This window comes from Macrosteles quadrilineatus, unplaced genomic scaffold (genome assembly GCF_028750875.1).
Source record: "Macrosteles quadrilineatus isolate MER2022 unplaced genomic scaffold, UCM_ALF_1.0 Scaffold_1__1_contigs__length_201487025, whole genome shotgun sequence".
NCBI classification, from domain to species: Eukaryota; Metazoa; Arthropoda; class Insecta; order Hemiptera; family Cicadellidae; genus Macrosteles; species Macrosteles quadrilineatus.
This window is the reverse complement of record NW_026542594.1, coordinates 97,929,905-97,990,996: the sequence shown is the minus strand read 5'-3', so window position 1 is coordinate 97,990,996 and position 61,092 is coordinate 97,929,905. Positions and strand designations below refer to the sequence as shown.

Sequence of the window (61,092 nt, the reverse complement as noted above, 5' to 3'; positions counted from 1 at the left end):
AATATGGGAAACTCCAGAGCCACTTGGGCGGAGCCCGAAAAGATTTTTGAGATAAGAATGTGTCTATATGTGAATCGGGGATGTGAACTATCATTACACCAAATTTCAGCCCAATCCTACCAGTATTTTTCGTGTTTACTTGTCACAAACATCCATCCATCCATCCAAACCTTCTCACTTATAATATTAGTAGGATAGTTTATTTGTCGACTTACACTGTTAAATTATGAAATAGAAATTCCCAACTAGCGCATATTCATGCTTCTAAAAACTTTATGTCTGGGTTTTCAGATGACGATTTAAGTATTTTTTACACAAATGCAACACTTGCTGAATCATCTCTATAGCACCTCTTTTGCAAGATTTCAAAGTTATATTCTTATTTATTAAGGAAATAATGTTAATTATGTTTTTCAGGAGAGAATGATGTAGATTTGAGTATGGCTCAGCAGTTGTATAGAGATACTAGAGCTAGTATTGAGTAAGTATTGTGCTTTGTATCTGTATTTAAACCTTCAAAACCTCACTGGATCTCTTAATTAGCCTTGAGTTGACTATTTTATTAATGCTACAATGTGTTAAAATTTATATTTGACAGGTCAGATGATGTGTATACCAACTATGAGATTCAGTTGCTCCCTTATTTCCATTATTAGCTCATTAAATTGTCTTGAATTTTTGCCATGTGTTCCTTCACAGGTCCAAAGGCCTAAAACTAATAAGCAGTTACAGATTTATCAATAATTTTTGATTCTTGGGTTTTTTATGCCTCCCTCTTGTGACATTAAAAGTATTCCAAAAACAATAGCCTACATAATCCCTGTTTATAAAAATGTACCTCCAAAAAGTAGTTTTACAGTATTTCTAATTTGGTTTCAGAATGATCCCGATTGATTGTCTTGAAGATGATTTGATGCTAGATCTCTTTGGACTCCACATATTTCAAGGTAGCTATGCATGGCTAATGTTTTTCATATTTGGTAAGGTATTGTGTTGACCGATAAGATATTGCTATGTGATTAAATAAGTCAGAGGATTGATTGGGAAACTTTACTGTGGGTAGATAATTTGATCAAGAGCCATGTACAATTTCATAGGATTATTCAAACATGATTGCAACCACTCAAATCTTTGACCAAATTGTTTATTCTTTTCTACAGTAGTTTTGAACCTGCTAAATACTTCAAAAACCTAGTACATAGCTAGTAAAGCTTAGTTTAAGCTTAGTATTGCTAAGGACAACACTAGTATTTCTTTCTGGACAGCCCTCGTTAGATTAACAAAATAAAAAAAAACTCTTAAACATCACGATAAATTGAAGGATTTAAACTGAAAGTATAAACCGAAGAACTTAGCCTGTATTTTTTGCTAAATACACTCTTTTAAAAATGTGAGATTTGGGTAGGTTTTTTTTATTTATTGTGGAAACAAAATGGAGATAAGTAATCAGTTCTTTCTTGTTAGGAGAACTCCAGTCTACCCCAAGGGCCAGCATGGACAGTTTATTGGATAGTTGCTTCGTCGATTCTTCATCCAGGCCAAGGTAACTGATCTGCATTTTTTGCTTTGTTAAGTAAAGTATGGTAGAATCTTGATTATTATACAGTAGTATAACTAGGAGTACTCTCCGATGTTGCGTATGAGAATGAACAAAGACAATTCCATGCATGCAAATCATCCTTCTTTATGGTATTTCTATTCTTTCTACAGAATCAGTTGCCCAAGCAGTTTTTATTTTGCTTAAGCCCTTTGTTAAATATGTAAGAAATTAGAAAATTCAGAATAAAGCACAATCATAAAAGTCTATTTTAATACAAAATCTAAACAAAACAATCAATTGTAAATAAAGTGTTTTTAACATGCGATTTCATACATTAAGCAATATTAATTATAAACATACGATGTTAGACAGTAATATCCATCAATCCTCCCCCTTTAATCGGCAAGGTAGCATCTGGTTGACATGTCTTCTCCAGTTGCAGCCATCATCCATTCGCAAAACATACATCACTTTTCCTTCTTTAGCTGTTACTCTTCCAAAACTCCACTTTTTCCCTTTTTGGTTGTAGCATAAAGCTTGAACCCTTTCTCCAATGTTAAAATTGCGATATCTTTTATTTGAAGTTTCATTCTCATTTGCTGTTTCTAGTTTGTTTGTTTCCAGCGAAGTCAAGACGAGTTCTTATATTTCGACCGAACATAAGGGAGTACGCATCTTTACCCGTTGAGTTTACAGACTTTCTTAGTTGCGTTAGAAACATTGGTAGTTTTGTACTTATGTCTCCTCCCTCACTTTTCATTGCACTTAAGCCCTTCTTTATCGTCTGAACAAATCTTTCTGCTTGCCCATTTGACGAAGGGTTAAATAGAGCACATGTCTTGTGGATGACCCTGTTTATCTTTAAGAAACTTTTGAATGTAAATGATGTGAATTGTGGTCCATTGTCAGATACTAGTACGGGAGGAATACCAAAAGTGTCTTTATGCACCATTCCGAGGTTGTTATCTTTGTTGGAATAACTTCAACCCATTTAGAAAATGAATCAACAATAATGAAAAAGTATTGATTTCCAGCGTATGGTCCAGCAAAATCGATGTGAATTCTCTGCCATGGCTGTTCAGCACTTTCCCAAGGGTGTAGAGTCACTAAGCTTGGTCGATTCTGTTTTTGGCATCACTCTTTGCATGTTTTTGCCAAATTCTCTATGATGCCCTTCCAGTAACAATAACGCTAACCCCTTCATCTTTACAATGCCTAAATGTCCAGTGTGAAGTTCCTGTAGGACTTTACTCTGCAAACTAGTTGGAATAACTATTTTGTTTCCTTTAAACAAGCAATCATTCTGTACAGTAAATTCATGATCATGTAAACCAATTCTTTTGATACTCTTTCCTTCTTTAAGTAATTTAATAATTTCTTTTGTAGTGCTGTCATTGTAAGATTCTCTTGCAATCTCTTCTTTAGTGACTGGCATTGTTTCCAACTGACTTAATTGAAACACAGCATTATCATCCAAGAAATCATCAGGTGTGCTCTCAACTGGAAATCGGGAAAGAAAATCAGCATTCAAATGGTCTTGTGTTCTGCGAAATTCAACAGTGTAGTTAAACCCTGAAAGGAAGTGTGCATAGTTAAAGATCCTTGTAGCTGTCATTGTCGGTAAAGTTCTATGTGGATCGAAAATAGATACTAAAGGCTTGTGATCTGTAATCAGTACAAACTTACGACCATAACAGTAAGAGAAGAATCTTTTCAATCCCCAGTATATTGCTTCCTTATCTATTTGGCTGTATTTTTGTTCACTCCTTGTCAATGTTTGGGAGGCAAAAGCTATTGGTCTTTCACTGCCATCTTTCATTCAATGTGATAGGACAGCCCCAAGTCCTACTGGAGAAGCATCTGTAGCAAGAACCAAGGGTAGCGAAGGATCAAAATGAGCTAATGTCAGTAATATCCGTTCATTTGCAATTTTTTCTTTCACTTTCTTGAAGCTTTGTTCACAAGCTGATGTCCACTTAAATGGTTTGCTCTTCTTTAGCAAATTGTTCAAAGGATAAACTATATCAGAGAAGCATGAAATAAACTTACTGTAGTAAGTCACCAAACCCAGGAATGATCGTAGTTCATTGATGTTCGAAGGTCGTTTTGCATTAGTTATTGCTTCAACTTTTTCAGTACTCTTGTGTAAACCATTGTTATCAATCACGTGTCCCAAATATTTTATGCTCTTCTGAAAGAATTTGCATTTCTCTCTGTTCAATCGTAGACTCTTGCTACGTAACACATTCACTACTTGTTTTAATCTTTGTAAAGTTTCATCAAACGTAGATCCTTGTACAAGTATGTCTTTAAAGAAACACTGTACTCCATCCAGACCTTGTAATGTTGAGTCCATGAATCTTTGCCAGAGAGTTGGAGCGACCTTCACTCCAAACATAAGGCGATTGACCTTAAAAAGCCCTTTGTGTGTGCTTAAGGTTTGCATTTTAGCACTTTCATCGTCCATTACCATATGTAAGTACGCATTACTTATGTCAAGTGTACAAAAGTATTTCCCTCCACTCATGTTTGAGAAAATGTCTTCTATTCTTGGTATGGGATAGTTTACCTCTTCAATTACTTTATTGAGTGTAACCTTGTAGTCGGCACATAATCTCACATTGCCATTTGGTTTTATTACTGAAACCACAGGGGTTCCCCAAGCAGAGTTTTCGACCTTAGTAATGATGTGTTCACGTTCCAATCGTTCAATCTCCCTCTCGACCTTACATTTTATTGCGTATGGTACTTGTCTAGGCTTTATGTAAATAGGTGTAGTGTTTTCCATCACCTGAAATTTAGCTTTGAAGTCAGGAATCTCTCAAATCTCTGTCTTGAAAATATCTTCATAATCTTCAAGTAAGGATGTCAGCTGAGATCCATTTCTTTCTTCAACTGCCCTCATGTCTGCCCAATCAAGTTTCACCTCTCTCATCCACTCATGTCCAAATATAGCATCAACTTGGTGATCTATTACGTATAGCTTCCCAATGAATCTTTGTCCCTTGTAGTTGCATTTCACAAAAGCTACGCCACACGGTTTTATTATTTCTCCTGTGTATGTGCGTAGTTCAACTGCAGTTGATAGAAGCTTTTTGTTCGGAAAATTGTGTTGAAAGTCTTTTAGGGAAATGGAGCTCAATGATGCGCCTGTGTCTAATTCGAATAACATCTCCTTGCCATCCACTGATAATTTTGCATTGAATTTACCTCTGTCTTTGGAATTTGAAAGTAAATGTATGTTATGTAAGTCGTTTCCATCCTCTTCTTCAAAAGCTTCTTCTTCAGCATAGTGAACTGATTTTTGTAACTTACCTTTACTCATGCATACACGAGCAATATGACCAATTTTATTGCAAGAATGACATGTTTCTTCTTTGAATTTACATTTATTAGCCATATGTGATTCATTACCACAACGATAACACTTTCCTCTTAAAGAATCAAAACTCAAGGAAGTTTTATCAAGTTTCGCAGTAGATTTAATGAAATACCTTGTATTTCCTACATCTTTATTTGTTGGTACAGGTACTTGCTGACTTTTGTATCTGACTTGATTCACATGTCTAGCAAAATGTTGCTCAGTAATCATTGCACTTTTTGTTTTTGATAGCTCTATTCCGGTTGCTGTCCTAACTAACTCAGGAAATGTTCTCAATTCACGTTCTTGTAAGAGTCTTGTTCTTATTTCTGGGTCATTTAGTCCTCTGACAAACTGTAATCGCAAAAATATATCACAAACAGACTTTCCACATGCACAGTTGAACTCACAGTTTGTAGATAACCTTTTAAGGTCCGTTGAAAATCTGTTACTGATTCTCCATTCGGTTGTTCTCTAAGTACAAATTTGTATTGTAACGTAACGCTAGTGTACTTGCTTGAGGATCTAAGTACTGTTGTAATAAATGTACTAGTTCTTTGTATGTTTTGTTATTTGGATCATCTGGTGAGCAAATGTCGTATAGCTTTTGATGAATTAATGGTGTGAGAGCATGTAAGAATGTCAATGTTTTCTGATTTTGGTCCTGTATGCATTTTAGTTCCATAAAAGTATCCAAACGTTTTGTAAAATTTCGGAAACTTTCCCTTTCATTGTAGGGCACAAAGTTTAGATTTGAGGTTGTCACATTTGTTGTAGTAGCATGCTGAATCTGATCATTTGAACAATCGACACCTGATGTATCAATTAGGTTTTGTAACATTACCTTGGTAGCAATTGTGGTATTTTCAAATTCTTGTCTGTAAGCGAGTTCATCTTCAATATCATCTTCATTAATCATTAATTCAATGTGGTCCTGTATTATACCAAATTTCGTGTGCAATTCATTTAAATGATGTAGTCTAACTGAAGCATCTGTAGACACTTTGTGCTCTTTCAATAGTTTTGTGATATTTGTAAGCTGAGCTTTCAATGATCTTCTGAGGTTTTTGTACTGGATTATCCTCTCATTCTCATCCTTTATTTGTTCAATTGTTTCTATTATCCTCGTCGCCATTGTTAAATATTTAAGACATTAGAAAATTCAGAATAAAGCACAATCATAAAAGTCTATTTTAATACAACACCTAAACAAAACGATCAATTGTAAATTAAGCGTTTTTAACATGTGATTTCATACATTAAGCAATATTAATTACAAACATATGATGTTAGACAGTAATATCCATCACCCTTAGATAAAATTAATAATTTCCACTAAAAGGGGTTTCGATTGTACTTTGGGACATAGGGGCAGGACCATAAATGAGGGAATTCGCTTTATCATGGAGAAGCATCGATAAAACCGGTAAACCAGGGCTTGAGGTTAGAACAAGTTTAGACAACAGTTATAAGGTACTAGGTGAACCCGTGCGAATTCGCACGAATAAATTAGGATATATTGTAGCAACGTAGAAGTTGCGTCGTTGTATTGACGTTGGTCTTGAGCTCGATCGTTGGCTATATACATTCTAAGTTATTTTTGCTGTTCAGTAGGAGTATTTTGCAGGACGGAGCTTATCATGCTGAAAACTTGCGCAAATGGATTAATATCAACCAAATGTTTAGTCAAAATGTGCATGAGTTCAGTGCTGCAAGAGCCATTAGCTTTGTTTAGCATTCTTTCTTGAACAGCGGATTTGTCGTCGTAGATATAAATTTGGGCATATGTGGGATGCTCCCCTTCTGACAGTTGAAAGGTGCCAATAGAGTGATGAACTGTGTCGTGCACCTTATACATGAAAGGTCCTCCACCGTTATGTTCTTCAATTTTAGCTCGAGTGCTGACCATTGCGAGCGCAGAGTTGTACGATCTAATGTTCTCTTTGTAGTTTCTGCTCAAATGATTTGCTCCATTTAGTAGGCTCTGGATATAATAGCTTTCTCGGTTTCGTGTAAGATTCAATTTTCCTTTATATGGCAGCAGGATGAAAATCCTTCACCTCGTCCTCTTTGTTCTTCTTTAAAATGTAGTGCACCACATTTCTGACATTTTAATGCCATCTCGCCAAGTGAATACTGCTGAGTTCTTGTATTTGTCAGTGTAATTTTGTAAGTACACGTTGCCACTAACTGTTCCAGCTCCTCGTCTGGGCTCCTTACGTTTTGCATTGCTTGCCGTATGTTGACTCGCCGGGTCCGACCTGCAATATTTCTTTGTCGTCGGGTCCTTTGCATGTTTAAACTAAAATAAAATGTAAAACTTTTCTCCCGTCGTGTCCCATAAGTAACATTTCTTTGCCGGGTTTCTAATTATTTTTGAAAAACATGCAAAAACCAAACATAACAGCTGGGATTTCTTTTACTAAATGTATTGCCATCTGTTTCAGAATATAACATTCAAATCAATCACAATGTTATCCTTATGGAAGGAACTTTGAGGGCAGCCCACGCCCTTCAAAAGATATATTTCGAAAATCTAAAGCCAGTTTGCACATCTACACACCTAGACGAACATTTTGGTATATAATATGTGGGGTTGAATCTTAAAACAAAAAAGCCTTATTGTTCACAAAGTTTCATGCCGCGTATTAAATATATAGATAGGGAAACTTTTTAAGTTAAGTTCACGATGCAGGTGAGTCGGTGGCTCAGTTGGTAGCGTCACGGACTTCGGGCCCAAGGCAGTGATGTCGTGGGTTCGGATCCTGGTCACTGCCACTAAAATTTATCAGTACAGTTCACCTTCGTACTGTACCCCTTGCTTTGCTGGATATGTTCCACGCACAGATCTTTAGTCTATGTGGACAGGCAAATCCAAGGTTAAAAGAGGTCGCCAACCTCTTTTTTTTTTAAAAAAGGAAAAGGATTATGAACATAATTTTTAAGCCTAACTAATTCCATGATAAACAATCAAAATGATCCATGAAAAAATAACGTATTTCAATGTTTTACTGTGCTTAGTACTATAGAGTTGTCAAGCTAAATCCTACAATTCTTTGAGGTTTTGCATTACAATAAAACTTTCAGACAATAACAGGAAGATTATATCCCCTACATAAACAATAAAAATTACAAACCACCCAATTCAAAACAATTTTAACTTTGTGTAGTGTCCCCTAGAATTAGAATTAATAATGTTTCCAACTAAAACTTAATAGATCCAGTTATGCAAAAGTACCCTAGGTCTAGTGCAAATGTTAATTTCAGTAGGTAATTCAGAATTATCATCAATAATGTATATAACACGTTAACTGCCACCTTGATATTCAGCCTCTTCACTTTATTGCCAAACTTGATTTTATGTAGAATTTCACTAATATTGTTTCTATTTACTTTTATAGGTTAATATTGATGTTTTGAATCATAATTATTATATTTAGGGGTGGGGGTAGTTTTTGACCGATCGGGTCGGCACTAACATTTTTCAGCAAAAAATCAATAAAATAAATAGCTGCCGACCCGTTCGGGAAACACGTGGAATGGGCCTGCTGAAGGCAATTTTACTTTGCAAAGTTGGCAATACCACACTTTCCCACGTAAACTTGCCACAGCCCTATTGTTCGCGCACTTTTGTTGCCACCTGCGTATGTTGGTGTAGTCTACAACCATTCTATTGCTTTGCGCAGATTACTCATTTACTCATTTATTTAAGATGGGGACGCCACTATGTACGTATTTTAACCCAAATATGAGTGAAGGATGAGTGGCGCAATCTTGTAGTCTTGTTAGTGACTAAGGCCGACATGTTCCTTAGACACAGCTGTTAATTAATAGCCCATACAGCTAATGGCAACTAAGGGACCTACAGTTTATAGTGGAATCCGAACCACATTTTTCCTTGTAATTTACGAATTGGTCTAATTATCAAGATAGTACTGCGGATAGTCGTAGTACTCACTAGTGCGGACGTTAATCCACACCAGGGAGCATCGCATCCACAGTGCATCCCTATAAATATCCACAATTCGTGACCTCCTAGTAGCTGGATTACAGGACGACGCCACCCGTCCCAGTCTACAGATGGCAATACCACACATTCCCGCGTAAACTCACCTGCAATATGTGCCCCGATAAGCCTTACTTATGCAAGAACTGTTTTATGAACATTCACAAATAGACTAAAGACACAGGAAAACAAGAAGGTAACTGTAACGACATTGTTTTAGATATTTTGAATCTAAGTAATACATTTTTATTCTTTTACAAATTTATTTTTTCAGCAGTATACTTTCAGAAACGAAAAAATTTATAATAAACAATGTTTAGTTTTTGTTTATCAACTAATGTACTGAGACAATAAATAAGATTTTTCTGTAAATACTTTTTTTATTTCAAACCCAGCAACAACTTTAGAATAAAAATTTTTTACAATTGTATTCACATAAAAAATAATACAAGCTATCTATTAGTATTCTTAGTAATGATTACAATGATACATAAAGTAAAACAAATTGTAAAACATTTCTTATTTTATTATTTTACACGAAATTGCCATTTTTTAATCGTAAGTAATGCTGAAACCCTCTAAAACAACCACGCCGACCCGGGATTTGTTTGGAATATGTTTGGAAACCTGGGTCACTGACTAAAACCAGGATCACAGACAGTACTACAGGTATTTAACCTTTTATTAACAGAGGGATATGACCGGCAATCGATTATTTGAAGCCTTTGGAACATACTAATGAATTAACCAGCCAATAAGTTCACAGCATTGATGCATACTATACGAAATACGAATAGTCACTCTCAGGGACGCTCGCACTTTAAGGTAAAAATAGTTCGTCGCTGTCACCGACTCTGTAGCACTAAAAGGGTTCAGACAATACCGTTTTTCTACTGGTAGTCATATCAGGCCTTAAAACCCTAAACAGTTTTGTAAAATGCAGGGATAGTCAGTTTAAATTCCTATTTGTGGTTAGCCAGCGTTTTTTTATGTTCCAAAATTAAATTGCACCAGGTATGTAATTTTTTAGATAAAATCCTTTCCCTTTCCATACCTATGTACCATACTTTTTATCCATTTTTTATAAATAAGTGCCATAAATACTGCAAATTGGTTTTGTTTGACTTTATTGCCATCTGCAAAATGTTTAAAAATCTTAGGTTAATATTCTTGCAGATGGCAATAATGGCAAACAAAATCAATATGTTACTAAATCTTGTTGCTAATTTAACTTAGTTACTATCTTCTTTGTTAATAACTAAACCCTTATTCTAGGGAGGAAAATATTTTTTGGGAAAGAAAATTCTGTACCATCACTGACAGTGATTCACTTTACATCCTGTCCTGATATAAAAATACAATCCAATTCTGTGCATCCTAATTTCTTTACTTAATTTTGGACTTTTCCCCCATCTACTTATGTGCAAGGGGTAAGACTTATTTCAGATTTTAATGTAAAATAGTTTCATCTCTAATATCCAGTGTTTTTTCTCTTTAGGGAGGCATTGCTGAGTGATCCCAGCAGTAACCATGACAGGAGCACTTCCAGTGGAGATCCTCTTACACCTCCAAAAGGTATATACCATTTTCCACACACTTAATTATCTCTGCCTTGAATAAATGCATCAACACCAATGTTACCGGTACTGCAAATATTACATAGGCCTATTACTGCTAACATTTAGTCTTAGTAACTAAAAATAAAAGTAGTTCATATTTATCAGTTTTAGCTAGAGAATAGTTCCAATACAATAACTTATTTATTGGTTTAATCATGCCTACAATCAAGCTGTCCAGGCATACCTTTTGCTGTAGTCGGGCATCTCGCACTAAAATAAAGGTGAAATCTTAATGAATTACACACCATATTGGACCAAGCCAGTTATACAAACTCTCAATCTGCAATGCTGTCCCTCAGGCCTAAATAAATATTCAAATTTATAATCAAACGTTTTGTTAAGTTACTTTTGAAACATGTCAAATCATTCTTAGGGCTTAAAGTTTGAATTTTGTTATGGCTGTCAACATCTGAATCACTATAATCATCCCCCTTGGTCGCAGAAACCTCTTTGCTGTCATGTGTGGTCACAGCAAAAGCGGTAATTTTTAGATTGTGCGATCTTCTCAGACATGTTGGTCATTGGTATGGGTATAGACTTTTGACAATCAATTCTCGGTACCATTACCAATGTCCACGCACCAATGTCGATGCACCAATGTCCAATGTATCTGTGGTATCGAGAACCGCACATCTCTTATAAAAACTTATTGCAAGTGATTAAACTTGATTCTTCTACTCATTCTGATAAAGGTGCATTGTTGTGTGTGCAGTAAGCTTGGAGTGGGCTTTGCGTAACATGTGCAGAACTCCGTCATCTCCTGGACTGCCTACCAACTCCTTCACTGCACCTCCCCAGAGACAGGTTAGTCACATCTCTTGTTCACTATTATATTAGTTTTGTAATACTTACGCTTATGTATTTTACTAATTATTGTAATTAGTTTTATAAGATCAATAACAGTTGTAATATATTTAAAGCCTTAGTTGGCATTTTTAAAACACTCGATTACTCAATAAGTACCAAAAAAAAGATACAATGTGCTCCATAAACTTGTCAAGTACAAAATCATCACGTAAAAATTCTGATACATTTTAGTGACTCATTTAATATTCATACTTGCTTTAGTGCAGTTAAAAGTTGGATGCAAATGGTATATTGGTTGGGGGAGACGGGAGGGTTCTACTATAAATAACTGTAACTGTTGTAACTGTATTTTTCAATGAAAACACAAATAACTGTTTTTTTCATTTGATTACTTTAAGACAGCAACACACATTGGTAGGAGGGTTGGTATTGGTATCGATAAATACCAATGATCTTGAACTGGGCCCAGTTTTAACTAGTACAGAAAAGCTAATGACTTTTCTCAACATCAAACCGGCAATGTGATAATCCTCTTGTAAATACAGTAGAACTCTAATTATCCAATCTCCTATTAACCGAATCGCCGATTATCCGAATCGCTTATTTCAACAATTCAAAAAACGTAAAGCTATAGTAAATAAGATTCGCAAAATATCAAATATTTGTTATTGAAGACGGCAGACGTCCTTGAGCGCTACTGTTCGTCCCTCCGCGAAGCTACTATATGGCCTACAATGGTTCTTCCTCCCGTGAAACTACTAGTACATATAAGCGAAGGGCGGGGAATTAGTCACTATCTCTACGCACGGTTTTTATTGGCTACAGCTACTGTCTTCTTTCTCCCTTCCTACTCATATCCTTTGATCTGATTGAGACTGTCGTTGTCAGTGTGTTGTTAACCTGTTACAGACCAAGACACTTTTTTTTACCATGGTGTCTAAAAGAAAACACGTTGTGTTATCGTTAGCGGATAAATTAATGATTTTAGAGCAATCCGACAAAGGTGTAACTGGAAAGCAGTTAGCTGAAATGTATGGTGTTGGAAAGGCTACAATTTCGGACATAAAAAAGAACAAGGCTACATTATTAAACTTTGTATCAGTTCTTGAAAACGAAGATGGAAGCTCTTCAAGAAAATCAATGAAGACTGCAACAAACGTATAGATTTAGAAAATGCTGTTTTCAAGAGGTTTTTACAGCAACGATCTTTGGGAAACCCGATTTCCGGCCCTATTCTCTGCGTGAAAGCAAAATTATTTGCTGAAAAACTTGGTAATGCGACTTTTAAAACAAGCAACGGGTGGCTAAGGAATTTCAAGTCCACGCATGGTGTCCGTGAACCTAAGTTGACCTAAGTGGTGAGAAGTTATCGGCGGATCCTACCGCTGCAGAACAGTTCATTGAAACCTTTAAAGTTGTGACTGAATCCTACGATCCAGAGTTCATTTACAACGCCGATGAAACCGGCCTTGTTTGGAAAGCCTTACCTAAGACTACTTAAGCATCCAAAAGGGGGAGTAGTGCACCTGGACATAAAATAAGTAAGGACCGTGTTACAGTCCTTAACTGTGCTAACTCTACGGGAAACCACAGAATTCCCCTTCTTCTAATTGGCAAATCTCAAAGGCCTAGAGCTTTTAAAAATGTAAAAAAACTTCCCGTTCACCCACAAAAACCAACTTAGGGCTTGGATGACTGGATCATTGTTCACCGAATGGTATGACGAAATTTTCATTCCCGAGGTAAAAAAACATCAAAAATCTCTGGGAAAAGAGCACAGTGAGGTGCTTTTGACTGTAGACAATGCTCCAACACATCCTACTGAGGACTTGATGGAACGAGATAATGGCCAGTTCAAAAAAATCTTTTTACTGCCAAATGTTACAAGCCAGCACAATCAGCTTGGATGACTGGATCATAGTTCACCGAATGGTATGACGAAATTTTCATTCCCGAGGTAAAAAAACATCAAAAATCTCTGGGAAAAGAGCACAGTGAGGTGCTTTTGACTGTAGACAATGCTCCAACACATCCTACTGAGGACTTGATGGAACGAGATAATGGCCAGTTCAAAAAAATCTTTTTACTGCCAAATGTTACAAGTAAGCACAATCTTTCAAATTTATCTTCTTGTGATTACTCAGAACACATTCTTCATCCTCTCCCTCGGCTAGAAGTTTCCTTAAAAACTGCCTTCTGTAGTGGCGTTTCATTGTCTCTATAACGGACTGGTCCATTGGTTGCGACACATTGGATCGCAACCAATGGACCAGTCCGTTATAGAGACAATGAAACGCCACTACAGAAGGCAGTTTTTAAGGAAACTTCTAGCCGAGGGAGAGGATGAAGAATGTGTTCTGAGTAATCACAAGAAGATAAATTTGAAAGATTGTGCTTACATGGTAGCGGAAGCATGGAGCCTGGTTAAAACAGAGACTTTAAGACGTGCATGGAATAAATTGAAAGGCTTATCAACCGAACAAGAGAAGGAAAAGGAGAGAGCAGAACAAGATGCCCAACAATAAGAACATGAGATAGATGAAGATGATATGTCACTCGAAGAACTAAGAAACATTCTTATACGAATTCCGGGATGTTCAGAAGTGAGTACTGAAGTGGTTGGAGAGTGGGTCATGAGTGATTCGTCAGATCCTGGGTATCAAATCCTAAGTGATGAAGAGATCATTGAAAGTGTTTCCGAAGACATTGTTGAGGAGGAAGAAGAAGTCAACATGGAAGTTGAAAGTGATATTGGACCATCAGCTTCAGAAGCATTTAATTGTCTTGAAACTGCATTAAGATGGATGGAGCGGCAACCTGAGTGCGATCACCTACAACTACTAACGGTTAAACGGATGCGCGATCTGGCTGCAAAAAAAGTCTGAAAACAGCCAAGCAGCTCACGTTGGTGGAAATGTTCAACAAGTAAGATAGTACTGTACTTTAAATTTAGCAAGTGTGTATTTTTGGACTTTGATGGACCACTGTTATCTTAATAACATGTATAGAACACTCGTACATGCATTGTAAACTGTAAAAATGTTGTGATTTCATTTATTATTAATTAAAAGTTCATTTAGTTCAGAAAATGGGGATTTTTCTTTAAATTCCCAGAATTTCGGTAAAACTCCGATTATCCGAATGGGGTCTGGTCCGGATAATCGGAGTTGTACTGTACTATGACTTGTCTGTGTAGTCCTCAAATCAGAAAGTTACTGGCTCGATACCAAGATGCCATTTGTCATTGGGCTATGAATGAATGATGCTATCTAAAAATAATTTATGAATAAAACACTTTTTTAAAACTCTCCACATAGGCCTATTTATAATTATTTTCTACTTTTTAGTTTTTAATTTGTGTGGATGTTAAATCTATTTTAATCATCTGTATCAGATTAAAACAGAGGCATGTGGGAAATCTAAGGTTTTTTTTAGTTTCTTTTCATACAGGGTGACCATTAAGTCTTAGGACTACTTTATAACTTTTAAACGACAAACGATATCACAACCACATTTGGTATACCGTTACTGGAAATTGTAAGCTACTTTTCTGTGTACATGGTGGTCGGATATCACCTTTGGGGGACGGCCCGTCGGGGGTCAGAAGAAAATCTTTAATGACAGGCTATGTTGAGTTGTACATCATTTTAAAGGTCTACTGTAACTGAAAACAATGCCGCAAACCGCACTTCAAAAGGTTGATCCTGCGCAAAATGGCAGGTGTTCAAAGATTTTCAAAATTAGCCAATTTCTTTAAATTAAAACACTTTTTTAAATCTTTAAACAACTGTAATTTTTTAACGGATGGTCCTTTTGAAGTACGGTTTGCGGCATTCTTCTTTGCTTAAAATTCCCTTTAAAATTATCCCCATAACTTCACATTCAGTGATCCAAATAACTCTTCAGGGCGACGGCCCACAAGGAGTCGGAAGTAAATCTTGAATGGAAGCATAGGTTGATATGCACATCAAATTAAAGGTATTTATTAGTAGAATACAATGCCGCAAACCGTACTTCAAAAGGACCATCCGTTAAAAAATGACAGTCGTTTAAAGATTTAAAAAAGTGTTTTAATTTAAAGAAATTAGCTAATTTTGAACATCTTTGAACATGTGCCATTTTGCGCAGGATCAACCTTTTGAAGTGCGGTTTGCGGCATTGTTTTCAGTTGAAGTAGACCTTTAAAATTATGTACAACTCAACATAGGCTGTCATTAAAGATTTTCTTCTGACCCCCGACGGGCCGTCCCCCAAAGGTGATATCCGACCACCATGTACACAGAAAAGTAGCTTACAATTTCCAGTAACGGTATACCAAATGTGGGTTGTGATATCGATTGTCGTTTAAAAGTTATAAAGTCGTCCTAAGACTTAACGGTCACCCTGTATAATTATGTATTAGATTGAATGTATGTCCTACCTACTGACTATAAATATATCAATCTATTAAATTTATTGTTTACTTTATAGAATCTTACTAATCTTACTAATATTATAAATGTGAAAGTTTTTGTGTTTGTTTGTGTGTTTGAAGTTCAATCACGCATAAACCACTGGACGGATTGGGCTGAAATTTGGCATGATGATAGCTTACATTCCCGATTAACATATAGGCATATTCTTATCTCAAAAATCCTTTCGGGCTCCGCCCTAGTGGCTCTGTAATTCCCCATGTTAACCTTATGAGTATTCATATTTAAAGGGAATTAAAGAATTTAGTCAGCTGTTTCAACTAAAAAAGTTGGTTCTATGATATGGAAAAGCATGAAAAAGTTATAAGATTTACCAACAGGGTGCAGCACTATATTTTTTGCATTTATGAAAACAGCTAATTTGAACTAAGCAGCAACAAAAAACTGTGATTCGCAATGAGAACTGACAAAGTAGGATTGTTTACAGTTATGTTTATGTTTTTCATTTCATGAATAATTTGTGATATTTTGCGAATTGTTGATAATTTATTTTTCTCTATTGTTTTGGTGAAGTGGTAGAACATTATGGCTATGGTAGATGTGTAATACTATAGAATACTGTAAATTTAAAAAAGCAAATTTTATCAAACTGTGTCCTCCCTTATTGCAAATGCAAAGCTTTTATACTTATACTAGGGGGCGTTTTATGAGTTTTAATGTTTCAATAATTTGCAAATGGGTTCTTTCAATGATTTATTTTTTAAAGATTTAGATTTTGTTGGACGCTTTTCTTTGAATTGCAGCTTAAATATTGACAGAAATTAAATGATACAGCTGATCAAAATTTAAACAATTATGATCTTCATAAGGATAACATGGGAACCTTCAAAGCCACTGGGGTAGAGCCTAAGGGACTTTTTCAAATCCAGTTCAAGGCCAGTTTGCAAATCTACGCGACACGCTCTTTCCAATGATACGTCAATGGATAAAATCGGTTAAGAAATGACGGAGGAGTTCAACCGACAAACTTCGTGTTCGCGTATTAATTATATAGATTCCAACCCCGTACGAAGGACGGGTACTCTGCTAGTACTAAATAAATAACAATTGACATTATTAACAAACACCTTTATATCTGCAATCAGATTGTTTATCTTTATTTTGAAATATTTGTTTATATAAAGAATCTCTTGGGAGCATAACCTGTACCTCTTAATCTCTGATCTTTGAACTGTCAAATTTAAGTATTTTACAGCTGACTTAAATTAATTGATATATTTACATTCTTTCAAAATGTAAACATGGAAAATTTGGAAGCCCATGGGGCGTAGCCCAAGGGAAATGTGAAAATTAAATGATATAATATTGCATTGTCATTGTCTGTGAGTTATGTTTCAAATTCCAAGTCTAGCTCATCGGGAACTTCATTTAAAATTAATATCAAAATTTGTAGGAAAGGGAGCTAATAAAAACCAGCCCATGGGGCGTAGCCCAAGGGAAATATGAAAATTAAATGATAATATTGCATTGTCATCCATTTGTGAGCTATGTTTCAAGTTCCAAGTCTCTAGCTCATCGGGAAGTATCAAAATTTGCAAGAAAGCGAGTTAATAAAAATAAGCCCATGGGGCCTAGCCCAAGGGAAATATGAAAATTAATTATTAAATGATATAATATTGCATTGTCTTTCATTTGTGAGCTACGTTTCAAGTTTCAAGTCTCTAGCTCATCGGAAGCTAGTATAAAATTGATTGCAAAATTTGTACCGGACAAGAAAGTGAGCTAATAAAAAAGTTTTAAAAAGGTTGATGTTGGATAGTAACAAAACCAGGGTTTGGACCATCCCCTTTCAAAACTTAAAAAAATGCCATAGGCGTAGAAAACACATAAGAACATGGGGTCTCCAGAGAAAAAACATGCCTCTCCAGCACATGGGCCCAGACCTCAGCACCGTACAAGAGCACTGATTGGACAGCAGACATCAGTAGGTGGCGCTTGCAGTAGCGGGGACCGCCGACGTTTGGCATAAGCCTTTTAAAGGAGAGCAACTCTCTTAGCGGCTTTGTCAATGGTTTGCTTAATCTGCTCCCCGAAAGACATCTTGCTGTCAATCATAACACCGATGTATTTGGCATACGGCTTGGTCTCCAGTTGGGCACACCAAGTTTTAGCTCTGCTTCTTCAACGTTTCTGCCTGCAACCAGAGCAGCGACGTCAACAAGGAAAGTCTCGTCTGGCATTTTGAGTCTTAGAAGACTGCCGTAAGACACATTCCAGAAATCATATCCAAGGATCGATCCCTGTGCAGCCCCAGAAGTGACAGAGACCTGACGCTGACCTTCGGTGGTGTCAAAAAGCAAGACATGGTCCGAAAGGTAGGACTCAATCATTTGCAGGATGTAAGGAGAAATGTGGAAATACATTCTATACTAATAGAGATGCTTGTTAGGTCATTGATAATTTATTTCCTTTTTACTATTTAGGATTAAATATTTGAATATGTTTCAGCGACTTTGGAATCTGTTGGAGCAGTATTCTTCTCCAGACCTTCCTCGCCTTCCAAGGCCCAGGTAAATTCATTATGTACTAGGCAAGTTCCCTGCCGTCAAACCACTATGGTCAAACTACTAAATTTTGACACAGGAATATGAAAAATTCAATTAATTACTGGTAACTTACAATTTTAGACACTTAAAAATATTTTGATTAAACATATTATTAAGTCCTTAAATTATAGTAAATAAAACATAAGAGGATGTATAACTGATTTAATTCAACGATTATCATCACTGAATAAAAAATATAAACTTAAACAAACATAAACATTCTCTTTTGATTTTAGTATATACATATGTTGGGCATTTGTGTGTGATCTTGGTGTTTCTTCATAAGATCCATCCTGGTCCTTATTCTTCTCCCAAACATAAGTTCATATGCCGAGGACTCTGTAGCGTTTGTGGCATTTCTTAGTGACATTAAAAGGTGATTTATTTTGTATGGCAAATCTCCTCCATCATTTTCCATTGCTTTTTACTGTTTCTTTACAGTCTGAACAAATCTCTCTACTTGTCCGTTGGTTGCAGAATTAATGGGGCAGAGAATTTATGTGTGACACAACATGCTTGTAGAAATTGGTTGAAAATGGATGATGTGTAGTTAGGGCCGTTGTCAGAGACTGACGTAAACAGGTAACCAAAGGTATAGAAGAGTTTCCTAAGCTGTCAAATACACCAATTAGATGATGTTGTTTTGGTTGGTATTACCTCAACCCACTTTGAATAGACGTCAACAATAACAAAAAAATTGTACTGACCATAAATTGGACCCGCAAAGTCGATGTGCATTCGTTGCCAAGGTCCTGGTGGAACTAGGGATGGACATCTACTTTTTCAGGATGATTCTGCTTAAAACAGCATGGACGACAAGATTTTGCTAGATCTTCTATGTTACAGTCAATGTGTTTCCAGTAAAAAAAACTTCTTGCAAGATTTTTCATTTTTACAACTCCTAAGTGTCCTAAATGAAGTTCATTGAGTACTTTTTTTTGCAGTGTTTCAGGAATCACTACTCTGGAAGCACGTAAAATGCATCCATCATGAAGTGAATAGGAATACTCATTATTCTTTAAACCAATGAGTTTCAAATCAGTGCCATTTTAAAGTGCTTTTAAAATAGGTTGTAAGTCGTCCTTATCTTTTGCTGTTTCTTGTGCAATGTTCTCATTTGTTACAGGCATTGTTTCAATTTGGTTTATGAAAAAGGCTTCATGTTGATTGGTTTGATTTGTCGGTGGATGTTCATTTGGAAAGCAAGACATGTAGTCGGCATTACTATGTAATTTTGTATTCCTATATTCAATAGTATAATCAAAGCCAGAGAGGAAGTGTGCATGATTAAAAAGCCGTGTGGGAGTCATAGTGGGCAAGGTTCTGTGTGGCTCGAAAATTGAAACAAGTGGCTTATGATCTGTTGTGAGGATAAACTTTCTGCCATTAGAATACTGATAGAACTTCTTCAATCTCCAGTAAATTGCCAGTGCCTCTTGATCTATCTGACTGTACTTTTTCTCACTTGCGGTGAGAAATCGAGAAGCAAATGAAATGGGCTGTTCAGCTCCATCTTTGTATCGGTGAGAAAGAACTACTCCTAATCCGACTGGGGAAGCGTCCGTGGATAGCACTAAAGTTTGATCTGGATCAAAATGAGCAAGGACCCGGTCACTAGCTATCTCATCTCAGCCTTAACCTTTTCAACACATTCATCACATTCTTTGGTCCAAACGAACTTTGTGTGTGCCCTTAATAGATTGTGTAGTGGATTCAAGATTGTGTTCAAGTTGGGGATCGATTTCTGGTAGTAATTAGCCAAACCCAGGATTATTCGTAGCTCTGACACATTTGACGGTTTTTGTGATTTTAAGATTGCTTCCACCTTGTCCTTGTTCTTGTGTAGACCATTTTGTTCTATAGTATGTCCAAGGTAGTTGATTTGAGTTTGAAAAAAACTTGCATTTGTCTTTATTTAGTTTGAGGTTGTGACTCCTGTTGACTATCAAAACACTCTACCCTTGTTAAGGCTTCAAATTCAGTTGAACCTTGGATAATAATGTCGTCAAAAAACTCTGAACGCCATCAATACCGGAAGTATTCTGTCCATAAACCTTTGCCATAGCGGAGCAGTTTTAATTCCGAACATGAGTTTATTTACCTTATACTGTCCTTTATGTGTACTGATTGTTTGAAGTAGCGCACTTTCTTGGTCCATTGTCATGTGTAAATAAGCATTATTGATGTCTAGACTACAAAAGTACTTACCCCTACTCATTTTTACAAAAATGTCTTCAATACGTGGAATTGGGTATTTTATGGGTATCTTATCTTAATTTGCTGTGTGTCTACAGACCAACTGTTTATACCAAAACTGCTTTTGGTGTGTTTTAGCGAATTTCCCTATAGGGAATAAGCTATTACTGCAGGTCTCATGGTAAGACTTAGTCCCGGGACCGATTTACTTTTTCATTTTGATGTCCCTAGAAGCCATAAACACCATCAGTTCAAATTCATATATATATATATATATATATATATATACTTTTGTGCCCACCCGGTTTGGCAGTCAGTGCGCTGGTAATTTACTCGGTGTGGCAGTCACCCGCCCGAAAGCCAGTCAGCTCTCCCATAAGCCAGTCAGGTATGGCTTCCCGTGCACTTTATACGTATGAAAACAGCAAACCGGTGCTGCTGCCTGTGTCGATAAGCGTAACTGCAATACCAATGCGGAGACTGTCTCATCGTGTGTTCTATCGTGGAGTAGTGTAGCCAGTACGGCACCCTACCCTACTTTGTAGCGGTAAAACCCAGCGGTCTGTAACCTTCGTTTACTCCTTGTTACTATTTGTGTTGGGATAGTGATTAACTACGTGTTAATGTTTAAACATGTTCATACTCCAAATAAATATGATGCACCTCTAATAAGGATCGTCGAATATTAATTAATTATAATTGGTTGAATCTTGATCCTACCCGTTCATCATCTCATATTTTAAGTTATTTTGATTTTTTTTACCTTCAGTTGAAATTTTAGTCAACTTCTCCTTTATACAATATTTTTTATCCTAGTATTTACAGTGTTTCCACGGACCGGGAACTATACGGATTTTCTTTATCTCGAGAAATATACGTGAATCTTGTCCGAGATACTGGAACTGTTTTTTACGCAATTGCGTAACGCGAAGGAGGAACTATTACATATGACAACGATATTATTCTATCTGATAAGAATAACCATGAAACTACACTCGAAAGATAAAATATTTTTAAAATAATTTCAATTTTACAAACAAACTATTACAGGAATTATATTTTGGGACGGATGAATGATAAGGAAGCAACAAAAAGTGGTCACGAGTGCAAATACGGGGGGGGAGGGGGGTACAATATAACAAACGCCAGAAACGATTATTTGTTTACTTTTCAGATTCCTTATCAAATCTCTCTCTCTCTCTCTCTCTCTCTCCCTCCCTCTCTCTCTCTCTCTCTCTCGCTCTCTAACAATGTACAGATTGTGGACTTTACGATTTAAGTTTTCCTGCAATTATTTCAGTTCAATCCCATACCTATCCTTATGGTTTCCTATCTATTATTTTTCAAAATCTATATATATAATACGTGAAGCCGTTTTTTGTTAACGCAACTCCTCCCTTATTTGCGGACCAATTTCAACGTTTAAGGTGTCAAAAGATTCGTCTCAATATGTAGTTTTGCAATAAGGTTTTAGAATTTTAAAATGCCAACTCTCAAGGGCGTGAGACCCTCTCAAAGGTCGGGTTTTCCCCATAAGAAATACATAGAACAAATAAAAAAAAAAAACAGCTGTTTATAAAAAGAAACTCATTAGCTTTTTGGGAGTAAATATTAATGTTTTCAATTCAGTAGGTTAAGACCAAGTTAAACAGTTAATCAGTTTTGTTGGAAGAACGGAAAATGCCTCAAGTTCAAATAAGAAATATTGAAAACGGGAGGATGAGACAATTAATAATAAGATATCTTATGCGTATAAGGAGAGTAGAAAAAGAGAGGTAGTAAATTCACCAACCCAATCCAGACATTTCAAGTCAAAAATAAGAAGTTGCTATTGAAAGCTTTAGTGGCAATATTAGACCAAACATAAGTGAAGGAATTAGTGTTTATGTATTCAACGATCGAGTAGGGACAATCAAGTTTATTTTTACGATTCTAAGGCAAATAATATACGTTGTTCAAAAAGAGAAAGCTGCAATTGCTATCCAAATCTTATAGCTACAAGAGTTAACTAATTAACCTATTTCGACAAACGAATCCATACTTTCAAAACTTTGGGACAGGTATTAAGAGAACCCCAGAAACTCCACTGAACAACGTAAGAACGTTCTGATGCGAGGCATTTATACTGAGACTGAGAGACACGTTAAGTTAACCAACTTTCAATGGTGTTGCTGCTTTCAAAGCAGATTATGGCTGTCCAGTTGGTAATCCGGAGACTTTTCGGGATTCTATACGAAAAAAAATCGTTGGTTTAGGAGGATGTCTCAAATAAAAGAAATGAAATTACCAAACTAAAAAAAAACCCAACTAAATTACTTAACACGGGTTATCAGTAAGGCAACAGTTTCCTTCAATTTTTAATGCTGGAAAACTTTGTTGTAACATGTTAACTCGAATTGAAGCAGAACGTTTAGCTTCCATTAAAAGTTATCAGTTAAAACTGAGAGCAGAAATAATGTAGGTGAACCTTGACGACGCAAATAGAGTTATTCAAAATAATTTTCTAACAAGTTTTCAAACAATAACTCTAAGATGTAACTAAAAATACTCGAATTTAAGCATAACGCTCTCCTCGGCGTTATGTTTCATACTATGCGGCTCATTGAGCCGCACGGGTTCTCTAGTAGATATTAAAGCAGGTTAAACTATTTTTTATTTTATTTTCTTGAAACCAAACACTCTTTACCATCCCGTATTCTGCAGAGTCAAATGTTTAACACTGTGTTTATAAAAATTGAATGGCCACACAATTTTGTGTTTTATTTTTTTTTACTAATAGTAACTGGGATATTTATATATGCCAATAAGTGCTGCAAGCTGTAATAAATGCTGCTGATTAATATCAAAATAAGTTATAATTTATTTTGTATAATACATCGGTCATTGAATACAAACCATAATGGGTTTTCTATTTGTAACTTTAACTTGCAAATACAGTAGAACCTCGCTTAACTGGAGTCGCATCATCATGATGCCTATATATTATATAACCTCACAAATCCCAAGAAAATGTTTTATTAACTGTGTTTTTCAGTCTAATATTTCGATATGAACGATATATTTAACTATTTACGGTAATTGTTATGTGCAGTAGGTTCCCAATTATTGAAATATTACAGATCATTTAACAAAAATAAGATGGAAGCAAAACGGAGAAATATCGATCAGTATCGTCAAGGTCAACCTATACGCTCGCACCTACACACTGACAATCTTGCACTGACACTGACATACTGACAATCGTCTGCTTCTGTCTGCTGTCACAACACTACAATATTTTGTGGTTGGGTCGTTGGGTGATTAGTAACCATGACAACTTGTGAATGTAGAGAAACCAAAGAAAGAATAGAACAAAGAGAAATAATAAGAGGTGTCATTTTTATCTTTATCTTATTTTTATCATTGTTATTATTACCAGAAAGACTTGGGTGTTTTATGAGTTATTTAATATTTTTATCCCCATACTTCTGTTCTGAAACATCATGTAGTAGTAGCCTAGGATGACTACGGTATCAGTAGTCTTCTAGTCTAAATTTTCATTTTGTGTTGTTCTTTACGTGATTTATTGCTGTACAGTAAGCAAGTTTTGTTTTGTTTGAGTAAGCATACGGTGTAGTTTTTATTAGTAAACCAAGGTTAATGACTTCACATATCACGGTTGCGCAATACCTATTGTATTTTGACTATGTAAAATGCAAATTTATAATCACGTTAACGTCCATTTATATAGTGTCCCGGAACGGCATTGTTCCTGAGTAAGAAACATATAAATATCATATTTAAATTATCCAGAAGTCCTTAGTTACTCACACGGGGAAAAAAGTTTTAGGCCTAAATCATTTGAAACCTGTACATTACATATTTTTGGTCGAGTTTTCGACCACTGGACGACCACTAGTTAAAGTTAATTTTATTACAACAATCTTTATAGTAAGCAATATAAGCTTGAATCGGACTTATCTGCCTTCAGCTAATCCATCATATGATAGTACGTTAGAGAGTATGCCCATGCTGAAGTTTTACTTATACTTGAAGAATGACTTAATTTAGTACCAAGAAATAAATCACACCCCTTACATACACTGTGCTGTTTTAATGCTGTGTAGTTGATTGCTACTGTATTAACCTGTGATCGCATATTAATTCATTCATTAAGAACGTATTTAAAAAAATACTACTTTTATTTTTTTTTAATTTCTATGATTTATTTACAATAACAGAAATGTGTAAGATTAAAATAAAGTAATGTGTTGCATTGTCCATTTAAAGTTACATCATAGTAAATTGAAATTCCACTGAAACTTAAACAATAAAAGCCGAAATTAGTTATAAAGAAAACACGAGTTTCCTTTATATTGTTTTTACAATCGAAATATACATACTGAGCCACGGCTCGGTCCCCCGGTACTTTTCATTTTAAATATTCAAATAAAGTCGATTATTTTTAATGTTTTATGAAACGTGACATAGCAAATTTCCACGGAACTTTTTTTGTCGGCTACTACTTTATTTTATTTTTTGGTCAGGTTAGTTTAAAAACAGTGGATTCTGTATACAAAAAGTGAAATGTTCTAAATCATATTTTTTTTATTTTTGGCTTATGTACGTAATTTAAATTGTACGAGAGGGGCTTCCCACCGTGCCGGATTGCGCCGTGCGGGCATATTTTGATCCAGTGGCGGGTGTTTGGTGTTTTGAATAAGAATACTGAATTGCTCGTTTTAAGATCGTATCATTACAAATCCTATCATTTTAAGATTTGCTTACACTTACGAGAAATGCATTTTCCATTTTTACATTTCTCAGGTACAAATTTTATGAAATAACGTACATTATTGCGTTGTTTGACAAGTAGCTGGGGACCGAGCTTTGTTCGGGAAACTTTACACTTTGAGAGTATTCCTTGGTCAATGTAATGCTATCCCAAAAATAATAATTTGCGGTATTTTTTTTCTTGACATTTAACTTCTATTCAAATAATAATATCATAGTTTACTGAAATGATGAGATAGAAGAGTTTTTAAAAATTTGTTTGGTTCCCCTAAATGGCCGAAACTATAGAAATTACCCAGTATTTTTAACGCTGAATTCAAAGAAGGCTATTAGTAGTATGAAAATCTTCCCACCTTCCTTCCTTTGAAGTATTAGTCACTGCAAGAACTTGGACTCGCTCCAAAACCAGAACCGAAACGTTTAATTTACCCTCAATTTTTAAAATGTAATAAGTTACAATTTTACGGAAACTCAGGACACTTTCTGACTGAAAATAATTACGGTTGATCCTTGTTGGTGAGTACCAAAAAGGAACCTTAGGTATAAACATGGTTGTATATCCAAGTTTGGTTGTCCTTGATATTGCACTATTTCATTGACACTGACAAATTAGGGCTAGGCTGCACTATAAGTTAATTGGGAGTTTATTTGATATCTAGTCCTAAGCTTATAGCCATCTTAAGGCAAACATAACCAAAACCTAACCACAGACATATAAATATAAGTGATATAAATATAAACACTCATCCTCTGTAGGCCTAAAGCTACCTATCTATATTTTTTTGGGTTAGGATTAGTACTTTTTTGAGAGAGTGTCATTATGTACTGAGCACACTTAGATGATATAGGGTATCAGTGATTTATGAAATTATTTATTTATAAAAAGCAACCTAACGGAGTTACCTTAATGATGCACCCAGTATTTAATACAAAAATTAAAGCTTATGCCTATGTATATTAGTTTTAAAACAGAGTAGAATAAGGCACCTATAATCTAGATTAGGCATTGAGTAGTGTTTATAAACTAAACATGGATGAACCACTAAGTCAAGCTACTAATCCAGTTGTTCAGGCTAGGCTAAACTGAACTCTGAAAGCATCCATCTCAAAACGGCCACTACTTAAGAACAGATCCTAGAATTTGATTTATTTTAAACTTTATTTTTCTGAAATAGAACTGTCCAGTGCAATCATCCCACACTGCAAATAGCAACACTCAAACTTAGTTAGGTAAGCTAGTGGTAGGTTACAACTAATTATTATCCCTGTGACCGATTCAGTGTAACATCTGACATCAGTCAGAATCAGACGACATTATTGACAACGACACTCGTCGTGTCGTTCCTTTAATTTACGGTATAATATAGTATAAAACATCTACCATATCCATAACAATGTTTTACCACTGCACCTAAACAGCAGAAAAAAGCAAATCACCAAATTCAAATCACCAAGATTCGCACAATATGACAAATTATTTATAAATTAAAAACAGTATATCTTCTGTGCCAGTAGTTAATGCGTGATTGAACTTCAAACAAACAAACAAACACACAAACTTTCACATTTATAATATTAGTAAGATAAGATGTATTAATTAAAGATTAATTACTAGCTGTGTGCCCGTTCTACGCACGGGGATCCTCTAGTGGTCAGTTGAAACCTTCCTAAATAAAGAAAAACTATTGGTTTGCATATTTTCAGATATGCTAGCCAAACTATATTACTATATATACTATGTTTTATACTATATTATACCGTAAATTAAAGGAACGACACGACGAGTGTATTATATACAAACAAATACAGTATCTGACAGTTTCAAGTAAAAAAAAAATGCGTAATAGATCTATGAGGGGTACACTTCCATATCTGTTGGCACAAACAACTAAATTAGTAATATTGATTATTCGATTGTTTAATTCCATATATCGTTTGGTTAGTTAGGTTAGGTTAACCTTACCTAACTAACCAAACGATATATAGTTAAAATACTATACCTCAACCTCGCCATTAAACATTCAGGTTGGAAATTTCACTATCAAAGGTGCTCTTGGCCTGTCCGTACGGAACACTGAGTTATATGCGCTACCAACTTATGAATAATTGTTTAAGCCTACGAACCCAAGAGATGGATAATTGGTCTGTTGGACGTATGGTCCAGCGAGCAGCACATAGCGTTGAGAAGACACATTAGAAATACGATTTGAGCATAATCCGTAAACCTCTGTTACAATCACCCACTGCAGTTGTCTCTAAACACTTTACACAACCACCATTGAAGTGCCGTCAACGAGTTGAAACCTTATATGTAAGCTATTGGTAACGCTTATGTAAAAAATGTAAGTTTCCCAGGCATATAGAACACTGAGTCAAAGTCTTTTCCCCGGTTATAAACCCAAAACTCGATAGAAATTCTATACACAAAGAAGCTCTATTTTCATTTACGGTTACCCTACACATTATTGCACTTGCGATTAATTAAATCCGTTATGTAAGGAAAAACGGTTTTAATCCAACTTGGTTTGGATTTGCTTTTGAAACTTGATCTGAAATGATTGCGGTATTTGTAAACAATATTCAATTTAAACATATCAGTGACAGCTAGAGAAAAATAATCTTGATCCGAACAGCTGTTCGCTATTTCATATGATGATTATGTGATAAACATTGTGAGAAAACTTGACAAAAATCGCACAAAATTGGGTTTTAAACGTCCGTAAGTTTTTTTTACAAAGTAGCGAGGCCATATTTTAATAGCTAAAGACACTTTCGCCAATCCAGTGAATACATTAAAATGATTCGAGGATCTTGATAGGTACTCTCGTTTTCAGGAGAAGGCCGCGTAAAATGGCCTTTGGACCGTGACAGAGGGAAGATAGACAACAACGGAATTGAGATAATAATTGATGATTCAGATAATAACGGAATTGAGATGAAACTTTTTTCGGATTCTTGAATGTTTAAAACGTAAAAATAATCTAAAAGTTGATGATTCTGAGCAATGTACAGACAAAACTCTAATTTTATTTATATAGATTAGTACCTGTGGTGATTTTTATTAGAAATTTATTGAAGTAAATAAACAGCAAAGTTAAAAACCATCTGACCAGTGTTTTTATTTAAAAAGTACGTAGGCCTATTTGATTGGCTTTGTTTTCTGAACTAAAATATATATTTCCTGGTCTATTTTTAGTTCCTGTTTTCGAAACATAATTTGGCAAAACAATTATTTATTCATTAAACAACTTGATCGAAAAATAATTTCTAAACATTGGAGGACAATTAAAAAACTTTTGAATTCTAATAAACCTAGCTGCCGTACCTGTGTTTTACATCGGAGAGGATTTTGAAGAGAAAAAGTTTGATACACGTCACATATTTCAAATCCCACTCCAAACACGTCATGTTAATACGTTTACTTCCTTAAATTAAGAATGTCACAATCTCCAATTAACAGGCCCGTAGCAAAAGTTAAAAGTTTCACAAATCGAATCGTTTCTACCTTTTGGACCGCAAAATCAAAGAACTTTATTGACAGCATTTAAAGCTGACTTCGTTAAACATTCTGTTATCTACATTCTTCAAAAATGTAAACATTGTGAAACTTTGGAATCCCATGGGGCGTAACTCAAAGAAAACACGTTAAATGTAATCGGTATATTTGTTAACCAGGTACAGGGCTACCTCTTGAATTGATATAGATAATAAATCGAAAAATAAAGAAATATAAGTTGATTGATTATTGGCTCTTACAAAAGGGTAAACAATCAAGGAACATGATTTAATTAAGTAACCACACATCACTGAGTCTATATCTTCATTCTTTCTTGTAAAAATTGCTTTGATTGTGGCTATATAAAATAGGGAAGTAATATTTCACTGTACAACGAGCTCAAAAAGCTCGAGAACCAGCAATAAGATGGAAATAACCGGCAGAACCTTTAACCATCCACTGGCTCGCTAGTCGCTACCCCAGGTCGGTCGGTAGCCGGGTAGCCCATCAATGGAACCCGTTAGACTCGCCCCTACCTCTCGCCACAAAAGAGACAAGAATTTTGCCTTGTTCCACACGCCTTTGATTGTTTGAGGCGGGAAAACTATTTGTGTGCTACGGCCCGCGCAACACAGGATATTGTTTTCGTATTAGTTGGCCTTTTTCCAAGATGACCGTGACCGTTAACTTATTTTATGGACTCCCTTGGAGAATAATTCAAAACTACAAAGAACATTTCTAATCCCACAGTATACTAGCTATTTAAATTATAAACACTTTGGTGTTTGAAAAATATTTTTGGACGATAAATTTTGCAGCTTTTTGAAATCATCCAAGATGGCCGCTTGCCTCCAAGGACTCAACAATAGGCCTAATTGTGCGACTATAAAGCAATAACTTCCCACCTTACGCTTGCGAATTAGTACGGTACATATTTGTATCCACAGTTGCCAGGACGACTATTAAGACGACCAAAGATTACATTGACTTTTAGGTATTTAATCTGTAGAATAGTAATTGTTAAGTAATCTGGAAGACAACTAATTAAAATGAAGTGCGAAAGATGGGTTATGAGAGTGCTCAATGCCTGAAGCATAATCCATTTGTTTGAGGTGCGGATTTTCAAGCTTGTAGAACAAATAAATATCACAAAGTAGAAGGGCAGGGGTGAAAGTGACTGAAGTGACGGGATACCCGGGTGGATTTTCAGTGACTGGATTCCAGTGGTATGCGGTAAAATATATAGTGACTGGCTTAGCAGCACAAATTTTACGTGACTGGCTTTCCCATGCAAATGCGGTGGTGACTGCATTAGCATAGCATTTTTTACGTAATTATATTTTAGTATTTTTAAGAAAAAAAGAGATATATACGTTCAGATATGTCTAGGCTTAAGATATTTACCAACATATATTATATATATATCATAGTCTTGAAATATATTGGGGGGTGCAACTGACTGACTTCCAGTGTATATTTTATGTGACTGGCTTCCCGGGCGCGGCCGTGTATATATATATATATATATTAATATATCCCTCCAAGTGTCTCTAGTTTTGGTCTTAATGTTCGCCCATTTATTGCGCAATCGCAGGGTTTTATTAAAATGTATCTTAGAAACTTAAAAACAATGTAAAGTATACTGTTTTATATATTATTTTGTTTGGAAAATTATGGGCTTCAATGTAACATATAAAACATTACAAAAAAATGTTCAACAATTTTTGTGGGGTTAACATTTCTCAAAAATTATAAAATAAATGATAAAAATTTATGTTTGCGCTCAATAAATTGTTATAATTTATAGGTCTACAAATATTTGAAATAGCCACTTTGTTCAGAATTTTATGAGGATTCCAAAAATATAATAATGTAAGGAAGTCGGTTTGCAAATAAATAAGTTATGGGCAAAAAAACAGATTTCGGTACATAGCGTTTAGCTAAGAATGCATAGCCTAACCATAGCTAGGAATCTGGCTGATAATTTACATCAATATCACTACCTACTTCTTCAGGATCATCAACCAGCCCTTCTAAATCACTTAAATCTTCTTATAATGCACCACGTATATCACTAATTTTGATTTTTTACACTAAAACAATGATAAACGTAATAAAACACATCACTCATCGGTGCGAGGTTACCAAGGTGTTTACAAATACGCACGTCAGCTGTCTGCTACAATATTTTCGGAACTAAAATGAAAAGCGTATAGAAACAGACATCAGGAGAAAGCTCTGAATCTGCTGAAAAAAACTATACCTAACTCGATCCAGTTCAATCCGATTCAGTCAGTCCCAGAACCGTCGCCGTAAACAGTGTTTGTGGGTCGCAAAAGCGACACATAACACTACAGCGGATGTGTTATGAGTCGCTTTTACAACACATAACACTGGGAGGGTTAAATATATATATATATTTTTTTTATATAGTTCTGTTCACTTTTTAGGGCTACTTTTTCAATTAATAAGGAAAATAATAAAAACCAGAGTACCCTGAAATTCATTTTTTATTTAAACTGATACGTATTTCGGCACTAAGGCCATGATCACAGTATGAGCTATATCAAAGTATGTAAACAAATAAAATAAATAAATAGTTAATAACATATGTTTTGAATTCATATTAAATTTTGATTAAATGGTTAGGTGTATTTGTTAACATGTGAATGTGCAAGATTCTTCCCTGATTTGTTTGATTTTTTCATGTATTGGATTTTGCTTTTGTTTTTGCATTACGTTGAGAATTTGGTCACCGTGTTCTTTTGAATGTAGGTATATTTGCAGCTCTTCTTTTATATCCATTTTTTCGCCCTTTTTCTCATAATTTAGAATTTTGACACATTCTTCTAATTTACCATAATTATGATTATTTTATAATATGTGTTCTGCATACATTGAGCGTTGGGATGTTTTATTGTTTGATTTTACGGCTTGGATATGTTCTTTGAATCTGCATGAAAATGCTCTTCGAGTCTGACCAATGTAGAATTTGGGACTATTTAGACATTTAATTTTGTATATTCCAGATTTGTTATATTTGTCAATTGTTTGTGGGTTCTTGTTTGATAGTTTATTAATTAAATTGAATGCGTTGTTCTAGATCTATAGCTAATTTTGAATTTAGATGCTTGAAATGTTTTTCTGATTGGTTTGTTTAATACCGAACTGTACGGAAGACAAATAAACTCCTTCTTCTCTTCTATGTCTAAATTTTGGGTTTTCTTATTTTTTATCTTCTTGATTAATTTGTCTATTAAACTATCCTTGTATCCATGTCTTGTGGCTATTTCTTTTATAATAGATTTTTCCAAATCGTAATCATCTTCATTTAAAGGTACTCTTAACATTCTGTGTACCATAGAGTTGAAGCTTGCCATTTTATGTTGCCACGGTGAATTTGAGTCAGCAGGAATAACAAGATCTGTTTGAGTGGCTTTTCTATAAATTTTAAAATAATGTTTGTCATTGTTTTTTCCAATTGTTTAGTCGATAAAATTGATTTCATCTTTTTGTATTTCCATTGTGAATTTTTTTTTCTTAGATATTGTGTTTAAATAGGATAAAAAGTCAGTGCACGATTTTTCATTTCCTTTGAATAGACATAATATATTATCTACATATCTGTGCCAATATATTATGTTTTCCTTATGAGGGTTATTTTTGTTCATTATCTTATTTGCTTCTAAGTCATTCAAATATATGTCAGCTAATAAGCCAGAAGGTGGTGATCCCTTCGCTAAACCATCACATTGTTTGTAAATTTTAGAATAATATTGAAAATAATTTTGATTAGTTACGTTTTTCGTTAATTTAATTATGTCATCAAACCAGTGATTAAGTGATGAGTGAGTCAGTGAGTGAGTGAGTCAGTGAGTCAGTGAGGGCTCTGCCTTTTATATATTTAGATATACAGTCAAGAACCCTCAATTAATATTGAAATTAAAATCATGTTAGTCGGTATGAATCTAAAACATTCTATTACCTAGAAGTATTGATATTTTATTTAAAAATCCATCAATAGCTTTATACTACAGTAATACAAAATAGTTTCCTACAAAAACTAATTTTGTAGTTAGTTTATATCAACAAATGTACAGTACATTTCCTGTCAATAGGAACAGTGTGTTCATGAGGCCATCTCAGCTGGATGCCATGGGTGAGGGTGACAGAGCATCATCATCTTCACCCGTGCATCAGCCACCTCCGCCCTACAACCCAATGTGGGCCACACGCACCTTTCGCCCGCCTCTAGGTAAGACTAGACAATAACTGTAATATATTGGAATCAGCTGATAATTTGGTTTTATGTTTATTATGAAAATGTAAACAAATAATGTTATATTTTGTTCTGTGATTAAATGAGTTTAAGTTAGTTCTTGATTTTATTTCACTGGCGACGATGAGTAAAAAACGAACCCAAAGATGTGAAGATATTGGTTGGAACAATAAAGAAGAGGTGCGAAAGAGAATGGAAAAATTTTCAATAGAACCCTATGATGAAAAATTGAACTGGGAGGATTATGAAGCTCACTTCCAATTGATGTGCAAGGTAAAGGGATTGGGGGATGACAGTGATGAAACTGAGGAGGCCAGAAGGGATCTTCTTCTAGCATATGTTGGACCTGTACCCCTCAAAAAGGTATCTAGCTTTGTTTTACCTAGGAAAATTTATGACATACCAATGACTGAACTGCTTGATACATTTCGGTGTGTATATAAACCTAGTAAAACAATCTTTGCAGCGAGACTAGACTTTGAAAAATGTGTGAGAGGAAATGATGAGAGTTTTTCAAATTTCGTCTTACGTTTAAAAGAGTTAGCCTCCTACTGTAAATATGACAAGTATTTTGAGGAAAGAGTAAGGGATAGATTTGCTGGTGGCGTTAACTTTCCACAGTTTGAAGTTGAAATCAGGCAAAGGTGGCCAGAAGGCATAAATAAAGATGGTTCACGTTTAACTTTAAATGAGTTGGTAGATTTAGCTGAAGCGATGGATAGAGCTAAGCGGGAAATGAATATTTTAGAAGAAGCTAGGCCTGTAATTAACAAGGTACATAACTACGATAAGAAAAATAGATCTTTGGCAAAAGAAACATACAGCCATTCTACAGAAGATTGTAATCAATGTGGACTAGTACACAGTGGAGAATTTGTCCAGCTCAAAAGTCTAAGTGTTTTTCATGTAGAAAGCAAGTAATTTCTCACGGCTATGTGGAACCAAAAAGACAAAACAATGTCACTTCTGTGGAAAGATGGGTCATTTTCCGCGACATTGTCGTTCAAAAAAGGCCTATTTGAACCAAATCAACGACACAGACATACAATCTGAGGAAGAAGAGGTACAGTTAGGAATTTCTGAACTTAAACCTAATAGGAAGAGCCCAAGAGCACAAATAAATGTTACCCTAAATGAAGTACCAACAACCATGGAGTTTGATTCAGGAGCTAGAGCATCGATAAATGATGCACCCCTGTGGAAACAAATTGGATCACCAAATTTGAGGGCATGTAAAACAAAATTTGTCGCTTATGGAGACAATACCCTGGATGTTTTAGGAGAGTGTGAAGTTAATGTTAAAGTTGATGGACAGATTAGGAAACTTAAGGCTGCTGTGGTAAATGGAAACGAATCACCTTTGTTTGGATTACCATGGATGCTCGCCTTCAACATGAAATTACCACCTAGTGTTACGATTCGTAAGTTGGATAACACCAATAAGGATGAAAATGCTTCTACAGTAACCGAAGAGGAAATTAACCAAGTTATTTCAGAGTTTAGTGATGTATTTAAGAAAGAATTGGGAATAATTAAAGGCTATCAGGCGAAGATACATGTTAAGAGTGACTCAGAGCCTAGGTGTTTTCCTGCTCGCAGAGTGCCTTTTCCACTAAGAAGTAGAGTTGAGCAAGAACTAAACAGACTGGTAAGTGACGGTGTTATAGAAAAGGTAGACCCTTACAAAACTCCTATCGAATGGGCAACACCAACAGTAAATGTTGAGAAGGAAAATGGCACAATTAGAATATGTGGAGATTTTCGGGTAACCTTAAACCCAAACATCGTTACTCATACAACACTTTTGCCAACTTTTGAGGAACTGACGAATAAAGTATCTCGAGGGAAGCAGTATTCAGTTGTCGACTTGAGAGATGCATATCTCCAAATGGAAGTATCGGAGGAAGACAGAAAATATCTGGTAATATCCACGCACGTTGGATACTATAGATACAAGAGACTACCATTTGGTATAACCTCCAGCCCAGGTATCTTTCAGGAATACATGGAGAAGCTCCTTGAAGGCATACCACAAGTGGGGGTACTTCTAGATGATATAATCATTACGGGCCGAAACAAAGAAGAACACCTCAAGAACTTAAAGGAAGTATTAAAACGAATGAGTGACGCGGGGCTAAAAGCGAAGAAAGAAAAATGTAGATTCATGCAGAATTCAGTCACCTATCTTGGACATATTATCGATGAACAGGGTATCCATCCAACAAAAGAGAAGATTGAAGCAATACAAAAGGCACCTAAACCTACAAATGTCAAACAGCTTAGGTCTTTTTTAGGATCCATAAACTATTATGAAAGGTTTATCCCTAGGTTGCATGCACTGTGCTCAAGGTTACATCGACTTACTAGCAACAGATCGAAATGGATGTGGACAGAGAAAGAAGATGAAGTATTTACAAAGGTCAAAATGATTCTTTCGGAAGAAGACACAGTTGTTCCATATGATGAATCCAAACCTCTAGTGTTGGTGTGTGATGCGTCAGAAGACGGTCTTGGGAGTGTCCTAATGCACAAGTGTGAAGATGGTCTAGAAAAACCAATCGCGTATGCTAGCAGAACTCTTTGAGATGCTGAGAAAAGATACTCGAATATTGATCGAGTAGCACTTGCAATTTTATTTGCTGTAAGAAAGTTTCACCAATATGTATATGGACGAAGCTTCACACTTGTCACCGATCATAAACCCCTTCAAAGAATATTTGGAGAAACCCGGAATCTTCCAAAGGTAATGAACAATAAGTTGGTGAGATGGGCCCTAGAACTGAATCAGTACAATTTTCAAATCAAGTACAGGAAAGGAGATGAAAACGTTTGTGCTGATGCACTATCCCGTCTTCCCATCAGAATCAGAGAAGAAGCTACCGATGTAAGAGACATAAAGTTTTTAAACATGGATAAAGTTGAGACATTGGTGTCCTATAAGGAACTCAAACATAACAGCAGTTTGGACAAGGAGATCAAATTAGTACAAAGTTATGTGCTAAATGCATGGCCAGAGAAGGTTCCAGATAACATTAAAACATTTAAACAAAGGAAAGAAGAATTATCAGTTGAAGATGGTGTTTTGATGTGGTTTGGTAGAGTTGTTGTGCCAACAAATATGAGAAAAAAAATCTTGAGAATTTTGCACTGTGGCCATCCTGGAATTTCAGCTATGAGATCAATTACCAGATACTATGTATGGTGACATTGACAAAGACGTTGAAATGCATGTAAAGACTTGTGAAGCATGTCAAGAAAACAGAGGAAACATTGAAGAAGTCCCGGTCTATCCATGGAACATTCCTGAAAAAGTGTGGGAAAGAGTTCATTTGGATTTAGCTGGACCAGTTGATGGAGTAATGTGGTTAGTAGGGATTGACACGCTATCTAAGTGGGCTGAAGTTGAATGTTTAAGAACAACGACTTCAACTGCCATAATTCAAAGATTACGATCGTGGATGAGCAGGTATGGGATACCATCACAAGTAGTAACTGACAACGGCCCACAGTTTGTCTCTACTGAAATGGAAGCATTTTTCAAGAGACATTCAATTCGACATATAAGAACTACTCCTTATCATCCTAGAAGTAATGGCTTAGTTGAACGTCTAATAGGAACTTTGAAAAGGCGTTACAGAACAACAAAACAAGAAATTAATGATTCTACATTGGCATTGCAAAATGTGTTGTTCAGTTACAGAAATGCCCCACAAAAAACAACAGGACGAGCCCCTGCAGAGTTGTTTCTTGGTCGAAGAATGCCAACTATGTTGGATAACATGAAACCAAACCTTAGACAACAATTAGATCTGAAAATTTGGAAGGAACAACAAAACCCAACTCAAAAGAAAGCCTTAAGAGCATTCAGTGAAGGGGAAGAAGTATGGATGAAAAAAGAGAATAACCCTGGTTGGATAGCAGGAACAATAGTCAAACGCAATGGCTTATACTCTTATGAAGTCATGTGTAGTGGAGTGATAAAAAGAAAACATTCGGATCACCTGTGAAGAAGAGAAGGTGCGGTAGACGATGAGGAGGGAAAAGTGTAATATATTGGAATCAGCTGATAATTTTCTTTTATGTTTATTATGAAAATATAAACAAATAATGTTATATTTTGTTCTGTGATTAAATGAGTTTAAGTTAGTTCTTGATTTTATTTCAATAACACAATGGAAGTTCTATGTCAAAAGCTACAATCAAAGTCCGGTTAGAGAACCACAAACGATAAGACAAACTTGAAGGAATTATTAGGCTCAGATTGACCTTTGTAATTAGTCTGACACTCTTTTGTAAGTCATGCAACAGACATAACTGTTATTTTATAAGTTTTAGGCCGCGGCTCCACTTGCAGTAGATTGCCGCGCTGCAAATTGTAGCTGGTCAGTTGAAGAAATGGGAATGCAGCGATCAACGAAGGTGGCTCCACTAGCGACAGTCGGCAGCGCGCTACATTTTACGGCGCGCCGTAGAATGTAGCGTCGCGCGGGAATGGAACTCGGACCATTTTCGCGCTACATTTTGCAGCCAACAGGTGGCTCCACTAGCTGTAGATTGTAGTGCCGTGCCAAGTCAGTGTACATACAGCCGACAGGCATACATGGACAAGACACACGCTACAATCAGTTTTGACTTTTTAGTGTCCTTAGTTTTTTTTATTTTCGTGGATTGATTTGTAATCAATGGAGCCTGAACTGGACTGTGAAATTATTATATTAGAAATTATTAAATTATTACAACGGGAGTGTGGGAATCTTGTTTTATAGAGGTTGTGTAGGGGTTTGCTACTTTATATTATAAAGTAATACAGTGGCAATTGGAGAAACAAAATGTGTGAAAACATGTTATAATTATAACCCCTTTAATAAAAAGCTCCTAATGGCTGTTTTAGATTATTATTAATAGGTACAACAAAAACTCACGAAACTCATTGATATTCACCTTATACATTGGTTACTTAGAAACATTACTTCTGAGGGTGAATGAGTGTAATAAAATTAAAATAGAATAGAAATAGAGATAAAATGACCATTATAGACTACTAGAGTAATTGGACACACCAAGGATTATTAAAGCGACGGTTCACTGTATACAATTAACTAGTTAAAATTCAGTATACTAAAATTACTTTAATGTCACTGAAAGCCTTTCCTCTACTCCAATTGCTTCTCTTAGTTTGGTATCCTTCTTAAAACTTGTTGATACTAATTTAATTAAGTAATCAAATGAGTTTTGGGACATTTGATAATATAAAAAAAAAAAAATTGTCTGAATACTTTTGTAGTTTAGTATGCAATGTGTGGAACATCCCTTCGGACTTTCCGTTGCTTAATATTGGATGGATCCACCATTTTCCTGCAGTGATCGGCGTCGTCTTGATAAAGTACACTGATAACAACACTATGAATGTTATTTGTAATTTGCAGCATGATCCAGGGCTACGTTTACCTCCGCGCTACACTAAACTGCTAGTGGAGCCACGGTGCATCTGAGGACGCTGCAGATTGTTGTTCGTACTCTGCTGCTAGTGGAGCCACCAACTGTAGCGTGTAGCACGCTACAATTTGCAGCGCGACAATTTACGGCAAGTGGAGCCGCAGCCTTACCAAACAAAGCAGATTTAGGTTTACTTTCCTGACATTATTGTTTTTTCAGTTCATCCTGTTGGTTCACCCTGTGATCGACCTGAGAAAGATGAACAATCACACCAGCGTAAAGATGAAAGGTAAGTTGTTATTTAACATTTTTGCTTGTTCAAAAATAGTTTTGTAGGTACCAGTTTGGTTAAAATTATTTAATGTTTGAAAAATCATTTAAAAAAAAAACACTAGTCGTTATATCTGTGCATTGCAATGGTAAGAGAACAAGGAAAAAAATACTGTAGTACTTTAGATCTGCTGGATGAAATAGTTTCATATCCATAATTGAATAGAATCAGAACTTAATATTTTATCCCTTAGTTTGATAAACTCCTTTTCTTTTGATTCAGGTGGGGGGTTTAAATTCCCTAGGATAGGTATTAATACGGTGTATAAGTGGGGCTCATGCGTGCTAATAAATAAACACTATAGCAACTATATGATTTATTTTTTTGAAGTTAATTAATTGTTGGTGATGGTGAGTTTATGTTGTTCAAAGGTTTATTGCATACATTTTCCATCACGATGGTAAAAAAACAATACATAACGTTTCGGGATCTGAAATCTGATCCCGTTCTTAGGTGAAAAAACTTAACTAACTCATTACAACTAACAATACACAAACGCCCAACCTAAGTTGGAATACATTACAAAGGGTAGTAGTAAAACAATGCACTGTATAGCCACAACCACCTTTAACTACAGGCCGACTACAGGTTCGAAGTGGCAACACCGCATGGGATGGCTGGATGGCTACTGATACGCACTGAACGCTCGCACTCGCGCCGCGGAGGATTGGAGCAAGCACGCAAATTATCTATTAATTTAGATGTTTTATATCTGACAACACTGATGTGTAGGAAAAGAAGTAAAGAATTATACAAGGCTTTCGTGTCAATACAAGATTATAATAAAATATTTATTAAAACCTTTAACAGTACATTGAAAGTATAAGTATTAGGCCTATAATTGTAGTTTTCTTCCGTCTCTTCTATGTATTTACTCTATGATTTATTATCTGTCAAACACTTATAATTTAAATCCTATCTACAATGTTATTAAGTTACAGCTTCTATGTAAGCTATTGTTTTATCAATTATTAGAATGAAGACGTTTACTATACAAAGTAAAAATTGACAAAAGCAATAAATAACATTATTTTATTCAAGAGAGGATTGATATTTTTCTATAGTTACAGTGGCTATTATTTTTGTCTTTTTTTACTTTCGTGTAGTTATTTAACAAAATATTGCTCATTCTCAAAATAATTTTTGACACTTTTTCCCTCAAATTTACTCCGCTTATACAAACAGTTTCAGCTATTTCTGAAATATCGATATCTGACATAAAAATTACTGTCACAAAAAACCAGCCAACACAGAAGAACAACTGCACGCTAATTATACATGTCTTTGCTAATTTTAGTTATTCTATTTTATTCATTATTTTGCCTCCTGAACTGTTGTTCAAAGTATTCTCTAGGTTACGTACCTTATACAGTCAAACAGTTCTGAATCCAGTCACTAAAGGACGATGCACATTTCAGAGCATTAAAGCCCTATCTTCAGGTACATGGATACTTATTAATTCATCTTCTAGATTCGTCAAAATTTTTAAACATTAAAAACACATTACACTAACACATAATTCAACATTTATACAGGTACATGTGCCGGCCGGCTATAGATCCCGACTTTAGTCTCTAGTCGACTCTAGACTCTAGTCGGGATCTATAGCCGGCCGGCACATGTACCTGTATAAATTTTGAATTATGTGTTAGTGTAATGTGTTTTTAATGTTTAAAAATTTTGAGGAATCTGGAAGTTGAATTAATAAGTATCCATGGACCTGAAGATAGGGCTTTAATGCTCTGAAATGCGCATCGTCCTTTAGTGACTGGATTCAGAACTGTTTGACTGTATAAGGTACGTAACCTAGAGAATACTTTAGTTATTCGCTAATTCCACGTAATTCAATCTAGATGGTGGTCGCCACGCCGCTATTGGTTGATGAGCGCTAAGTTTAAAGATTCCGCTAGCCCCTCCTTTCCATTGTCTGTTGCAAGATTATGATCAATGTATTAGTTATTAACACTAATACCGAAACCCTACCTAGGCTCAGGCTGACGTTAACTGAAACCCCTGGTCTGTGAGACCCCATTTTCAAAATAATGGATCCTGATTAGAAACACACAAACCGAAACCCTCGGCCCGCTTTAAAATACACTAACGCTGGGCTTCTGAGACGGACATGTTATGAACAGACAACCTGTCAAGGTCATGGCACCCATGCAAAATGAACAAACAATATATCAATAGGTAGGGGAGGAAAAGGGGGGAAGGTATTGGGGGAATGGAATCTACCAAAAAAACAGTGTTGCCAACATGCGTTTTTGAAAATTCCCGTGGGCCTGTCAGACCGGGGTTTCGGTATTAGTGTTAATGCTGGCGCAATAACACAATGAATGAAGTAATATTTTTATTTCTCATAATACTAAGGGTGTGAAAATGCAGTATATTTAAACCGCGACCACTAGTTCCGTACTAACGTAATGGTGAAACGGCCGGGAGTTAATGCTCGGTGCGACGTTGCCAATTCTCGCTGGCCGCGGCCTGAAGTTAAAGGAGGCAGTGGTATAGCAGTCAAGTCATGATACAACATGCAAATGATAACCAATCACAAAACACTACAGTCTATAAAGGTGTAGTTTGAACAGCTCACACAATGGAACACTAATCGCACAGTTCGCACTGACTCCACCAATGAGACTGAAGCATCATGGCCGAGACCAATCCAAAACATGGAAACAACCAGCAATGGCGTCCAGTCCCTGGAAAAGTAAAACCAACAAAATGGCGGAGTGATGTACGATGCAGCAAAAAGGGTGTTAATTCTGTTTATTCCTATCATGAGCTTTACTACGGGTTAACAATACGTGCAATTTTTTTTAGGAGAACTCGTGATTTCCCTTTTTATTGAACAACTAAGTTCCCTATTGTTTAGTTCCTTGTTCAGAATAGGTAGTCTGTTTACGAATGTCCCCGTTTTGGAAACCCTCAAAATAATTATTGATACTTGTCTCACAAACGACGATACTTTAACAGAACTATACTCCCTGTCAAGGTCATAATGGAACTTTTGGAGTTGTGTACTCAGTGTAACTATTTCCAATTAGAGGGTAAATTGTACCGTCAAGATGAGGGTATGGCCATGGGGTCACTATTGTCGCCTATCTTTGCCAATATCTTTATGGAGGAGATTGAGCAAAAATCTCCGGCTTCAGCTCGGCTCAAACCGAAGATATGGTGGAGGTATGTCGATGACACTTTTGTGGTTTTCCCTCATGGAGATGATGAATTGAAGGAGTTTTTAGAGCACCTTAATAGCGTTTCATCTTCCATATAATGGCCATGGAAGTGGAATCACAAAACAAACTCCCCTTTTTGGACGTGTGCGTAGAGAAGCATTTTAACAGTCTTAGAACATCTGTTTATAGAAAGAAGAGACACACACAGGACAGTATTTAAACTTTCAATCTAACCACCAAATTTCCGCCAAGGAGGGGGTTGCTTACTCTTTGTTTGACAGGGCTAAGAGCATTTGTTCCAATCAGGTAGTTTTTGCAATAAGTGGAAAAATAATTATCATGGTTGACAATAAGAATTTATAAATGAGTAAATAAAAATATAACCTAGTAACTTTAACTTGGTAGGCTACCGACATTTCACCATCGTTTCTCGGTTCTGGTTCTTTTCCCAAGAACCAGTGGAACCGACATTTAACATGAAGTACCGGCCCATAACTACAAACAACATAATTTAGTAAGACAATAAAATCAATTACAAATCACTGTCTTGCTACAATGTTTTTAGTAGTTTTTAGATCATTCATTTACATTTTTAATGTTTCAGTAAACCTGACGAGCGGAGATCTTCTTCCCCCTGAATGACTATGGATTTTTATTACTGTACTTAACATTCCAATTTGCTTTTTAGTCAATTTTTAAATTTTATTGTTTAATATACCGTACTCAAGTATTAGATGATGATTTGAATCTCTCACTACTGTCAGTAATTTAATTGCTTTCTTCTTAATTTAAAGTGTTTGATTTACATTAAACATTTTTGTATGTGAATGGATGTTTTTGTTTTACGTTCAGTACAATGTTGGCGTTCTTTCAAATATTATGTGTATGAATGGACAATCACTTAAGTATGATACAAAAATTTAAATAATTATGGCTTGTCCAAGAGATTTGCATTACCTTCATATTGAAAGTTAATTTTAAATCATCGACATTGTTTATAATTTTAAATCCAAATATGTGCCTAGTAGACTCTTGTGATAGGCAATCAGATATGATATAGTCTGGTAAATCCTGTAATCCAGGCATCTTATAGACCCAATATCATATACTTTATACGATAACGGGTGTCCCTGTAACATCCCTTTAATCCTACTTTAATCAATTTTTATGATTGAAGTATAATTTTAAGTCTTATGATCTAGGGCACGTGCTAGATAATACTTGAATGGTAAATAAAAAGGCTATTTCCTTTAGGGGTTCCCCCCTCTCTAGTAAAATTTATTTCTAGAGGCCATTTTTAAAAATCTAGGTATGCTGACAAACTTTCATAAACTAGTTTAAATGAGTTTTAGTTGTAATAATTTACAACTGTTCCATCATAGAGTGTTTTAAATATATATTTAAAATAGATAATTTTTCCTTTTTTGACAACTGTGAGAGGAAGGTAAATAAATCACTCTTTAGATCTGAAATCAAGAAATTGGTTGAAAACTAGTATTTCTATTCACCTAATAACTGTTCTAAATAAAAGTAATCTTGAATCGGTTAATGGGTATTGCATTGGATTTATTTTGCCTCGGAAATAAGTTTTTGACCCTATAAAACTGTGCAATTTGTGCACGGGTCCCCTCGTATCCATTAAAGGGAGTGTATAAAATTGTTTTTCGTCATACTGCTGCAAAAACAGCCGTTTTTAATACACACGTTGCAGGTATAAAGTAGCCCTTTTACTACCTAGGGAGTAAAAAGCCATTTTAATCCCTAGAAAGTAAGTCAGCTGCTGTAAACTCAGTTCTAAACTTAAGCGATTGTAAGCAATAGCATTTCGATATTAGCCTATGTATCAATTGATTTAATCGGTAGTAGATTATTGTTGCATTCTTATGAATAGTTTGATTTATCGAGTAATGTACACTAACACAATCATAATAGACAAATTAACAAATTGATTGAATCAATGACTTAACATCTGCTTGTTTGCATTATCAAAAATTAAAAACAAGTTGAAAGTCATCTTTACATAAATATTTGTTTTCTAACTTATTTTGTGAAATGATGTCGAATATGATAAAAAATATATCGTACACGGGGCAAAATGTGTCTTTTCAACCCTTGCTCAATTCCCGACCTTGGTCGTGAAACTTGAGCTTGGGTCAAAAAGAGTCAGTTTACGCCTTAGTGATTAAATATTTGAGTACTCTGATATCCCTAATAGCCTTCTTCATCCTCTGCGAAATTAGTGCACGAGAGTCTACTGTGGCTATTTTTTTATTATGTTGCCAGCAAAATGTATGTAGTAGAAAATTATTTTTGGTAAACAAGGGCATAAATTATAGTAATTTATATAAAAAATGACATCATAAGTACCCTCTTTTACATATTCAGTATACACCAAGTTGGCTGTTTTTTTTTTTTTTTTTACTGATGGATACTTCTTTAGTTATGTCTGTGATAGTAATATTGTGAGAGAAGGTTTTTGTTTAAGTTTGTGTTAATAACCAATGTGTTTAAACATTGCATTTATATATATATTATTATTTCTCTAAGCGATTGTTTAAAATCAATATTGTGAGAGTTTGACAGCTTGCATTATGTTGAAATAGGGCTCTAATTAAAGGTCTTGGTCCCAGGGGGTCTTGAAAAATAGCAGGTTATATCCAAATTTACCAGAAAATGAGAAATAACAAAAATATCTTTAATTTAAAATACATTGGGATTGAAAAACGTCTGCTTTGTTTACATTAACACGTCCGCTACTGGGCGTCGCATATGCGACGCCGCGGTCATTTGACTCAGACCGAGGTATACATTTGAATCTTATCTTACACATAGACCGGCTGTCACTTAGTTAACAGTAAACACAGACCACGGGCAAAATCCTGTAAAACAGTGATAATTTACATTGTAATACGCTGCAACCGTGTTTGTAAATAATTTATTGTTGTTTTTATTTTTGTATTTTTTATAACCTTTTGTAATGTTGCATATTTGCGACGCCCGGTCTACAGCGAAGACAATAGTGAAAATTATCATTGTTTTCTTCAAATAGCCCAAACGCCGCATATATGCAACAGTTCATTTTTGTTTGTGTTTTGAAGTGAAAGTAAGTAAATAAAACAGATTATTCAAGAACAGTTTATAACTGAACAAATATAAAAGTTACCTAGGATAATGCAGCATACATACATACAGTGATGCAGAAAAGTAAAGACCAGTTTTTCCAACTATCTTATGACGTCACCAATCATCATATCCACAGACCAAGCGACGCGGTTGTGTGTCAGACATCTCTGTAGACTACTGCAGGGAATTCAGTGCCTTCAAATAGACCGTTACAAAGCTATAAGCATTTTAATAACATTAGAATCCCGACGCAAATATGCTACGGCAGTCTATGGGTAGAAACAGGCCGTCGCATATGTGCGTCGCTGGTCCATGTGAATGAAAAATTTCGTACTATTGCAGTAGCGAACGTGTTAAACATGTGATTACAAATGTATTATCATTTTTATTCTACTTTTAATTCTGTTGATATAGTGTGTGAAGTTTGTTCCTAACAACAGACAAATGACACAACAAATGATTTTTCCTAGAGTTACCTAACAATGTACATGTTCTCTCTCTGATTTGAGAAAGCAAAGTGGCCAATTCGCTCATCAGTGAGACAATGTTAACATAGTCTCATCATTTCATGTTAACATTGTCTCACTCTAATTACTTTGTCTCACTCCAGATTTCCATGTGAATGCACGAAATAGTGAGCGTGTAACATGCAGACAAGGTCGTATGCGCGCGAAATACGTTGGCAGCACTGGCTGTAAATCAGCTGGTCAGCTGTTGTACTGTTGTATTTGTCACAGCATTAAATGTCATATTAAAAGTTCACTTATGTGTAAAAATATGTTACGTTTCTTTACCAATTTATTTTTTTTATGGTAACTGTAGGAAAAATATAATGTGCAACTCGAGTGCAAAGTGCAATTGTCTCACTCGAGAAACCATTCCTCCTTGTCCATTTTTCTTTACAGTTTATATTAATGATTTGCCCAAAAACTTAAATACCTATTCCATTATTTATGCTGATGATACAACATTACTTTCCAATCATGAAACCTTGATTTATTTACAAGAAATGTCCCGACAAGCAGAGACAATGGCTTATGATTGGTTCTCGACAAATAAACTATCCTGTAATTTGGAAAAAACACAATATATAACATTGAGTTTAAAAAGAGAAGTCAATATGGAATCGGTCAAGCTTTTAGGAATACATATTGACTCAAAATTAAACTGGTCTGATCACATCAAATCTGTTTGTAGCAAAATTTCAAGAGTGACTTGCCTGCTTTGGAAACTCAAAAGTTTTGTTAGTCCTGATTATTTGAGACTAGCATACTTTGGCCTTTTTCAGGCACATGTAATATATGGATTGCTTGCATGGGGTCACTCACCACATGTTAATGACATCCTATTGCTTCAAAAAAAAGCTATTTGTAATATGGCAGGAGTCGATCACGTAGCACACTGTAAGCAACTTTTTGTAGAGTTCAAAATTCCTACAGTATTCAATCTATACATCTTTCAAGTTCTGGTTTATGCTAAAACAAACTTAAATATGTTTCGTACTAGGCAAAATATTCATAATCATAATACCAGGGGGAGGGGGAATTTGGATATAGTACCACATAGGCTTACCAAAACTAAAACTTCTTTTAAACTAAATTGCATTTACTTTTTTAATAAGCTGCCTGAGAATGCAAGAGAGGTTAGTTTAAACAGGTTTAAATCTGTATTGTACACTTGGCTGGTAGAAAATCCCTTTTATAAACTTGAGGAGTTTTTTAATACACAAGTTTGTATTTCTTTTTAATACATTAATGTCTTGTTTTATTTTTATTTGCTATATGTTACATTTGTATAACATTGTATAACAAATTGACTTGTCCTATTTCTGTACAAACAGATCAATGGTAATAAAATATTCTTATTCTTATTCTCACTTGCCTACGGCTCGTGAGTAAGGATTTCTCTCGAGTGAGGCAATTGCTCACTTTGCTCACTAGTTGCACAAATAACTATAGATAATTCTGCTTCCACTTAAGTGATCTAAAAATGATTGACTTACAATTTTCAGAGATCATTTGATTATTAGTTTGTTTAATTATAACTATAATTTGTTTTACATTTGAGCTTTTTATGGACTTATGCCCCTACATGCCACTAGTTTTTAAGTTATGTTACTGTACTACATTTGTTCATGTGTTAAGACTTAAGAGTGTGCATCAAGTACTATTAATTCACTAATTGGTTGTTATATGAGTATATTATATAGTTTTCCATTCCCAAATGAAACGTTAACTGTTAATATATTGCGATTACCGGTATAAGTAAATATTTTGTTTTTAAATTTTACCAAACTAATTTTTTATAAATTGTGTAGCTTTTGTTTTACAATTCAATTGGTTAATTTTAGTTTTGAGTAAGGAATATATCACATATCATGTACATTTAAGTTTTACAGTTAGTAGGTATAATTGTTTTCAAGTAAATCTTACAACTAGCTAAACCAATAAAAAATATCAAGTTCTACTTTGGTTTGTTGAACAGAATCAAAGTAATAAATAATTTTTAAATTTTAATTAAAAATAAATTGTTGCAACATTTTTTTGGTTTTTAATAACCTTTTATTCCATTTTTTGTGATAGATTTTACTTGGCATTCCCGAAACTCAGTTATCATTCTCTTTAACATTCTCTTTTTGGGTAGTGTGGTAGTAAATGTATTGTATATTAGGTCTTTCATTCTTACTGGAAATGCAGCAAACTGATTCTAAACTATTATTATTTTATGATAAACTTTAGATAATGTTCATAATATAACCGATATATTGATTAAGATAGTTTAATAACAAAACAAAGGAATCTATTTTCCAGTATCAATCAGTTATTGTAAAAGTATTTTTCTAATACCTAAGTAAATAATCATGGTTTTAAAAGGTAATTGTTACCCTGATGCAGTAAGACTTTGTCACACTATGAGAACCAAGTAGCGGAGATGTAACACTATTTGTATGAGTAACACTTGGTCCTTTCTTCTTTCTAACTGCCAGGTCTAAAAATGTCCACTTTCCACTTTGTGACATATACACTGTAGGAACTAATTTTTATAACCTCAGCACCTCAGTAAATGTGCAAAGTAGGTTCTTCATAATTCATTCCACAACTTGAATGGTGTTTAGAATATATTTTAAGAGTTTGATTGACATTATTATTTATTGGTACCCGTAATATAAAAATCTGTTCTTGCCACTTTTAATTTAAATTACCATTAAAGTGACAGTGGTTTGTATATTACCAAAATAAACCCTACTTTTGGTAAAAGTATAAAGACGATATCATTCATATGTTTTGAAAGTCTATCGTACATTTGTTATTAAAAAAAACACTGATGTCTCTTGGATCTAAAGTTTGGAAACTCCTGTGGTGAAGTAATATTGTTCACTACTCCATTGTTTGTTGTAGACTGAGACGAGTGTGCTGTGGCTTCCACTGTTTTATCCCTTCTGTTTCTTTCTAGTCTGTATTGTTGTGGAGTCCTATTAGTACAAAGACCTAGCATCATATAAAATTTTATAGTTTTCACAACATTTAATGTATAAAATGTATGATAAAAAATATAAAACCATGTTTTTGTTGTTTTTTATTATAACTTTTGCAGTAGTTCAAGGAACATTAGTGGACCTTAACTAAATCCAACTTTGATGAATGTTATGTTATCACAATAAATTAGCAGTTGGGTAGTGGTGGTAGAATACATGAGAAAAGCCAGCCCTTGGTGTTATTTAAAACATAGTATTTTCTGTCTTCTAATTTGTTACCCATCTGATGTACATTCCCGACTAATGCTACACATTGACCAACCTGAATTTTACTTTACAAAGTTAATCATTGTCACATTATTTTAAAACACACACATCGACATCAACCATAAAATTACTTTTATCAACAGAAGCACATTACATTACATCCAAAGATGAGTTTAGACTTGGTAACAAAATAATTGTTTCTGTTCTGTTAGTGAACGTTTATAAATAATGTTATTTCAATTCTCTGGACTATTTTGATTAAATTTTAATGAAAATTACAAAAACTGTAATTTTATTGTTGATAATTCTATGCATGGATTGTGCGACGCTACTTTCTGCACTGGAAAAAATATTACAAGTGCGTGCAGTCGCAAACGTTTGCCGGGGATAGCTCAGCCTATAATGGCTGGGTAAAGTTCCAGGGTCTGCGATAAGGTCAGGGAAACCACTAGGCCAATAGCCGGGTCTAACCGGTATAGGACTGGCTCATACACGGGCACTGTGAACAAGTCACCAAAACAAACGTGCAATAATCACTACCAGGCCTACGCCGATTCTCCACACTCCTAGGGGGTCGTTGCTGACTACGCAACTCGGGCTTCGTCCTAACTATCCAATAGTTAAGCCCAGAGTGCCTAAAACACAGTGAGTTACACGACGACTTGCCAATAAAAACCACAACGCGAGTTATCACCAGGCGGGGTCTACTAGGCCACTAAACTACAATACACAACTCTAATGCCCAAGCTAATAATCAAACAGTTCACTCAATAATAATACCATATAATAGTAAAGGGTAAACAAGCAAAACTAGATGTCAATTGCACTACTATTATAAATTATTGAGCTACTTAGTAGCAGATAAATAAATATTAAATACGTTCCAAACACTAGATAAATATATTATCTGATAGCCAGTACTCCGCTATCCAAGCTACCAAGATAACGTGTTGGATTACTAAACAAGCTGTTCAGGTTAAATTAAAATAATCAAATGATTAAACAATAACAACCCTACTACTGCTACTGCTACCAACTTTATATTACTTAGCTGGGCTTCTGTTAATAGGCTAATAATATTAGCTACTAGCCTACTGGCCACGTGCTTCCAACTACGCACGCTAAATCGTGCAGCCTAGGTTTGTCGGGCCTCAGAGTTATTAGAAATGTAACTAACTCTTGGTACAACGCAAAATAATATCTACTACAGTCAATAAAATATATTATTTGCGCTTTAGCACCTGCCCAGAACCGTCAGGAATATTCTTTAATATTATTCCTGACTAATAAATAAATCCTAACTACCGTCAGGCTTTGACCAGCACGGTTGCAACTCTAACTCTCGCAATAAAATCAAATATTAATATTATCAAACTAATAATATCAACTCCTTAACCAAAATCAAAAGAATGTTGTCCACTCACCAGTAGTGGTCTCAACACCCAACTTAACACCGACACTCACTGTCACTCGTATCACTGTATTCCGATGTCATCCAAATCACTGGACGTCTCACTAGACACACCCCAACTCTTTGGCATCCACGACTTGAATGTCCGTCCTAGGCTATCCTGAAAGTCTAGGATATCCCAGGCTTATCGGCACTGTAAGCCGGGTCAAAGGGCGCTCGCTAGCTTCGCCGCCGCCGCTTGCTCACCTCAACAATTGGTGCGCGGCCAAATAGCAAAAATTAATTTTGCCCTGCTAGGCAAAATAACTCGTTACAATTGTTACTATTTTAGTAAACAAAAACTTCTTTTATTTTTCAATTTTTTTTAAATTGCAGACATTTATTTAATTTTATGCTAATGTGTGTTTTTTTTTTAATTTAATCAATACTATTATAAAATTGAAGTGGTGTCTGTTTGTTTGTGCGGCTGCCACGACTAAAATACTAAACTGATACAGCCAAAATTAAACACACCGATAGTCCACATATCTAGGAATGTCATCGGCCTATTCACTTCCCTGGGTTCCTCTTGGGCTACATCCCTTGGATGTCCAAAGTTTTGAGGTGAGGTTTTCAAAAGTAAATAATTGGTCTCCATGGGAGCATGAGAAAATTTACAACATTTGTTTACCTTTGTGTTGACATTTCAATGTAAACAATCAGAACTTTTGAATGCTTATTTGACAATCTCACTAATTTCAGATAGCTGATCCAAACAAATAAAATAAAATATTTTACACAATTATTTATAAAGTTATGTTATTGATTATGAAATTAAAGAAAGATTCTATAACCGTAAGTTATGACAATCATGTTATTGATACATTTTAATGTTAAGAGTAAAACAATTCAATGTAGGTCATACTTTTTTGTATACATTTTGTGGCTTTTTGTTTATGAATTCAAACTACTTAACAAGTGTTTGGGCTAGGCGGTATAGTACATCTTCCCATTGAGAAGCACGGGTACAGAAGCTAGTAGACAAATTAATTTATTAAGCAAACAGTTCAAATAGTATCTTTTGAACTACTGTACATTTTCTAAATGTCGTAAAATGAATTGTTTTTGTTTTATGTTGTGACCTCATTTTTGCAAATTTTGGTGTGTGAGTTGTTTGTATATGGATCTCATTTTTAAATGTATGAGTTTGTAACTATGTCACCTTGATTTATTGGGCCTGTATTATTCCTGTCAATCAATAAATTGATTGTCTTGTATTTTTTTTGTAGTTTTGTTGACCACCCTCAGTTTTTAAGTTAATAACATATTTGAAACTGTATATAAGATAGTTTTCTGCTCAGCTACATGGAACATATCTACAGGGTGAGTTTTAATTGTCCCCCCCCCCCAACTTTTTTCTACATTTTTTCAAATATCAATCCCAGACCACTTCCAAACATTGTTGGGAAGTAAGTACTTCATTTTGACAAGGTGGTCATTTCCGGCCGCCATCTTGGATCCGCCATATTGGATGCAAAATTTTTTTTCCAAATGTAAAGGTGGGGCTGTGACCCATTATTTCGAACTAAACTTTTACCCTGATTACAATGCCGCAAACCGTTTTTAAAAATCTTGATTCATTCTAAAGTTACGAGGGCTTTTTAAAACTTTATTTTTAGCCCATTTTAACATTGTGCATTTACAAACTAAGACCATAATCCCAAAATAGTGCTAGATAATGATAAGTATTCACTACCAGTAATTGTCCACCTATTTTCACTTGGTTATGACTAATGTATTTTTTCGGCCGCCATCTTGGATCCGCCATTTTGAAATGTGATAAATTATTTTAAATATGAAGGGGGTGTTGTGACCCATCATTTCGAACTACTTTTTTAAGGTGAACTTAATTCCATAATCCGTTTTTCATTTTCATTTTTTGATTTTGAAATATTGACATTTTTAACAAAAAAATTTCAATATTTCATAAATAAAACTTGATAACATAAAATGGATTGCGGCATTGAGTTTAGCTTAAAAAAGTAGTTCAAAATGATTGGTCACAACACCCCCTTCATATTTAGAATAATTTATCACATTTCAAAATGGCGGATCCAAGATGGCGGCCGAAAAAAATACATCAGTCATAACCAAGTGAAAATAGGTGGACAATTACTGGTAGTGTATACTTATCATTATCTAGCACTATTTTGGGATTATGGTCTTAGTTTGTAAATGCACAATGTTAAAATGGGCTAAAAATAAAGTTTTAAAAAGCCCTCGTAACTTTAGAATGAATCAAGATTTTTAAAAACGGTTTGCGGCATTGTAATCAGGGTAAAAATTTAGTTCGAAATAATGGGTCACAGCCCCACCTTTACATTTGGAAAAAAAATTTTGCATCCAATATGGCGGATCCAAGATGGCGGCCGGAAATGACCACCTTGTCAAAATGAAGTACTTACTACCCAACAATGTTTGGAAGTGGTCTGGGATTGATATTTGAAAAAATGTAGAAAAAAGTTGGGGGGGGGGACATTTAAAACTCACCCTGTATGCTATATTTAATTTTAAAAGTTATGTTTACATTTGCACAATTAGAGTATCCTAATTAATTTATATCGGTGACATGTGTCTTGAGCTTCACAGAAACAGTCTTTTATGCGTCCTAGAATATGTGACTCTTTGTAAATAAGGTACAGTATTTGGGTTTTCCTTAGTTCATTTCCTCCAAACATATGAGTGAGCTTGTTTAAAACTCAACTGACAATGTTTCAACTTAAATAAATACCCATGCTGGTTGGTCACTCAAAGAAATAAAACTTAATGTGCATAATGATAGCCCCTTCTATTACTCGAACAAGAGCAATTTTTCTGCTGATTGTATGATCTCTAGTAAAACTGCAGATCTCATAAATAGGCTATTAAATACTTTGTTTCCAATTAGTAGACAACTTTTTTTTTAATTACAGTAAATATTATCACCAAATTTGAAAAATTATAGGGGGCCTACAAGTAGTTGATGGAAGGGTTGTGCTTAAGAGTTTTGGAACAGATGGTAGAGAGATAACACTTTTTTGAAAATACAAATTCAGTCAACTGGAATGAATTAATTGTAAATAGATTTTTAATTCGTTTAAAACCAAAGCTTTCAGTAATCACATTAGTTTAAGTGATAGGTATGTTTTATATATTTGTATTACCATCAATCAAGCATTGTTAAATGAACTGTAGGATACACATCCTTGCATAATATGACTTAAATACTGATGAACAAACATTTTTCATCTTAAAATTTATTTGAGTTGCTTGACAAGATTTTACTGAGAGCTCCCCGTTACTTTTCTTTGAGACATCGTAGTACCCACTACTTAAAAACTCTGTTCTTTTGATCATTGTTTACAACTTTTCCAGCTTCCTTGTACATCATCAGTCAATCGTACATTTATATCATACAGTACATCATACAATTTGTTGATATTGTAACCAACTTTGCCCCAAATGATGGCTAAATATTGCCAAGAAAGCTTAGTGTAAATAATATTTAGGTAAATAGTAATTAGTATCTTTTCAAACTTTTAGAAAGATAAACATGCCAAACTTAAATACTAGGTCACCAGTAAATCAAAATGTTGTATATATTCTTTTATGATTTAATATTTCTTTGTTTTCTACTTGAGATAAATATTTAAAACCTTTAATCCTCAGCAATTCAAAAGATGAGTTTTTTCTGATGAATCCCAAAATAGCTAAGCAGTAAGCACGTAGTAGATCAGAGTGATAACTCTCAAAGAGAGTGCTTTTGGTGGATTGGTTCAAATAAAGCTTGTTGTTAGTTATAATGTCAACGTAGCTACTGTATATTAATTACTAACACACAGTTCAAGCTTGTATTTATGGTGCAAATTAATACAAAGTGCAAAAGGCTGCACACCATTGTTTACTTTTCTAGTTTGGCAAATCAATTATTTTCTTTCTGATTTTTATAAGTTAGACCAGCGCTGTCCAACATAACTGTCAAACATAATAAACTCACAAAAATTTAAACTGCCACATCCATCTATATGATCTTGACAATCACTGTCATTATAGAGAATGATATCACATAGAGAATGTTATTTACTTCACTACATTATTTTGTGATTTGTAAAGTTGTAAATTAAAAGCTAAATAACTTTAGTCTATTTTTTAACTCAAGCATGTTTATAATAATATGCGATCAGTTTCCAGAGTTTAAGTTGGGTGTAAAGTAAGCCAGCCGGGCTCATTTTAATTTTCAAGGTAATTGCTGTTGTAATTAGGTAATGGATTTTCATTCCGCTCTAGAGAGCACATCTCGTTTAACAACTTCAACGTTCAACGATACCGGTACCGTAGGCCTACTTATTTACATTGCAGTATTCTTTAAGATGTTAAAGCAATGATGCAAGTAATGCATATTTCATTTTCCGTTTCAAATAGTGTTGTTCTACACAAATTTTTAACCATAGGAAGTTGTTCACACATAACTTCCCACGCTTTGTCTTAGTAATGCAATTTAATTTCATCCAATAATTAAATTTCAGAGATGTTGAGATCTGAAATTTTTTTGCTCAATCCCCTTTTTGAAATTTCATGGTTATAAGTCACTATCTTTATTAAACAATACAGCAATTCCTTTTCTAATTAACTTTCTGTTGGCACCCCAACTACATTTTGCAAACAATTGAAATAGTTTGTAAGTAGTAACAGCAACAGCAATCTTGTTTAATTTTGAAAATCATTGACAAAGACATAGTCACTTATAAACCCTTGTGTGGTGATGTACAATGATTAATAAAAAAATATAATTATCATTTTAGAGGATTTATTGTATGGGCAAAAAATAAACAACATCAAAAGAAAGGAGAAGGTAAGCAAGAAACTAAATAATAAGTCAGAGTCAACAATAATTGCTACCATATGTTTCAGAGCCTATTGTAAGGGATGTCCACTGGGCGACAGTTGCGCCGAACTTACCCAGTGAAATGGTGGGTCCGGGGTCCCCCCCCCGGAAGATTTTTGCATGAATGAAAGTGAAATTCACGCATTTCTACGAATCTGTTAATGAATATTCCGATTATATTTGCTTGTAAAAAGTCCATAATCTCACTTAATTACGTATTCTAGAACGTTGTAACAGGTCAAGGCTCCCTGCACAACCTCTTGGGCCAAAATCATAGCTCAATTTCAAAAGTGTACTACAGTACTACGGAAACTTAATGGAAGCTGAAAATACTCTAAAATTTAGACAATAGAAAAATGACACAATATGCTATTTTTTTAATACCTTTAAAATTCCAATACATTAAAATGTGAATCATTAATAGTTATTTGTGCAACTAGTGAGAAAAGTGAGCAATTGACTCACTCGAGAGAAATCCTTACTCACGAGCCGTAGGCGAGTGAGGAATTGTTTCTCGAGTGAGGCAATTGTACTTTGAACTCGTGTTGCACATTATACTTTTCCTACAGTTACGATAAAACCATAATTTGTACCATAATTTGTGAAGAAACATAACCTATTTTTACACAGAAGTGAACTTTTAATATAACATTTAATGTGAAGTGACAAATACAACAGTACAACAGCTGACCAGCTGATTTACAGCCAGTGCTGCCAACGTATTTCGCGCGCATACGACGTTGACTGCATGTTACTACAAGACTATTTCGTGCCTTCACGCTGCAAATCTGGAGTGAGACAAAGTAATTAGAGTGAGACAATGTTAACATTGTCTCACTGATGAGTGAATTGGCCACTTTGCTTTCTCAAATCAGTGAGAGAACATGTACATTGTTAGGTAACTGTAGGAAAAAAAATATATGCCGGCACCATCCATAGCCACTGGGTGACAAAACCTCAGCACTGGATGACACGTGTGCTATTTTTGTTAACAAAATATTAGTTTGTTTTAGTCAACATCGCCACACTCAACCGTTTCCACACTAAACACGCATCAACAAAGGGTTCAGATTTTGATTTTAAAATAGAAACAAGAAGTCTACGTGCACTCAAGGCCACACTCGTAATGCTCTTCTGGCATGACTCTTTTGTCCGTTCAAATTCATATATACAGACTGTACCAAAAGTCCCGGACTGGTTTAATATTTTCTAAACGACAACAGATAAATCAATAAGATTTGGTACATCAACACCATACCTAAGAATCTACTTTTTTAAAGAACTATTCATTTTCTGTCATATCATGGGAACGTCCCGCAAGGAGTCAGAAGGAAATCTTAAATAGAAGCATAGGTTGACATGTACATCAAATTAAAGGTTTACTTTACTAGCAGAATATCATGCCGCAAATTTGAACTCAAGTGGATAACTGAGTAAAAAAATGGCAGCCGTTCAAAGATTTCTTGAATCAGCCATTTTGAATCTTTAAACGACTGCCATTTATTACTGGGACGAGTTTTTGAGCTTGAATTTACGGCATTGTAATCTACTAGGGAAGACCTTTAATTTGAGGTGCATATCGACCTATGCTTACGTTAAAAATTTTCTTCCGATTCCTAGAGCAGTGCCCCCTGTGGAGCGTATCGCAATGTATATTAAATGAATCTTTGAACCACTGTCATTCTTGGCTCGGTTGTCCGTTCGAGTTCAAATTTGCGGCATTATATTCTGCTAGTAAAGACCTTTAATTTGATGTACATGTCAATCTATGCTTCTATTTAAGATTTCCTTCTGATTCCCTCTGTCCCCACGGTATGACAGAAAATTGATATTTCCTTAAAAAAGTAGATTCTTAGGTGTGGTGTGCCAAATCTTATTGATTTATCTGTTGTCGTTTAGAAAATATTAAACCGGTCCGGGACTTTTGGGACAGTCTGTATATATCCTACTTATAGCCTATTATAAATGAGAAAGTTTGGATGTATGTATGGATGTATGTTTGTGACAAGTGAACGCGAAAAATACTGGTCGGATTGGGCTGAAATTTGGCATGATGATAGCTTACATTCCCGATTAACATATAGGCATATTCTAATTTCAAAAATCCTTTCGGGCTCCGCCCCAGTGGCTCTGGAGTTTCCCATGTTAAACTTATGAGAAATGGAATTATTGAATCTTAACAGCTGTTTCAATTAAACAAGTTGGTTCTGTTCTATGATTTTCAATAGCATTAAAGTTACAAGGATTACCAACAGGGTGCAGCACTATTATTTCTTTTACATTTATGACAACAGCTAATTTGCAACCAAAAGGTGAGTGAGCGTAGCGAACGAACTTCAACCTTGAGGCGAGTTAGCGTAGCGATCGAGCTAACCTGAAGGCAAGTGAGCGCGGCGAACGAGCTCCATCCCAAAGGTGAGTGAGCGTAGCGAACGAGCTCCAACCTAAAGGTGAGTGAGCGTAGCGAACAAGCTCCAACCTAAAGGTGAGTGAGCGTAGCGAACAAACTTCAACCAGGACGTGATTGAGCCATGCGAACGAGATAATCTTGAAAATTAAGAAGTTAAACAGGGCAAAGCCCGCGGGTTACAGCTAGTATATATATATATATATACATTTATTTATTTATATAGTACTTTGTTAACTGTTTTTTATTTTTATTATATTAGTAGCCCTAAACATGCAAGAAAATAATAATGAAATGACTAACAAACAAAAGATATTTCATACCATTAAATACCTCAAACTTAAATCCAAAAAACTGCAAAAGACATCATATTTAACATAATTTGTATTTCTGAAAATATAATTCCAAATTACATTCAGTTGAAAAGCAAACCAAACACTCAAACTGCAAGAAAAGTATTGGAAACAACAAGGAAAATATGGGTATATATACATTTGAACGGACAAAAGACAATCATTACGTCATTACCTCAAAACGAAAAAATAAATCGGTCTCACTCCATGTCTGTACGTTCGGACCGTTGTGATTATTCCCAATTTACACATCTGCCATTGATGTGCCGTGAATGAGTGGACACCTTGTTTGTAAGCTATTGGTGACGATGATGAAAAAATGTAAGTTTCCCAGTCATATACAACACTGATTCAAGGTCTTTTCCCCCGTTAACAAAACTCAAGTACAATTTGATACACACAGAATCAATCATTTGAAAAATATAATGTGCAACTCGAGTGCAAAGTGCAATCGCCTCACTCGAGAAACCATTCCTTACTCGCCTACGGTTCGTAAGAATTTCTCTCGAGTGAGGCAATTGCTCACTTTGCTCACTAGTTGCACAAATAACTATACTGTACCTAAACATATCATTGACACCTAGAAAAAATCATCTTGATCCAAACAACTGTTCGTTATTTCATAGATGACGTACTTTCCAAACAGATGATTAGTATTTCACATTTCATAAATGACGTATGTGGTAAACATTGGGAGAAAACTTGCCAAAATCGCACAACATTGGGTTTTTGAACGTACATTATTTTATCTACAAAGTAGTGAGGCCATATTTTAATGGCTAAAGACACTCTAACTAACCGAGTGAATACATTACATTTTTAAAATCTTGATAGGTACTCTAGTTGTCTCGGAGTAGGCCGCGTAACTTTGTGATTTGGCGCTACAGACACAATGACAAACATACAAATATACAAATAGACAGACAGGCAGAAATTGAGATAAGACTCTTTTCGGTTTTCTTAGGCTATGAGACGTAAAAATAACCAAAAACTACACGATTCTACGCAATGTACAGACAAAACTGTAATTTTATTTACGAGAAGACTATGAATATGCATTGAACTTGAGGAATTATCTAAACTATTAATTAACTTTTTTACTTAAACGTTAATTTTGGTCTGAAAAATATTGTTGAAAGCAGTTGATAGCATCGTCGTCTGGTAAAATAGTTTGTATAGTGTCAAAGCCGTGTTTTTATTTTAATCTTGCATAATTGATTGACTTGGATGACATTAGATGATTGCTGGCGATCCACCACACGGCAGTGATAACGTTCACAACAGGTCACTTAGTTGATTACTTTACCTTACAAAGCGTCAAAGGCGAGATTTAGCCTTTTACCTAGAAAGTGTGAATTACGGCAATTTCTTTTGGTCAATCTTTTACAAACATACAATGAAAAACACCATAGACAAATAAAATAAATAACATTATATATCTTTGGCATTATTGATTCAAAACGTAACAAACACACTACGTTGACGATTAAACACACTTTAAGAAAGTGGCTGCCGGTAGCCGAGTCCACGCGCCGGCAACTGCTTACTGGAATGAATTCTTCGTTCTGGTTTCAAATTCAGATTCAGATAGTGCTCGTATACGCATTACAAATAAAGTTGGGTTTTATAGTAAAATATTTAATTTTTCATCCTTACCTTAGGGTTATTACTAAACGCTCCTAAAGACAAATTCTTTGTTTATGTAGGTGTTACACTAATATACTTACAATACGATGGTTAATTTGAATAATCGGTTTCGGGCCCCATTCAAGAATATAGGAAGGACAATATTAACTCATTTCGAGATATATAATATCATGAACACCATTTTTCACTGGCTGTAACTTCACAACAGTTTCAGATGCTTTCATTTTACACTTTAATTTCTCATACGACAATTACATAACTACGACTGACTTCTTTGCTTAATCTTAACCGAATCAGTACCGGGGAGAGAGCAGGTATCGGTGGCGTATTTACTGCTTCCACTGTGGCCACCAACAAGATATCAGACTCAGAATCAGTACCGGCCAGAGAGCAGGTATCGGTGGCGTATTTACTGCTTCCACTGTGGCCACCAACAAGATATCAGACTCAGAATCAGTACCGGGGAGAGAGCAGGTATCGGTGGCGTATTTACTGCTTCCACTGTGGCCACCAACAAGATATCAGACTCAGAATCAGTACCGGCCAGAGAGCAGGTATCGGTGGCGTATTTACTGCTTCCACTGTGGCCACCAACAAGATATCAGACTCAGAATCAGTACCGGCCAGAGAGCAGGTATCGGTGGCGTATTTACTGCTTCCACTGTGGCCACCAACAAGATATCAGACTCAGAATCAGTACCGGCCAGAGAGCAGGTATCGGTGGCGTATTTACTGCTTCCACTGTGGCCACCAACAAGATATCAGACTCAGAATCAGTACCGGCCAGAGAGCAGGTATCGGTGGCGTATTTACTGCTTCCACTGTGGCCACCAACAAGATATCAGACTCAGAATCAGTACCGGCCAGAGAGCAGGTATCGGTGGCGTATTTACTGCTTCCACTGTGGCCACCAACAAGATATCAGACTCAGAATCAGTACCGGCCAGAGAGCAGGTATCGGTGGCGTATTTACTGCTTCCACTGTGGCCACCAACAAGATATCAGACTCAGAATCAGTACCGGCCAGAGAGCAGGTATCGGTGGCGTATTTACTGCTTCCACTGTGGCCACCAACAAGATATCAGACTCAGAATCAGTACCGGCCAGAGAGCAGGTATCGGTGGCGTATTTACTGCTTCCACTGTGGCCACCAACAAGATATCAGACTCAGAATCAGTACCGGCCAGAGAGCAGGTATCGGTGGCGTATTTACTGCTTCCACTGTGGCCACCAACAAGATATCAGACTCAGAATCAGTACCGGCCAGAGAGCAGGTATCGGTGGCGTATTTACTGCTTCCACTGTGGCCACCAACAAGATATCAGACTCAGAATCAGTACCGGCCAGAGAGCAGGTATCGGTGGCGTATTTACTGCTTCCACTGTGGCCACCAACAAGATATCAGACTCAGAATCAGTACCGGCCAGAGAGCAGGTATCGGTGGCGTATTTACTGCTTCCACTGT

At 35.4% G+C, this 61,092-nt stretch overlaps 1 protein-coding gene across 1 annotated transcript; it reads left to right on the top strand.

The window, feature by feature from the left end:
* The first annotated feature begins 419 nt into the window (after positions 1-419).
* On the top strand, positions 420-44,436 carry LOC128982330 (uncharacterized). The gene is made up of 9 exons (XM_054401307.1): positions 420-481; positions 880-947; positions 1,465-1,543; positions 10,406-10,482; positions 11,239-11,330; positions 18,254-18,315; positions 32,935-33,071; positions 38,751-38,820; positions 42,646-44,436. The coding sequence occupies exons 1-9, from the start codon at positions 441-443 to the stop codon at positions 42,677-42,679; spliced, it is 660 nt and encodes a 219-aa protein (XP_054257282.1). The 5' UTR covers positions 420-440; the 3' UTR covers positions 42,680-44,436.
* The last annotated feature ends 16,656 nt before the right edge of the window (positions 44,437-61,092 follow it).

What these genes read in the sequence shown, in the direction of transcription:
- LOC128982330 (XM_054401307.1), top strand. Translation starts at nt 441, where the DNA reads ATGGCTCAGCAGTTGTATAGAGATACTAGAGCTAGTATTGA. An exon ending in TGGACTCCACATATTTCAAG is followed by an intron (nt 948 to 1,464) that starts GTAGCTATGCAT and finishes CTTTCTTGTTAG; the next exon opens with GAGAACTCCAGTCTACCCCA. An exon ending in CACCTTTCGCCCGCCTCTAG is followed by an intron (nt 33,072 to 38,750) that starts GTAAGACTAGAC and finishes TTGTTTTTTCAG; the next exon opens with TTCATCCTGTTGGTTCACCC.